General features: G+C 49.8%; 2 protein-coding genes across 3 annotated transcripts; both read left to right on the top strand.

Annotated features, from left to right (window-relative positions):
- Nucleotides 1-16072: 16072 nt before the first annotated feature.
- VAX2 (ventral anterior homeobox 2) lies at nt 16073-41046 on the top strand. Its single transcript, XM_031676491.2, has 3 exons — nt 16073-16354; nt 34706-34893; nt 40603-41046. The coding sequence occupies exons 1-3, from the start codon at nt 16117-16119 to the stop codon at nt 41044-41046; spliced, it is 870 nt and encodes a 289-aa protein (XP_031532351.2). The 5' UTR covers nt 16073-16116.
- Nucleotides 41047-43188: 2142 nt separating this feature from the next.
- ATP6V1B1 (ATPase H+ transporting V1 subunit B1) lies at nt 43189-68042 on the top strand. 2 transcript variants are annotated; one of them, XM_015237068.3, is made up of 15 exons: nt 43230-43377; nt 49877-49932; nt 60645-60731; nt 60833-60931; nt 61150-61243; nt 61831-61908; nt 62470-62609; nt 63586-63687; nt 64265-64362; nt 65355-65478; nt 65654-65804; nt 66047-66129; nt 66969-67073; nt 67270-67399; nt 67496-68042. In XM_015237068.3, the coding sequence occupies exons 1-15, from the start codon at nt 43260-43262 to the stop codon at nt 67657-67659; spliced, it is 1629 nt and encodes a 542-aa protein (XP_015092554.1). In that variant the 5' UTR covers nt 43230-43259; the 3' UTR covers nt 67660-68042. The 2 variants fall into 2 exon arrangements, with proteins under 2 accessions (XP_006201622.1, XP_015092554.1); XM_006201560.4 differs by lacking the exon at nt 60645-60731 and having other exon boundaries at nt 43189-43377.
- The last annotated feature ends 2527 nt before the right edge of the window (nt 68043-70569 follow it).

Here is a 70569-nt window from a genome sequence, read left to right as displayed (position 1 = left end):
TAGATAAACAACAAGGATCTACTGTATAGCACAAGGAGCAATATTCAATATTTTATAAAAGCCTATAATGAAAAAAGAATCTGAAAAAATAATATATCATATATATATAACAGAATCACTTTGCTATATACCTGAAATATTGTAAACCAACTATACTTCAATAAAACAAAAGAATTAAAGAAACCATAATGTATATAAAATAACTGGTCTATATTCAAAAATGTCTGTGTTACAAAAGGCACTGAAAAGTTGATGAATTGTTTCCATCTAAAGGAGACTAGCAACTAAATGCGATGAGTGATACTGGATTAGATCCTGGACTAGAAAAAAATAATATAATGAACATTATTGGGGCAATTGGGAAATTTTGAATAAGATCTGAAGATTATATAACAGCATTGTATCAATGTTAAATGTCCTGATTTTGATCATTGCACTGAGGTCATGTAGGTGAAGGTCTCCTTTCTTAGGAAATACTGAAGTAGTTAGGAATAAGGAAGCATGCTGTCTGTCATTGATTCTCAAATGCTTTAACAACAATAATTTTATAAATACATAGGGAAAAGAATGATAAAGCAAATGCAGCTAAGAAATCAGAATATAGGAGTTTGTTGTACTATTCTTGCAAACTTTCCATAAATTTGAAATTATTTTAAAAACAACGTTTTAAAAAATAATGTAATGTAAAAAAATGAAATATAAAATCCAATGTACATGAATGAAACACACACACACACGCATACTTTGTGAGAACATATAATGACAGAAATACACACAGTAAACACAACCCACTAGTCCCTTACTGTTCCAGGGAGGAGAGGAAAGTGTGTGGGCTGAAGAGGATGAATAAAACAATTTTTTTAAAGACCAGAAGGACAGCCTAAGGAACAACAGCCAAATCTGTCACCTCACACTTCTGAGGAATGGGGTGGCAACACGAAGAGGCAAAACAGCAAACAAAGCCACACTGTTTCATGTTTTATCTTTATATTTTGGCATTGTTTGAATTGTTTTCTGATATAAAAGACTTTCATATTTTATTTATGCAAATTTTTAAATAGAGGGAAAATGGTGAAACATCCATAGAATGATATAGACAGCTATTAAAAATGAAATAGAGCTATGTCCACTGACATGGAAGAATGTCATGGCCTATTGCTAATTTTTTTAAGGGCAGTTTGTAGAGTAACGGGGATAATATGAACCATTGTTGCAAAAAAACTTATAGTTTGCAACTACTATGTATAAAATAGATTTAAAATTTCTTCTTTATAGCACAGGGAACTATATTCAATATCTTGTAGTAATCCACAATGAAAAAGAATATGAAAACAAATATATGTATGTATATATATGACTGAAATATTATGCTGCACACCAGGAATTGACACACTGTAACTAACTATATTTCAATTAAAAATATGTATACATAGTTTGCATATGCAGTATTAAAACTATCAGCCATGCCAATTCTAGAGGGAGGATTAAGGAGAGAAACTTGCATACAATTCAGTCTGATTATTTTACAAAAAATTTGTGTTAACTTATGATTCTTAATTAACGATATAATACATGAATATATTCTCATTATGGAAACAATCAAGTAATATATGTATTGTGTTTAAGATATATATTATTGCGGCTAAAAGAAGGAATTGCTTCCCAAGGGACAAGTAGTGTTTTTTTAAATAAGGAAATGTGAGCTCCTTTTCAATAAAACACAATCTTAAAAAATAATGATCATGTAAGTATGCCTCTATTAATGTAGCAATCGTTCAAAATAGTGTAAATGACCAGTACTGAGGTCCGTTTCCAATTCCGTTGGAGGGGATGGTGAGTCTCACCTTCCTGGACTCTTCCACCCACGCTCGACACTCCCGCAAAATATAAGCCACTACGTGCGTCTCCAAACCCACAAAGCTCTCCAAGGCTCAGCCTATGCACGCGAAGGTCGCCCGCCCTGTCCTTCCTTCAGTTTCTACCTGACAAACTCTGCCTGAGACTTTCGGCTGCCACCTCCACTGAGAAGCCTTCCCTGGCTTTCTCCAGGCTGGGGAAGGAACACCGGCCTTCTCTATCCCTCAGCGTTCCCACTGCCTCATCTTCTCTCTCCTGGAGAACTTTGTGCAGTAATTCTGCTGCAGAGTCTGTCTCAGCAGTGGCTTGGAGCGCAGGGAAAATGCTTTAAAGGCCTGACCGCCAGCACCACGCCCATAACGAACGATCCGAAAATAAATGCCTGTATAAATTGCTTTGGAAAGCGGTTTGGCAATATGTTAAGAGCAATGAAACTGTCCCCATCTTGTTGACCCAGTAAGGATCCTGAAGAAATAATCCTCTCCCAAAGGAGAGAGCTATGTATTTGACCATTTTGATTTGAGCCTTATTTTAATGCTGAAAGGCTGGATATTCTGGAATATCTAATAATAGAATGGTTACTTTACACAGTAATATAATATAATATTACTTGGCCATTGAAAAGTATACTCATACAAACCATAGAGCCTGACAGTTATGTAGGTAAAACCTCACGCAGCAAAGGCTGAATACAAAACTACGCATTCCCCACGACTGAAATGATAGAAATTAAGAATGCAGTGGGGGAAAAAGACTGTCTTTTTCGTTCTTTCTTTTTTTTTAAGGAATGAGGATGATGTGATTTTAGGTTTGGGTACTGGGATTTTTTTTTTAATCCTTCTTTCAATTCTACTATCATTGTTCTAATTTTTTGAACAGCGTGCAGAGGTTGGAAGCAGCGTGAAGAGTCCCAATATTGTTTACCAGATTTTAAAAACAGAGAAAGGAGTCTTTTCTGCAAGAGGAACGCATTTTACACCTTGACCGGCCAGTGGGGCCTGGGGGCCGGGAATGAGAGCCTCAGAGTCTTTCAGAACAAAGCCAGAGGCGCCGAGTGCACCTGGACGAAGCGGCAAAGAAAGGGGCCTCTCGCCCACTACCCACCGGCCCGGCACCGGCGACGGAGCCGTGTTGGGCGGAGCTGAACGCCGGTTGGCGGAGTGCGTGGGATTTCCTCCAGCGATCGGTCCCTTTAGACTGGTTTCCCCAGTAACAACCTGGACATCGCCATCAAAACCAGCCGATCTGCCGACCAAATCGAAAGACTCAAGAGAAATTGGGGGAAAGAAGGATCTCTGTCGGCGGAGACCCGGCGGCGCTTTGTTTGGGTCGCGCGCGGCCTCCCGGTTTCCGGCCCCGCCCCTTCCCCCCTCTGCGCGACCCGGGCTCTGGCTCCTGGGACCCAGTTTTCTCGGTTTGTCTCCCCTTCCCACCAGCCTTGTCCCCGCGCTTTCCTCTTCTGCCATCTTCAAACATGCCCCCCATCCCCCCATCACCACGACCTCCAGCACCGTCTTCACCACCGTCATCCGAAGGATTTGCAAACTTTGCCCCTGAGGAGCGGACTCTTCCCGAGAGTTCTCCACGGAAAATCAGCAGGACCCAGTCCAGAGGGGCTGGCTTTCGTGGAGATCAAGACGCAAGCCTGAGCATCCTGGCTCCCTCTCTCCCGACGGCGCCGACCTCGCCCTTGGGAAAGGGAAGGCTAAAGGCCAAGTCTGGGGAAGGGAGAAGCAGATCCCTGGGGAAGGAATGACCCAGCGTGGGGACACTGGAGATGGCGATGGGGCGGGGCCACTTCCACGGAGTGACGCTGAGCGCTATCCGTCGTCTATTCGTCGTCTGTTTATTGGTGTTTTTGGATTTACCAACGCCAGGATTTCAGAATGGAGTACCCACTTCGCATCGCGCAGTATCCCCAAGTATCTCCTCCAGTATCCAGGAGCTCTTTCAGGAGAGCGAACTCAAGTAATATGTGAATAGACTCTCATTCTCCTAAAAAAATACTTCAAGTCAGGGGATTCTAGAAACACACACACACACACACACACACACACGCGCGCGCGCGCGCGCGCGCGCCACTCAACACTCACTTCTTTCAGGGAAGAGTCGTCTCGCTCAGCTGTCCCTCCAGTTCCCCCTTCATACACTTTCACGACTCGCAGAAGTGTGGGATATGAGTCGTGATTATTTTTACACATACAGTGTGATATTTAGCAATTGTTCAGCAGCAGAGGCCTCAGAAATCTGCCGTGGGGAGAAATTTCTTAGCACTGATCCGTGCAGTTCGTTGAACTAGTTGTTTGCCCAAAAGATGTTCTACCTTGCCAGGGAAAGAAAAATGATTATTAAAAACGAAGGGAAGGAAATGGGATTAAAATCTAAAAGGAAAAAAATCTAAAAGAATAGGTGAACCCTGTTCCGCAGATACGCGTAAACCCATTGGGAGCTCAGATACATTTGCTCTTTATTCTTTGAAATTGTCTAGGGCGGGTCTCCGGGCTCATCTCGCCGCCGGCTCATTCTCCGAGGCCCAGCCGCACACTCGGCGGGGTGCTAGTCCCGCGGCCGCCGGAGGACGAGGCCTGCCCCAGAGAGCCCGCCTAGCCGCTCCGCGCGCTCTGACCTCGGGCTTCCCGGTCCAGCCTCCCCGAGATCGCAGTCCCCCAGCTGCCGTTCCGGCGCCCAGCCCGGAGCCCGCCTCTACTGAGGACCTTGACCTCGCACGGACCTCGCCGCCTCGTTTAGCTCTCCCTGACCTGCTTTTGAACCCGCTAATCCTGTCCCGAACTCTCGCCCCGAGGTGATCCTTCGCCCCGGCCCTGGCGCGCTAATTCCCGCTGACCCCACCGCCCCGCGGCCTTTCTCGGCTTGCCCGGCTTTGAAGCGCGGCGAGGGCTGCAAGCCTCCGAATTCGGGGCTCTCTGACGCGCAGGCTACGACCGCCCCGCATCGCCCCGACCCACGCTTCCGCACCCTCCGAACACAACAGCCCCGTGTTGCAAGCATTCTTCTGTTGCTTTCCCTTGTTTCCCCTTTGTTTAATTAGTTTCTTTTAGAAATCTATCAGACCCATAAAGATCAAAAACTTAGGTAACACCCTTAACTGGCGACGATGTGGGGAAGCTGGCACTTTGACACCAGACTGGCAAACAGTGAGGGCGCACAAGGGTAAGGCGGAGACCGGCTTCCAGGAAGGAGCAAGCGCCAGGGCGCGGGCGAAGGCGGAAAAGGCAGGACGGAGAACAGAGGACAGTGTGACTTCATCCCCATTATAAGCGGGTGAGGGGGTAGATATTTGTCCATACGGGGCAACAACTTGGGACTTCCAGGGATGGGACTGACGGTCTGGAAGACGCCTACTTGTCACTTTGTAATCCTTTGTGCTGTTTAGAATTTTTTCCCCTCAGATGCACGTTTTCCTTTTTGAAAAAAATTAAAACTGATGGTTTAAAGAATTAATGAGGGAGGAGGGTACAGCTCAAGTGGCAGAGTGCATGCTTTGCATGCATGAGGTCCTGGGTTCTATCCCCAGTACCTCCTCTGAAAATAAATAAACCTAATTACCTCTCCCCCGCCACTGCCAAAACAAAATAATTAAATAATACAATAATAAAGAAATAAAACATAAAAATAAGATGTTAAAAAAAGAAGTTTTAAAAAAAAGCATTTAAAGAATTAATGAAATTAGTGCACACCATATGCACTTACAGATACAAGCCCACAAGCACACCCAAGGCCTGGGTCTGCATGTTTGTTTGGAGTATTTTGTTTGTATGTTTGTTTTGTTTGTCAGCCAAATGAACTGAACACGAGGCAGTGTGTTCCGCTTCTTGAACCTTGGTTTATTACAGGGTCCCTGAGGCTGCATCAAAGCGTCTTGTTAAGGAAAGTTATTTTCAGAAGCAGTTCTCTAGCCAGGAAAACAAATCTGTGCTCAGTATCCAGCTGGTATGTGCATCTTTGTGAACCAACAGGTAGAATGGCAACTTAAGGTCAACCTCCAAGGTCCCCTGCCTTAAACTCACATTGGGTTGGACTGTCCAGGAGAAACAGCCATCTCCAACAACACAGGATCCACGACCAGGGGATCTGGGTCTGTTTGGTTCACAACTGTCACGTAATGCCTTGCACCATGCCTGGCATATAGTAGTAGCTCAAGAAATACTTGTTGAATGAAAGATATTCCAAAGAATGTGGCAGTAAATCCTAGAGAATTGTTTTCAGTAGATGCAAATTCCTGGCGACATCTCAGAGTAAGGGGATAGGCTCCCTAAAGCGCAAAGACGGGATCACGAGGGGGGTCCTCGCTAGTGGTCCGGACGCTCCCAGCACTCCTGCAGAGGCCCAACAGTCACCAAACACCGACTGTTAGGTGGCCCCTCGCCCTTCGGAAATCCTTTCCCTGGGTCAGTGATGGAGAATTCTTCCAACTTCGCCTCACCCGTGTCCCTAGGTAATCCCGTCTTTCATGGCGCTCCTAACCAGACTCAACCGGACCCAGAGAGCAAGGACGCCTCGGCAAGCGAGGTAGGGAAGACCCCAGAACCAGGGTGGCCACGGAAGGGGTGCTGGAGACTCCGCGCTTCCTCCCTGGAACCCGCCTGCGGGTGACGCTGACCGCAAAAGATCACTTCCTGGGACAACAGGGCCCAAGGCTTGCGAGTTTCCGGGTGCTGGGGCTTGGGGTCTGGGGTGGTTGATGACCCTGAATGTGCAGCGTTGTGCAGGGAGCGGCCAAGACAAAATGGAGCCGTGTCTACACGGTTGAGTCGCTGCTGGCCAACTCTCTGAAGCACAAAGTCGGGGAGGGAAGAGGAGTGTCTGCCCTTGATGGAAGTACGGAAACAAACGCTTCTTCAAATCTATTCTAATAACATTGAAGAAGTCGTTGTACTAGATTCGTTTTAATTGCGGCATCCCACAAATTCAAACGATATCAAAGGGTACAAAAGGCAGCCCCCGCGGCGGCTCGCGCTCTCTCTCGGGTGCGCCTCGAGGGAGATGCCCGGGGAAGGGTGTGGGACCCTGTCCATCGCCTTTAGGCGGGATTCGGGAACCGTCCGGTCTCCCGCTGCCGTTCCCTCCTAGACGCATGCCTGAGTCGTTCTTCCCTGGGCGTCGGAAAATGCCGCCGGGAGGCTGGCGATCGGGGAGAATCTGGCTTGGGGGCCAAGGCATGAGTGGCACTATAAACACGCCAAGCTCTGCCGCGTGAGCGCCAGGGCCCTGAGTTGGAGGACTAAGGCAGGGCTGAATCCTGGCCTCACCGCTCACTCTCTTCAATGAGCTCAGTGTCCGCTTTTGAAGGATGGTTGGGTGAGAGCAGCCGGAGATGTGCTGTCCCGCGGCTTTGGCAGCCAGTCGGGTTTCTTCCGCACTCCGACCTGGACTCCAATGGTGGAATCTGGGGTTGAGGGCCCAGAATTCCGGCTCACAACCCGCAGACCAGACGACATCCCCGTCTCCCTGGGCGGCCTAGAGAAGGACAACAACCTACCAGTGCTACCGGTGGACTCTCGGCTTTTAAGCCTTAAATGATACAAGCTTCAGTATTATTTCCTCTGGCACCCACAGAGTGCCAGGTCCTGGAAAAAGTGCTCTATACAGATTAACTTACTCCTCATTACAACTTCAGGAGGTTGGTACTAATATTATCCCCACTTAATGGATGAGGACACTGAAGCACAGAGAGGTTAAGCAACCCACTAAGAATTAGCTCTCATAGTCAGGATTCCATGTCTGCCTAGCAGAGAGCCAAGGCTCTGATTCTTTACTGCAATCTATAATTCCTACAAGACTCTCAGTCCAGCCTGGCCCTCCTCTTTAGACAGAAGTAGAAAAGAGGTTTCCAGAAAGTGACCAATTAGCTGGGGACACACAGCCAGGGGTGGCCCTTCCCTGGCCCTCACCAGTCTCTCCTTCAGCTGCTCTCAGAAAACTTTCCCCCTCTTCTGGCCAACCTACCTACCACCTGAGCCAGGGGGGTACTCACATTCTCACAAAGGTAAACTGGAAACAATCCAGAAGTCTTGATAATCAACAGAAAAATAAATGTGGTATAACTATACAATGGGATGTTTTTTGATCATAAAAACGAATGAAGTACTGATACATGCTACAACAGGTATGAACCTTGAAACAGTAAGTGAAAGAAGGCAGACCAAAGGCCAAATAGTATATGATTCCATTTATATGAAATATCCAGAAGAGCCAAATCCATAGAAATAAAAAGTGGATTGGTGATTGCTTAGGGCTGAAGGGAGATGGGAAATTGTGGGTGATGGCTAAAGGATACAGGTTTCTTTTCTTTTTTTTCATTTTTAAATTGAGATATAATTGGCATATAACATTGTATTTGTTTCCAGTGTACAAGATATGATCCCATATTTGTATATATTGCAAAGTGATCACAATAGGTGTAGTTAACATCCATCATCACACATAGTTAAATTTTTTTCTTGTGATGCGAACTTTTAAGATCTACTCTTTCAGCAACTTTCAAATATACAGTACAGTATTATTATTTTTTTAAATTTCTTTGTTTTTGTTTTGGGGGTAATTAGGTTTCTTTATGTATTTTTAAATTAATTTTTAATTTAATTTAATTTTTTAGTGGAAGTACTGGGGATTGAGCCCAGAACCATGCTCATGCTAAGCACACACTCTATCACTGAGCTGTACCCTATCCACTACAATACAGTATTATTAACTATGGTCACCAGCAAGTTTCTTTTTGAGGTGATGAAAATGTTCTAAAATTTGCTAGGGTGATGGTTGCACTGCATATCTGTGTATATACTATATATTTTATATATGAAAACCCATTGAATTGTACACTGTAAATGTGTGAATTGCATGATATATGAATAATATCTCAATAAAGCTATTACCAAGACAGCAAAAACAAAATAATACATATGTAGTTCTAGGAGGTAAGTTCACTGTTCACATCAACCCAGGTTCTGCTCTGCCAGGGCCTGCATCCTCCTAGTCCAGATGTCCTTCAGTCTCTGCAGAGGCTACAGCTCCCTGCGAGGGTGCTTAACCCCTCAGTCCCAAAGCCCCTCCCCAGCCTCTGTGCTGGGAGACACCTTGCAGCTCTGGCCCAAGGAGTTTGGGAGGAAGCCAGATTCTCAGAGTGAAGCAAGAGGGAGGGGTAGAGATTTTTGCCTTGGCAGAACTCCGGGATCCAGCACCCGGGTTTGAATTCACACGGACCGTTTGACCTTGGTCTCAGTTTCCTTCTCTGCAAAATGGAGCAACAGGGTCCCTACCCTAAGAGTTGCTGTGACTGTTTCATGAAATTCTGTGCCAGCACAGCTTCGGACAGTTCACCACGCATCCTTTGCTAGGAAACAAATGAAAGTGTGATCATTCTACGGGATGATCCAGGTAAAATCAGAATGTGGTAGGAGGGAAGGGATTTTGTTTGTTACAAAAGAAGGAAGAATTTTTAAGAAGATTCTCTCAAGTCTCTGGTGTCTTTTCATTGATTTTAACTCTGAGCACATGTCAGGATCGTAATTTCCAAAGGTAGACAAGTAGAAGATGCACTCCTACTCCAGCAGGGAGAGGGCTGAAGAGAAGAGGGGAAATAAGGGCTTGTGAAAGGAAGAGAAGGTGGGAGAGAGAGGGAGGGAGGGAGGAGAACCTCCCCAGTCAGGGTCCGGTTGGGGTGGACAGTGCAGAGAGGGAAGTGATGGCCCAGAGGGAGGAAGGCTGAAGAACCTGAAGGAGAAAGGAGACAAATGGAGTACAAAGAGGTGGCAAAATCAGCAGAGGAGGGGAAGCAGGGAAGATTCACAAAGAACTACGTGGGGAAGAGGAGCTGGAAGCCACTAAAGGTTTCATGGGATCTGGAGGAAAACAGATGGGAGAGAAGATCACCAATCCTGAGTCCCAGGCGCTTGTCCTAGAACCTGGGGACACCCATCCAGTCCTGCCCAGCCATCTGCCTCCTCCCTCATCCTTGGGTGGCCTCTACCCAAGCTCTACCGGTGGCGGAGTTTTCAGGTCAGGTTGGACATTTCACCAGGCCTGTTCATTCTCTGTGACTCCCTCCACAGAATGGCTCCCAGCTTCTAGTCCCCAGCACTTCCCTGGTCCGCTCCACCCAAGGTCTCAGCCAAAACAACCATCTCTCATTCCCCAAATCACCACATAACGACCACCTCCAGGCCATTACTCCTGCCTGTCTCACAATGCCTGCTTCCCCTACTCTTGGTCCAGTTTGGAGGTTTCCGTCCAGGCTTTGCCTGGAAAACTATTAAATATAGGGAGCCCACTGGGAACTGGATTTGAAGGCACTTGGTCTGTAGCCAAACATACATTTTTTTCCCTAAGTCCTGCAGGTAATTTAATACATGGCAGGTGTTGAGAACTTCTTTGCCTCCTCTCTTAAGCCTTCTTGGTCCTGGGCCAAGGCTAGAGTCAAGATGGGAGCTGCCCGCTGGTGCCCGCTGAGTAGTAAGTACATGGAGCATCTCATCAGACCTGGCCCCCTATGAGGGGCATTCCAGTGTGGCCCTCCTTACATTCTGGCCAGACCCACAGCTGGGGTCTGAGTAGGGGGGAGGGGTTGGGTGGCCCAGGCTGTGCCTGGGAGGTGGCCTTGGGAGTCCAAGCCACACCCCATGACTCTGAACTTCTGAACTGGTCAAGGTGGGGGTCGGGGAAGGGATTCAGCAGCCGCCCAGGCTACCGGGAACTGGAAGGCACCCACAGGAGGTGGTGCAGGAGCCTGTCCCACAGCATGGCATTTCCCTCTCTAGCAGGTGGTTGCTTCCTGTTCCCCCACCTCACCTGCACCACTGTGGCCACCCAGCCCACTGGGTTCCCTTTTCTCCCAACAGAGGTGACCTCCACCATTATGATGGGCACTCCTAGTGCCCTGAGGGTCCTGCTTCCTGCAGAATCCTCACAGTGGAACGCTGGTATTCAGCACAGACTAGCCTCAGTCGTCTTGTGTTGCCTGAAATGAGTCAGTGACTGGCTGCAGTGACTGAGCCTGAGGCGGCTAGTGACCTAGGAGGGGCCTAAACACTGGAATTTGAAGAGCCTCACTCTGCCCCCAGCACCTCTGCCACCATCCCATTCCATCATTACAGCTGCCCTCCTTGGGTTTCAGCACTGCTGATCTTCTCAGAAACAAATACATTTAATTGTGTTTTATAAAAATGATAATGCTCATTGTGGGGAAAAAAAAGCCCAACAACATCCCATCTCCTTTTAAAATGCCAATCCCTCCCTACCTGGGGGGGGGTGGGACAGTGGTTCCCTCCCTAATGTGCCAGCGCAAAGGTCTGGTTCTCAAGCGTGTAGAGTGGGGCACAGGCAGGCTCCAGGAAGTAATGAAGAGATTGTTTCTATAAGCTGGGTCTTATGCTGCTCAGCTGAGTGTGAGGAGTGTCCCTCTCTGTTCACCTCAAATCCGCAGTGCCCTTCAGCTACAGGTGAACCCCCATCCCAGCAGTGATGGCTGAGAAGATTCATTTGTCTGGGAGACTGGATTCCCTCAGGGCAGAGCAAGTGCTGCCCACGATCTCCCAGAGACCTTTAGGTGGAGCCCGAAAACTAACAGGAAGAAAGGTGGACAGGAGATCCAGACAGGGAATGAATCAGGGCAGAGGAAGCCAGTCTCCCTGGGCTGTAGACACCTGGGGCTAGAGAGATGCACAGGCTAGGGGCGGGGAGTAGGGGACAGTAGCATGGTAGAGACAGAGAGGCCAAGGAGGAGGACAGGAAGGAAGTGGAAGCCAGCCAGGGCAGGCACCCGAATTGGCTGCAAGCTCAACCTGGACTCACCAGCAGCCCTAGGGGAGATGCTGGCCCAGCCTCAGCAAGAGGAAGAGACATAAGGAGTGGACCGAGTTGGGACCAGAGGTCCAGGCATGGAGACCTGGCCTGACGTGTCTGCTAAAGCACCCAAGGGATACAGAAGATGGATGAAAACAGCCAGACACTGGACCGGACCTCTGAGGCTCTAGGTTCTGAGCACCTGAAGGGGATGCTGAAGGCTCCCACCAGAGCCCAGAGCTGCATGCCCAACTGGCAGTGGAGGATGGGAGGGCTGGGCAGTTAGGTACAGGTAGTTCCTCAGGGAACCCAGGCTCCACTCCCACCCACCCACCCACATACACACCTTGGGTCCCCTGGAATCCCACTTCTGATCCTAGGAAACCCTGATGCTGGGTGTGGGAGGGGGCGCTATTTACCCACAGGTGGCTGGGACCCAGCTCTTAGCAGCACAGAAACTGCGGGAGTCAGTCTCATTCTCTGAGACACTAAAAGTAGTGGAGAAGAGGGGTGGGGAGGGACTGGAGGTCCCTGGAGAAAGAGTCGAACAGGCTCAGTTTCTGGGAAATTGGCAGGAACTGGAGGCTCCTGGCACTGAGCAAGGCAAAGGAGCTCTTCCCCCAACTCAGGCGGCTCCTTGAAGAAACCCTCTGGAAACTTGGTCCTAAAAGGGTGTCTGAGGGGATCTGGCGTTGGTGGCCCCTCCCTGATGATCCTCCCCTCACTCCTTCCCGCTGTGAGTGGAAAACCTGGACCACCACGTGTCGGGAGAACTCCCAGTGGCAGAGAGTCACCAGACTCCAGCCCAGGACGCAGCAGCTCTCTGTAGCCAGACCCACTCTTCCCCTAAACCCCAAGTACACTAATGCCCAGGAAACTGCTGATGCTGAAGAGGAGGCCAGTAGCGCGGATGCAGCTGGGCCTCCGGCTGCCACGGCCCTTTGGAGCCCAAGAAGGGCCGGACCAATGTGGGGTTTGTCAACACTAAACCTCGGCAGGACCAGAGCCTCTGAAAAAGCAATTTAGGCCATCGCCCTGCCCTCTATTGGCTGGGATCGCCCACATCCCCCATGCCGAATTTCCCCGATTGCTTTACAAAAAGAGTGGGGGTGGGGATAAAGAGGCTGAAGAAACTCTCGGCGTTTCTAGCGTCTTGGCCGGGTTGAGATCGGCGGTTGGAGACGGGTGTTGAGGGCTGGGGCAGCAGGCATAAGATTCTGCTGGTCCTCTGGTCCCCGCGGCAGGGTGAGGAACCCTGGATCCTCGTGAATTCGCGCCAGAAGGACTCAGGACACCTGGAGCTCTGCGTCTCACTTACCCGGGGGCGGGAAGGTCCCCCCAGAGCCAAACAGCGTTCCAATCCACCCGAACGCGTGCGCGAGCACATACACACACACTCACACTCAATAAGGCCGACACTACACATCCCCGCCACGTGGCAGTGTAGGGCACAGGTGCTCCCAGCCTTCTTCAGCCAGGACTAGGGGGAAGTAGTCCGGCAGGGCACGGGTGGGAACCCAGTGGCCCCGCAGGACTCGCTTCCTGGTCCGGGAACTGGGCAGCCTAGACACCGTGCCCCAGGAGGGACTGGAGGGCTCGAGATGGCCCCGGGTTCATGAGCCTGTTGGGCCAGAGCCAGGGCTTGGCGAGGAGATCCAGCCTACCACCAACCCCAGCTTCACACTACACACACACACACACACACACACACACACACACACACTCCCCCTAAGCGCGCAGAAGCCTCGCGCTCCTCACTGGATTTCTGCGCACAATCATGTAAGCCGGGGCCCCACTTCCCAGGCCTGCGGAGTAGAGAGACCCGGACCTCCTGCGGGAGGCCAAATCCCATACTGCCAAGAGAGAACAAGAGGAAAGAAGAAAGGGCGCAGGAGGGAGACTGGGAATTCCCAAGAGTCAACACGGGGCTGGCCTGAGGTCCCGCCACCCCCCACTCTCCCTGCCAGGCTCGTCTCGAAGCCCGGAAAGGGGAGGTGTCCCCACCTTCTCAAGGTCCTGGCTCCATGGGACTCTGTGCGAGGCCACCCGTCTCTCTTGGAGAACGGCCCCGGCTCCCCCGGGAGTGCGCGCGCGCCCGGAAGCCCATCTACGGACTTCGGGAGAGGACGCCGGCATGGAGACCTGAGTACTGGCATGGAAAGCCATCATCATTCACGAAATGAAAATTTAAAAGGGTAAAAACAAACAAAATCCGGTAGAATTCAACAGGTGCTGTTCCATTTTTCTTTGAACAGAAACCGGGGCCTCCCATGTGGCCCGTGGAACAGCGAGCAAGGACTAGGTCGCCAGGAAGGTTCCAGCCGGCTGTTTACTTTCTGCTTAGAAGTTTTCAATACCAGGCATGTGTTATTTGAATAATAAAAATAGCCTTGAGAGAGCCAGAGAAGAGAAATGTTAAAGTGCAGCGCAAAGATGAGGGACCGAAACAAGAGACCAGGGTCTACTGGGCTGGGGTGGCGAACGTCCTGGCCCTTGGGGAGTGGTCACTGTGGAGTTTGGCAGCCTCTCTAGGTACCAGGCTCGGAGGGACCAAGTGCGAGTGCAGGACTCCTGGTGCCACGCAGCGTGGATCCTTCCAGCCGAGCTCGGTCCCGCTGGGTTACAAGCCTCAGAGCCCTCATGTAACTGTAAACTTCCTTCTTTCCCTCCAAGAGTTGGACTGCCACGAACTCTTAGTCCTGGCAGCTGATTCAAGCTCCTCTCGCTCTGCACATCCTGGGCGCGATCCCGCCACTCCCCTCCCCCACCCAAATTACCTTGTGGCTGAGTTTCTTTCCTTCCTTCCTCCCTTCCTTCCCTCCTGTTAGTACAGACCAGCACGCCTCCTCCCCTGCCCCCTTTACCCTCCCTTTTCCCGAAGTCCCAAACCCTATTCTGGAGGCGCTATTAGTCACCCAATTAAATAACTGGTGCGCCCCGCCCACTTCGCCTTCCGTTGGAGACTTTAGAGATTGGACACAAACACACTCAACCACTCACATGCACCCTGGACACATACTAAGGCACTGACTCAACAGGGGCTTACTCGTTTACCCGCTCCTCCGGCTCAGGGAAGGATGGAGGCTGCACCGGCAAAGCACTGCACCACGCCACATCCACGTTCACCAGGCACATCCACCGACCTCGCCCCCACAGACACTCTCAGTGGGTCCCTCTGACACACCGAAGCACCTTCGTTCACAATAGCATGCGGTGCAGTAAAGGAAAGCCAAGTCTGTGTTTATAGTGTTTTAGGGGATGGGTCACGGGCCCTCCCGCATAAGTCTGCCTACACAACTTGGCCAGGGTCTCTCAATTTTTCTTCCAAGCGCCTCTCTGAGTCAAAGGAAAGAAATCCGGGCCTGGCCTTTCCTGGAGCTGTCAGAGGACAGGCTCGACTTCCTTGAACACTGGGATCCTCATAAAGTGCTGGGGACTCGCGCTAAGCCCACGGATACCCACTGCTCAGCTTCAAAGCCCCAAGGCCCGCCAGGCTTCCAGCCTCGATCACTTCCATCCACCCTTCCCCTCTCCCCAACGTGGTGAAGAGGGCGGGGGATGGGAGACTGAGACGGGGAGAGCTCCGGGGGTCGGAGGGCGACAAGGAGATGTCTACCATATTTCCCAGTATAGGGGTGCGGTTCCGGGTGAGAAGGCCTCAGAGCCGCTGGGGACCCACCCGGGCGTTTGCACCCTACCACAGTCTCGACCTCTCTCCATCCTCTCGGTTCCTGGACCTAGCTAACTGTCTGCAAATCTATTTTTTCTCCCGGCGAATGTGGGTCCTTCCCTCAGTCCCCTTGCCCCACTCTCAGGCTCTTTTACCACATTCCTGGCCTTGCTCTCCCACGGAGCGCCGGGAGGGGCCTTCGGTCTGTGTTCCTGAGTGTGGATGGAGGTATGGGGGGGCGGTGCGGGGCACTGAACTCTAGGCCTGAGCCCTCATTTCCAGCCCTCCACCCCTCCAAGCGCCCGAGCAAGGCCAACCTCCTGTTTTCTGCTCGGTCTCGCCGGGGTCGCCTTCCTGGAACACTTTGGTTATTGATCCCGCTGAAAGAGCCGGAGAGCGGAGGCAGCGCTTCCCTGGGGACGAAGGGAGTGGGGAGGGGAGTAGGCTGGTTGTAGGGGGAGGGAGTTGATAAACTTCAGGAGTGGGTGTAGGACGTTCCTCCGTACCCCAGGGCATCCCCGGCCTCCGTCTGCCGGGTTGGGTGTGAGGCTAGACAAGGGGTGGAAGAGTGAGGCCATCAACCCCCCCACCCCCGGCGCAGCTCCCTCGCGCGCCGCTGGGAGTCGGAGAACCCCGACTCGGGCCCAATCAGCAGGGAGGGGTGGAGCGGCCGGGCGGGGGCGGGGCCGGAGGAGGAGGAGCCGGACGAGGGGGGTGCGAGGGGCGGGGAGGCGCGGGCTTGGCCAGCCCAGGCTGGCCAGGCGGTGGCGAAGGCGGCGGTGGCGGCCGGCATGGGCGATGGGGGCGCCGAGCGCGACCGAGGCCCCGCACGCCGGGAGTCTCGGGGCGGGCGTGGCGGAGACCGCGGCGGAGCTGAGGACTCGAGCGCTAATGCCGGCGGCCGCAGCCCAAAGGAAATTGCTGGGACCTCCGCCTCCAGCCCCGCGGGCTCGAGGGAGAGCGGCGCCGACAGCGACGGGCAGCCCGGGCTCGGCGAGGCAGACCACTGCCGCCGCATCCTGGTGCGAGGTAAGAGGAATGCTCGAAGCCCTAGCCCGCTGGACACCCCCATCCCTACTGGGGCCTCCGAACTTCCTGCAACCTCCACCTCTCAATTCATATATTCATTCAGCCAGTCACCATTCGGTCATTCATTCAGCAAACGTTATTTTGAGCGTCTATTGTGTGCTGGGCATTGAGCTGAGTGCAGGGGACAAAGCGGCAACCGGTACCGAAGAGATCCCCATTTCACTGCCTTACAGTTCTTAGCCTCTAGGGCCGGAGCCTCACCCCAGACCCATCCCGGCGGGTTCCCGAGGCGTGGGGGCCGAGATGGGAGTGCGGGATGCGGAGAGCCGAGTCCCCGCCCCGCGACCCTCGTGGCGGGTGCGGAGAAAAGCGTCACAAGCGTTCCGCGGGGTCAGGACGAGGAAGGACCAGCGTCTGGAACCGCGGGAGGAAAAGGCCCGGGCTCCTCTCAGCGGCCGGGTGCTTCCCTGCCCTGCTGCCCAGCCTCGTTTCCCATTCCCAGCCACGCGGACCCACCGGCTGCTCGCGGGAGAGGGCACCGGGACGCGGAGGGCTGCGTGCGCCGCGCTTGCCCGCCTGGGCTTCTCTCTCCCGGTTCCCACTTCCTCGCGGCGCCCGGGCCCAGCCAGCTCTCGGTGCGGCCTTCTCCCAGCCTGGCCTTTCACGTCTCTCTGGTTCTCCCTCGCCCTTCGCCTTCCTCTCTTCTCTCTTGACCATTTCTCTCCGCCGAGCTCGCCTTCTCAGCATTCGCTTTCTGCAAGCGCCTGTGGACTGCGTCCGAGTGCCCTTCCGCCTGCCTTCCTTGCCAAGAGGCTGGGACTCCCCCGGCCCCCAAAGCCAGCCTGACACGAAGCTCTAGTTTTGGCTTTCGCTGGATCCGGGGCTCACCCAGCGAGATGGGAGGAGAAAGGGATTCCAGGGGTCTTGCCTTCAGCCGGTCCCTAGGCCCGAGGCCTGGGCCAGAGCCTGAGGTCTGTTTCCCCCATTAGCCCGGAGTCCCGGATCCAGGAGACCCAGCGCCTAGAAGAGGCTACTCCAGGGTAATGGCTTCCCCGGCCTTTTTCTTCGACTCCCTCCCCCGGCTTCCTCCCGCTGCCTTTTTCTTGCCCCTTCTTCCTGAGCGCCCCTCCTGGGAGCCCAAGGGCCTCTGGAGAAATCAGGCAGAGCTGATATCCTCAGCCATGGCCTAGGGAAGGGGAACCAGCCTAATGCTGGCTCCAGGTCGCTCCAGCACTGGGCTGTGTGTGAGCTCCCCACACGCAGACTAGGACACCTTGGCCTGCTTGCACCCAGCCTCCCCACAGCTGCTGAGTTTGGGTGGCTCTCAGAATGGGGGCTAAGGTTGAGCACGGAGGCAGCCAGTGTGAAGTTGACTGATGACCATCTTGGACACAGACTCAGGGACACAAAGTCAGATCTTGAAACACTTTCTGGTGCCAGGTGTGGTCACCTAGGTGACATGGGTGCCCAGCGCTGTTCTGGGTCAGGCTTGGGTCAAAGCTGTTACAGGATAGGGCATGGAGGGTGGGTGATTCCCCACCCAGCAGGGATTCCATCAGGTGTGTGGACCTGTTGGGCAGCTGGGATTAAATTAGATCCTATTCATAGACTGTAGGGTGTCCTGGGTACAAGGTGTTAGCAGCCAGCTTGGAGTTCCATTAAGGAAATCTGCAGGGCTTCCAGAAACAGAGAAATCAGCCCCTTAAGCCCACACTCCCAGATTAAGGGCCCCAGGTCCCTGCATGACACTCAACACCTCACACTCCACCTATGGGTAGCCATTTCTTTCTGCCTGGACAATTGTGAGTTTTGTGCACACCTACCATCCCTTCTGCTCTATTAACTCTGCGTGTAGATTGTAGATTTTGTGTATAGATGTCAAAATGTAGATTTCAAAATATAGATGTGAAAAAATAGATTTTGTGTACAGATGTCTGGTGTGGACTTACAGACAGTGGAAGTCAAAAATGACCCTCCACCCTGTGGGGTGGAGACCCCTCACGCTGGGAGCAATCCGCAGCCAGGAAGAGAGGGCCCCGCCACTGTATGTGGGGAAGCTTGTCTGCACTGTCAGCAGGTGTGCTTTCACAAATGCGCGTGGAAACTACAGCCATGCCATTACCTTTGTACCATATAATGGAAACGGAGCGCAGAGAAGGTATTTATGCACCTGAAAAAAATAAAAGGTAAACAGGGCCCTCATAAATCCCTCTGCCCTTTTCCATTTAATAACAGGGAGGTTATTACAGGCCTGAGATACCAGAGACGTCATTTACCGCTAATCCCTCCTAGCCAGGGTCACCTGCGTCACTCCTGTCCCCATTGGGCCCAGGGCGGAGGCTCTGACAAATGAAAGGGCCCCCGGACTGTGAAGGGGAGTCTGTGGCACTGTGGCCCCTGGCTGAATGTCCCTCCAGTATGCTCTAAGCAGAGAGTCCATTTTGCCCTTGACCTCCAAGGACATATCCTGCCAAAGTACCCTTGGAGGAAACTACAAAAGGACGGAAGGTAGGCCATCATAGTCATTGGTTGCTGGTGAGGTGAAGATTCTGGGAAAGAGCCCCATTCTCTCAGGGTCTCGGCCCTTCTTTCTGCCTCTTTTCTACTCTGCACTCCCCTGAGGGCCCCACCTCAGGGTAGCAGATCTGTTGGGGGAGTCCCAAGGCGCAGGGGAGTAAGAGGAAAACACAGGGGCTGGAATTGAGGGGAGTTGGTTTGGAATACAGGTCTTAGAGCCCTCTGAAGCTGAACCAGGTTCTCTGCCTCTCATGCCTCAGTTTCCTCATCTGTACAAAGACACCATAGCTCTTCCCTTGAAGGGCTATGCTAAGGGTCAGAGATGTTGCCTGTGAAACTGCAAACAGCCAGCAGGATCTCCATAAATATTCTGTTGAATGAAAGAGGGAGCTGTGAGGTGACCCACAAACTGCTTCAAGCAGTGGGCCTCCTTCCTCAGGGGCCTCCCCCACCTCACCCTCCTGGGCCCAGAGGCTGTGTAAGTGTTGGGAGGTGAGCAGCCAAGGGGTCAAGAGCCGGCTGATGAAAGGAGGCCCAGCACCATCTTGCAGACCACACAGTGCAGCCTTCCCCAGTCCCCTTCGAGGAACACTCCGTCAACGAATCATTCAAGTTTCTGCTGCCTCTGCAAAATGTGGGTCAGGGAGCCAGGGAGGCCGACCTTGCTGAATCTCCTGCCTCAAAATGGAGGCTGCTTCATGCCACTAGTGGGCACAAACAAGGCCACCAGGATAATAGGCATGTACACACAACCGGCACCGCACACAGCCCACCGAGGACGCAGCTCGGTTTCCACAGGGACCAAAGGGCCTCCTAGGCCGCCCCACACCACTGCATAAATGGCCCATTGGCCGATGAGGGGTCGAGGTGCAGGATGCTTTTGTTTTATATTTGAACAGAGCGAGCCAACTGCTCCTGGGAAGCCGATGGAAGGAACAGGCCACCTCCCAGCTGTGGCTCTAAATTCGTTTGCTGCAGCCTCGGTGCAATCGCCTTTTCGGTGAAGCCCGGATCCCTGCAGTTAAAAGAGGTGGGACAACCCTCACCCCAAACTCCCAAACCTCATGATCTGTGCTTTCCCTCTCGCACTCAGAGGCACCTACACGATTCTCAAACAAATTCAGAGTCAAATTCAACAACCCCTCTGCACAGAGCGGGGAATGGTGTTCTGCCAGCAACACCCAACCCAGAAAATGTTATGAACAATGCTAGCGCTGTCCCAACTCGCCCAACTCAGTCCCTTACAAACTGTGGGTCTCAAAACCACAATGGGGCCTCACTTTCTGCCCCCAGCTCTGTGCAGCCACACTGGCCAGAGTAGAGTGTATTTCAGAGGCTGCCCCCAGGGCACTCCTGCACCTTGAGACCTGCGGCACTCCTGACCTGGCCCCTCACTCCTCGGTCTGGGAGCAGAGGAACAGGAAAACTGAGAGACCCTTTGAGTGAGTGAATGGCTTCCCCCCAACCCCTGCAGCACCACCACCCACCAGCGGAAACGCTTTTACCTTGGAGCTTGATGGATGCACCAGTGGCTGGGAACGTGGGAGGGTGCAGGAAGGCCAAGGCCTCTGGCTGCAACTAGACAGTCCTGTTTGTAGAAGTAGGTGTGGGACAGGGAGTCACTGAATTTAGTGCGGTCTGACCCCACTGAGAATCTGGGGACAGTGCCGGACCTGAGCTGCAGAAACTCACTGGTCCAAACACAGACAGCACAACGGCATAGACCTCGCAGGGCCCTGGCTGCTGTAGACATATCCGAGTATGCGAGTATGCCGGGCAAGGGGCCAAGGCTTGGGGACTTGAGCTAGGAGCAGCCTTCGGGAACAGAAAACCCTCTCTGGCAGCCAGGTCTGGGCTCAGCATTGACCTGCCATTCACTTCCTTTCTTGGATTTACAGCAGCCACTGGACCTAGGAGGACTCAGCTGGGACCTGGCTGGCCTCACCGAGAGAGAGGGTGGGGAGAGTCTACTTGTGGCAGCTCCACAAGGGCACAGCTGCCCACCTGCCCGAGGGGGTGTTTTGGCAACGGAGAAGGCAGGGCAGAATGTTGTACTGGAAGGAGCACTGCATTGCACGTCCCAGCGCCTGGGTCCTCTGCAGACTGTGGGACCAGGGCCTCAGTATTACCATTTACAGACTGCAGAATGCAGGACCAGCCCCCCACGCAGCAGTTGAAAGGCTTAAATGATTTATGCAGCAGACTGCATTTTGAAGGTTTTGTTTTTAGTTTTAGTTTTAGTTTGGGAGTTTTGGGGGGTATTAGGTTTCTCTTTTATTTTCCTGGGATTGTTTTTCTTTTATGTTTGTTACATTTTTCCTTTTGCTTTGTTTTTGGCAGAAGGACCCACAGTCTCACGGGGGTCAATGCCAGGCCCTACCAACCATTTGGGTCTCCATTTTTACCCTTTAATATCCATGCCCTGCCGCACCGCCTTCAACACACACACACACACACACACACAAGCAAACCTGCAAAAAATGTACTGTCTTGTTGGTGTTTCTTGTGTGCACCGTTTTTATTTTCCAGCATTTGCCCAGCATAATGCCCAGCATAGAGCATTTGGTGGCTCCTTGTGTTCTCAGCTATTTCTACCACCCCAGGTGGTCTTTTGGACCGGGGTGCCCGTGAACCCACTACCGCATCGTGCGGGCGTGCACACACGTAATCTGAAGGATCTGAGCTTCTAGGTGGTCCCCAGGTGACCTGGCCAGGCAAGGTGGCTGGGACAGTGTATACTACTCGGAACTGGAGGGACGAAGTGGACCATGGTGGCCTGTGTCCCTGGGCCTATGTACGCTGGCACCAACCAATTTGAGGCTTCACCCACTGCACAGAACCTGTTGGGAGAGAGAGCATTAGTGGGTTCTGTTGGCTCTATGCCATTTCCTCAATTACAGTCTACTGGAGGCCACAGTAACCCCAAGCTCCCTCTCAGTGCACTTTCTTTGATTTGTATTTTAAATGGCGGGGAAGGGCAGGGGAGTATACAAAGCATATGAATTTCCCTTTATTCCCTGTGTGCTTAATATAAACTGAAGATTAGTCTGACTCTCCTAGGAAAGCGGGTAGCCGGTTACCCGCAGTGCATCCTGCAGAGTTCCCCCATACTTCAGTTTGAGAAGCTCTGATTGAGGACACTGAGGGGAGTGGGCCTGCCAGGAATCCCAGGGACCCAGGGTGGTCTAGGCGCCTCTGCATACCGCTGCCCCAGTCCAGGAAGGCGGTTGGAGGGTCTCCACTGAGGATGCCAGGGTGGCAGTGGACACACTGCGGAAAGAGGTGGCAGTACCAAGACCAGATCTGGCCTACAAAGCCGAGGAATGGGTGGACCAGGATAAACCAGGGCTCTGGGCCTGCCAGGGCGGCAAGGGAGTGGAGATGGCCGAGATGCTAACTGCTGCCTCCCCACCCCAGCAAAAAAACACTCTCTCACTTTTCCCTATGATCTTGCCCTTCGCTTGCTAGCTGATTCAATCCGCAAACATTAATGAGTAGCTACTCTGTGCCAGACCGACCTGGTGGGGCTGCTGGCGCTCAGCGTGCCAGCCAAGAGACCCTCTCACATGCGGGGACGACGTGCAGGGGGTTCCTGACAGGCACCGGCGGCCAGACTCGGGTGGTGAGGGATGTCTGCGCTGAATTCCGGGAGGCAGGTGCCCAGAGCCAGGTTCCCTTGATCCGGCGCGGAGACGATTTAGGAGGCTGTCACTGCGCCCGCCAAACCTATGCGATCTCCCCAAGCGTGTTCTGAACGCATACAGTAGGCACCCAGTAAATATTTGCCAAATGAATGAAAGCTGGCAAAACATCCACATCGCTAGGTATTTAACTAGGTAGGAAGTCGCAACCCCCTCGGAGGAGGAACATCTGTTCTGAAATGATCTTACTCTTTTTACGTTTCAAAGCCGTTCCTTACATGAAATGGTGATTATGACAGAGCACAAACATAAAACATAAAACTGACGACGCCCTAGTTTTGGAAGTTTGTGCAATCCTCAAATTTGGGAACCACTGAAATATAAAATCTGAAGAAGCTCGGATTTGGTTCTTTTACTGGTCCCTGGATCCCCAGGGCTGGTGTAGCCGCCTAGAGGCCGGCTGCGTCCGGAGCGGGAGGTCGTGGGAAGTGCAGGGCCTCAAGGGCGGTAGTGAGACTCCCGGCTCTCCGCAGCTGCTCGGTGTGAGGTTTCACCCGCAAAGCCAACCGGGGAAATAACTAGACAAATCCGCGCCCCATCCACACGCCTCCTATCCTCCGCCGGAGCTTGAAATAACCGGGCAACTAAAGCCACAGTTTGTTCTGTATTTTGCTTGTCCCGCCGCCCACGGGGGCCACCCGCGGAGCCGTGGGGAGCCGGGGCGAGGCGGATGAGGACACTTTGCGAGGACCCAGCCTCTGGCAGGGCCATAGTTACAGCGTGGACAGGTGGACAGAGAATGTAAATTCAAAAAGTAGTAAGTGCTGAAGGTGTGAAAAAAAAAAAACAAATTGGTGGGAGGCTCCCAGAAATAGCCACCGTCTCCAATGTTAGGTGTGTTTCAGATCCCCACCCCCACTCTCCTATACAAACATCAGCGGAAGCAGAATCACATTACCTAAGCTATCTCGCGACTTACCGTTTTGAAAAATGCAATCCGCAGGGATCATCTTTTGGACCCAACCATCTCACGCTGTTCTGTGACTGTACAGGGCTCCTTCCGTTGGGAAAGCCGGATTCTCCTAACTTCTGGAAGGACGTTCCGGTTGTTTATCCCTGGTACCGACACGGCGAAGTGGGCTCCCAAGGCGCGCGTCTTCGCGCCCTTGAGTGTTTCCAAAGGCTAGGATTCCGAGCAGTGGAATGGCTGCTTCAAAAGGTTTACACACACTAAAAAAAATTTTTTTACACGTGTTTCATTAAAAAATTGTAATTAATTCATTTGATTCAAAGATCAAAAAGTTGTTGTAAGTACACAGTGAAAAATCTCCCACCCCTGTCCCCCATCCTTAAGTTCCCACCACCCCACCAAGGGCAGCCATGATTTACTGCTTTCTAGTAGGTTCTTCCAAATAATTCGTATGCTTCATGCAATCAATGCAGCTAGATTATTTTTTCTTTCTTTTATTTTTCACTCACATGGTGACATCTCTCTACATTTTTCTGCCCCTTACTGTTTTCACTTACCAGTGTATCTTGGGATGTAAAGAACTTCTTGTTAGTTTTTTACATTTAACGTAGTAGTCCATTTATAGAGACTGGATGGGCCATAATGTATGTTATACAGCTGGTGCCCTCGTGGTAGACATTTAACTTTTTTCCTTATCTTTTGTTATTATATACAATGCTGCAGTAAATAAACTTGTTCCTTGGTCATTTCCACATGGGTGGCTCTGTCAGAGAAGTTCCTGAAAGTAGTTTACAGGGTCAAAGAATATCTGTGCGTGTAATTTGGAAGATAATGCGGAAGAGCCCTCCGTGAGCTGAAACTCCCCCAGCAATGCCTGCAAGTGCTTGTATCCCCAAGTCTTGCCGGCACAGTGTCCACTTTATATCTTGATAGATGTTAAACTGTTCTTCCAGAGGAAGAAAGTTTAGCAATCTATAGCCCCACCTTTGCCCTCTCCCCATATGGGACATTATACATCTTACATACCTAAGAACCTCACTGGCATTTTAATTTTTATTTCTTTGATTGTTAGTGAAGTTGAGCATCTTTTCATGTTTATTGGCCAGCTGTATTTCTTCCACTATCTGTTAGTTCATTTCATTTGACCATTTAAATTTTCATATATATCTTTGCTTACTGATTTGTAGGAACTTTGTATTATGGATAGTAGCTCATTGCTTTTAGTATATGCTGTATGGTTTTTTTAGTTTATAAGTTGTCCTTTAATTTTATTTCCGATGTCTCTTGTTTTCTGAAGTACAAAATATCTTTCTAATTACAAAACCAGTCCATGCTATTTTGCTATATCATGTAAAAGTTGAAAATTCTTCATTTCCTCCATATAATACACTTCTACTCCCAGGATGCAGTTTTCCAAACTTCCCCTAGTAATTGAAAAAAAAATGCAAGTTACATTTTACAAAAGTGGGATTTTTGCAAACTGGTTTTTTTCATTTAATAAACATTCATTTAATATACATTTTTCTATCAAGAATTGCCTCATTTTTAACAGCTGCATAGTACTACATTATGCAGATAAAATATAATTTATTTAACCAGTCCCCTGTTCCTGGATATTTACGTTGGTTCTATTTTTTCACGATTACAATGTTTCAGTGAACATCTTTGTATCCTAATTTTAACAGGTTTTTTGGTCTTATTTATGAGACAATAAGAAAAATATGTAAACAGGTGAGACATTTTATATGTCTAATTGTGACAACAGTATTGTGTTTTTTTTAAAGGGTTCTTTAGAGGTACTTATAAAATATTTCTGGATACAATGATACGATATCTGGGATTTGCTTAAAATTATGGGGAAATAGAAGAAATTGGATTGTTCCTGAGTTTATAATTGTTTCATATTGAAATAGAACTGTTATAATTGAAATTGGGGGATAAGTATGTCTGGATTTATTATCCCATTCTCTCTTATTGTGTATATATTTAGAATTTCTCATGGTAAACTTTAAAAAATAATAAACATCATTTCATGTACGTCTGGTATGCATATAATTACAGGGTAAATTCCTAGAAGTGAAAAATTGAAATCCAAGTATATATATATGCTTAAAATTGTGATAGATATTTCCAAATGCCAAAAATGTACTAATTTATACTTCCAGAAATTGTGTACAAATGTGCCATTTCTCCACATTGTCCCAGCCCAGGATATACTCAATCCTTTAGAGTGAAATATTTTCAAGTGAAAAAATCTTATTAGCATTTTTAATTACTAGTGAGGTTAAGCATATTTTCCTATACTTACTCTTCATTGTTATTTCCTCTTCTGTGAATTTTTTATTCATAGACTCAGCCATATCTCTGTTGGTTTGCTCATTGTTTTCTTTCAGTTGTAAATGCCATTTATACGTATTTATAGATCAATATTTATATATTATATAAACAAACATTTACATAAACATATCTGTAAACATAAAATATACTTAGATGTTTTTATACATTTGTATAAAAGGGAAGCGATCCCTTTTTCTGTGATGTATTGTAAACATCCCCAGATCTTTTTCTTTTTTTAAAAAATTTTGCTGTGAGTTTTTTTTCCTGCTCAAATTCAAACTGTAATTACATCTAATGGTCATTTCCTTTTGAACTTCTACATTTTAGTTCTTAACTAGAAAGTTCTTCTGCAACCAAAGTAACAATATTATATATATTATATATAATATATAATGTCCATGTCATATATATTTATAATATCACTTAAATTTTTTTGTTACAAAAATTCAGTATGTGTTGCAATTTTTTGAGTTTACAATTTATCTTTATTTTTGTTTGTAATGTCTTTTCCTTTCTGAAGTACAAAATACCCTTTTAATTAGAAAATCAATCCATGCTGAAATCATGTGAAAGGAAAGCTGAAAACTCTTCATTTCCCCCACGTAATATACTTCCATTCCCAAGATGTAATCTCCTAAACTTTCCCTAGTAACTGAAAAACATAAATGTGTAAGTTCTGTATTACATAAGTGGAATGTTTTTGCAAACTGCTAAAATAGTCTGTTTACAGACTGTGACAGTCTTTGCAACAAACTGAATAATAAAAAAAGTGTACAAAGTAAGGTGGGAGAAATCTTCCCTCCCTAACCAGCTTCCACTCCACAGAGCAAACAGAAAAGAGAGGTGTTCATCCTGCCAGACTTAATTCTATGTAGATACAAGCAGGCACACAGTTTAGTTTTACCTTTTGTTCTTTATAAAAATGGGTTTGTATGTGTGTATTCGCTATTTTCATATAGCAATACATAATGGTCATCCCTCCAGATTAGTATATGGAGATGTGTCTCGTTCTTGTTAATGTCTGCTTAACAGCTGAAGGCATGACTGTACTGTGACGTCATCAACGGTACTCCTATTGACAAACGTTCAGTTTTTTCCTTTTTTTTTCTCTTACTAACTATGCTACAAAAAGTGGCTCTGTCTTTATCAAGTATACTAATATTTCTCTGGGGTAGAAACCTCTATAAAATTTCTGAAACAAAGGAACTACGTATTTTTAAAATTCAGCTAGGTCTTGTGAAATTGCCCTCCAAGAAAATCTTGTTTTGTATTAATGTGCATTCTTAACAACAGAGCTTGAGAAAAGCCTATTTTCCCTCACCTTTGCCAGCACATCGTCCCAGTCTGATGGATAAAATATGCTCTCTGAAGAAAAAACTTATCTCATTGCTGCTCTAACTTGTATTTCCCCTAAGTCCCTCTGAACCTGAGTATTTTTTCATATTTATTGGCCACTAGAATTTCTTCTTCTCTGAATAACCCTTTTGTCTAATGTGTTCAGTTCCCCCACTGGATTGCTTGATTTTATTCACCGTTCTATAGAGGCTGTGTATGCTAGACATTAAGACTCTGTTATGCATGTATTAACATTTTCTCCCAATCGGTCATTTGTCTCTTAACTGTCTCTCATCCTGCAGAAGCTTTTATTTCTAGGTTCTCAAATCAGTTAGTTTTTTTTTTTTAATTCTTCAATGTTTTTCATCCAATTTTTAGAGCTTTATTTTTACATTTAAATTTTAATCCATCTTGTGTATATTTTTGCATGCAGTGTGAGATAAATTACTTTATTCCAAATAATGAACTAAATGTCCAGAACCAAGGCCTTTAATAATCTTTTCTTTCCTGCAGCTCATTTGAGGTGTCATCTTTACAATATATCAAATCCTCACATAAGTAAGGATTTGCTTCTTCACTGTTGCACCAGCATCACACTATTTCAGTTGCTGTCAACTTGTAATAGATTTTTCTGTAATGGCAATGCGAGTATTCTCTCCTCACTCTTTAACATTTTTTCTCAACTTTTCTTCCATTTTCAGTTTTCCCAATAAACTTGAGAATGAAATTTTTATACGGGATTTTTTGTAGTGATCACATCATCTTTGTAGATTAAGGCAGGAAGGACCTTGTCACACTTAGAAGTCAGCACCTTAACAGCAGCGCATTAACCTGGGTGCTACCTGGATGAAGTCAGGTGGGACTTTGAGGGGTTCTTTTGGGAGAGGTGAGAGGGGGTAATCTTTGGTCCTGGAGGTCAGTAGCATTAGCTATCTATTATTAGCCAGGGGTCACCACATCTCCCGTGGCAAAGGCTCTTTGGACGGAATCCACTCTCCCCCCCCCCCACCTCTCAGGGCTCACCCCCTCCTTGAGGATATCTGAAGGGCAGCAAAGCTCAGTATTCATTCCACTTAGACTGGCGCATTGCACCCTAACAAGACCTACCCACAGAGAGGCTGTGGGAATTAAGCTATCCCTCCTTCCTGGTGCTTCCCCACCAACTCCACCCAGAAAAAGAACAATTCAGGGAAGAGGGCTGTGCCAGTAAGGATGGGCTAGATTTTGCTGCAGAGATAACCCCAAATGTCAGAGTTTTAACAAAATGCAGGTATATATCTCGCTGACTTGGTAAGTCCATCCCAAGCAGGCAGGGGCCCATCTTGGTACTCAGAGACCCAGGCTGACAAGGCGCCATCTTGCCCCCTCTTCCGCCCCCCATCACAGTAGGGTACAGGGTGTGGCAAATTATGAACCAGTTTTTGAAGTTTTCGCCTGAATGTGACCACATCCTTTCCTCTTGACTAAAACAAGTCATATGGCCATGTCTGATTTCAAAGGGCAGAAAATTAGTGCAGCCCTACCATGTACCTGGAAGGAGTTGGAAACCCTGGCAAACAGCATTCATGGTTTTTACATTAACTTGACTTTGACGACTGGCCTTCTCTGATGGTCCTGGCTAAAAACGGCAAGTACAAACACAAGCACTCTGTGATTACTGGGTTTTGATTATTTGGAGAGGATCAGTAATATCCTCTTGTCTTGTTTTATTGTCTTCGCAGCATTTATAATTACCTTACATATTAGTCTTTCAAATTTATTCTCTGGCTCTCTCACCACTACAAGGTCTATGGGAACAGGGACCTTGTCAGTTTTACTCATTTCTGTATCCTCACACCTTAGAATAGTATTTGGCACATAGTAGGCACTTACTAAATTTCTGTTGAATGGTTGAATATATACAGTTGTTTTATTTATATAAATGGGATAGTACTACACATATTAATCTACAACTTTCTTTCACTTAGTGTCAGTTCATATAGATACTGCCTTATTCTTTTTAACTGCTACACGGTATTTTATAAAATAGGAATGGTCTGAATGTACCATAATTTGTTCAGTCATTTCCCTTACAGGAAACACTCAGGATGCTTTCAAGCTTTCAACACTTTGAACAATGCGGCAGCAAACATCCTTTTATATACCTTGGAGCACATGAGTCTGTCCTTTGCTTTTCTTCCTTCCTTTTTTTTTTTTCTTTCTTTTTTTTTTTTAAATGGAGGTACTGGGGATTGAACCCAGGACCCCATGCATGCTAAGCATGAACTCTACCACTGTGCATTACACACGTACGCCTGCCAGCCTGTGCTTTTATTGATAATTGCCTGCTAAAATAAAATTGCTGGGGCAATAGTTATGTGCATCTTTAAATCTGACAAATGCAGCTTTAAAAGGTTATGGCAATTTGTGGTCGTACCAGCAGTGGGTGGGAGTGTGGATTCCCCAAAAGTGCATCATTGCTTTATTAATCGTCGACTAAATGTTTCTCTAAACTTATGCGAGATAAATGATTACCCATTGTTTCTTAAACTTGCATCACCCTAATTACTGTGAAGCTACGCTCGTCTTTTCATTTATTTATTGGCCATTTGGATATCTTTTCTGGGAATGGCTCACATAAATGACTTGAATATTTTTTCTACTGGACCATTGCCCTGTTTTTTTTTAAAAAAAATAGTTTACTCATAATTGCATTTTATATATTCTGGGTATTATTTCTTTGCCTTTTAAGAAAGTATTTTCTCTTTTGTTTCTTTTTAAATTGAAGTATAGTTGATATGCAATGTTGTGTTAGTTTCTGGTGTTCAAAAGCATTTTCTCCAATTGTGTCTTTTGCATTTTACCTTGATTTTAGTATTGTTGTCATACAAAAGTTTTTATCTTTAATATAGTCAAATAAAACCTCTGTTTTTCCTTTACAGTCTAAGTTGGTATCTTGCTTGGAAAACTCTTCCCAAGCTTAGGGTTATAAGAATATCCTCCTATATTTTCTTTAAATGCTTTTATCATTCTGTAGTCTATGATTTGATCTCTAATCCATTCAAAACATTGATCTTTATGGTGTGAAACATGAATTTAACTTAATGATATTCCAAACAGACAACTTACAGTAACCAATTTAACTCCACTTACAGGCTAGACCAACCCATCTCCATTTAGAATATTCCCTTTGTCACAAACTTTCTACACTATATATACACAGCTCCAATTGTGTATTCTTATTCCATTGTTTCCCAATAGTCAGTTATTTGAATACTATCTTTACCATTTCTATTATATTCATGTTTCATTTATTTACTTAATATTTCAGCATATTTTAAAACAAAATACCTACTGTAGCTTCATTCTAAGCAAGTAAAATCATAGCTTTCAATTTTTTCTAGTAAACACTAAAATAAGTGCGTAACTTTTGAAATGAGAAAGAATTTATTTATGTATCATTTTAAACAATCTTACAAACCACAAGTGAAATGCAGAGGCGTTTGGGGAAACACTGTTATATTCTTTCAACTAATGGATTTGTCAGTTTCTGTGACAAAACATCATTCTAGCTCCATGGCATGTTTTGTTGTAACTGTTGTTAATGTCTTATTTTGAAGTAAGTCTCACTTATTGAAATACAGACTCACAAGAAGTTGTAAAAATGGTAGAGAGGTCCTGTGTATCTGTATACCAGCTCCTCACAGTGGTGACATCTTCCATATTTAAAATACATTATCAAAATCAGGGAACTGACATTGGTACAATATAATTAATTAAACTGCCAACCTTCCTCAGGTTTCACCCATTTTTGGCATGCCCTTTTTTGTTTTTGTATATAGTACTATGACATTTGATCACATTTATAGATCCATATAACCACCACCACAATCAAGATGCAGAACTGTTCTGTTAGCACCAAGAAGCATCCTCATGTTACCCCTTTATAGTTACACCCCCCTTATCTAACCCCTGGCAAGCACAAGTCTGTTCTCCACCTCTATAACTTTGTCATTTTATAGTGTAATATACATAGAATCATACAGCATGTAGCCTTAAGGATGGGCTTGGTTTTTTTCACTCAGTATAATTCCCTGGAGATTTATCCAAATTGTCATGTCAATTGTTATTCCTTTTTACTGCTGAGTAGCATCCCATAATATAGCTGTACCACAATTTGTTTATCCATTCATCTATTGTGGGACGTCTGGATTGTTTCCATTTGGGGGCTGTTACAAAGAAAGCTGCTATGGACATCCACGTGCAGGTTTTGATGTGAACCTAAGATTTCATTTCTCTAAGACAAATGCTCAGGAGTGAGGTCACTGGGTTCCATGGTAAATATATGTTTAACTCTTTCAGAAACTGCTAGGTCAGTTTCCAGAGTGGCTGCACCATTTTCCATCCCCACCAGCAATGTACAAGAGATCTAGTTTCTCGGCATCTTTGCCAGCCTTTGGTCCTCTCAATATTTTTTGTTGTAGCTACTCCGAGATGTATTTCTTATGGTTTTCATTTGCCTTCCGCAATGGCTAGTGACGTTGAACATCTTCTCATGTGCCAATTTGTATGGCCCGTTTAGGTCTCTGGGGGCAAGTCTGAGGTGCCCTGGTTCCTGGTTGTTACTGGTTCCTGCCTCCCCTGGCCCTAAAGGGCAGGGGTGCTGCTCTGGCTGTTCCCTGAGGCAGGAATTTTCCTCTTAGCTCCTCTATGGAAGTGGAAAGGGGGAGCCTTATGGTTTGACCTCAGTGGTCAGGAGCACAGGCTCAGAGCTTCAGATGGGCTCTGGGGAAAGATGTGAGCTTCCAGCACATCATAGTCACCCACCACCCTTCCCCCTGTTCACACCCACCAAGACTCTTTTAATAAAATCAGTGCCTTTGGAGATGGAGTCAGTAGAAGCTGAGGAAAGGGGACCCAGTCACAATGGGGTCACAAGATTACCCCACCACACTGAAATGTCGAAAGTATGAGAGTGGGGAAGCTTGAGTTGTTCCAAAAGGCCTGTGTTTCCACCAGCCCTCCAAGAGCAGGGCCCCCACCCGTGGGCTGTGTTCTGCCCAGTGCCCTCCGGGACCAGCCTGGTGGTGGGGAGGAGCAGCCTCTGGGCAGGACTGCGTACCCCACCCAGACTCACCTTCTCCCCCAGCATTGACTGAGCACACGAAGGGGCTAGAACCTCTGAGATCGGGGACAAGACCTGCCAGCCAGGAGCCTAGGAGGAACTAAAGTGCACCCTGAGGAGTGAACATTAGCTGGCCCTGGCTGGAGGCAGGAAGAACCAGTCTCGGCGTAAGTCATAAGCTGGGGGATTTGGAGCGAGAGGTCTCAGTTTCACCCTGTAGAGCGGGGACCCTGAAATAGGTTCTACAGTCCTGTGGCTCACAGGGAGCCTCTTGACAGCCCGCACATCCCCAGTACAGGTCCTTTCCTACTTCTTCCAGGGCAATGGAGAACCCATCCAGAACATTCCATTTTCTACCCATGACCAAAGCTCTCTTCATTATAACCTGTCAGTTGAATCACTAAGGATTATTAAAAGAGGGTATTCATCAAGTCAAATGAGGGTATGTCTAAAGCTTACTGAATACTGTCAGTATGACTTAGGGTAAGTGACTTAAAATTTGTTCCTCCATTTCCCCATCTGTAAAATGGGGATAATAATAATTTCAACTTCATTGAGACACTGGGAGGGTTAAAGTGCTGAAAACAGTGCCTGGCCCAGAGCAAGCACTGCAGAGATGTCAGCTATTATCATGACTAAACCATGAGCTGCCAAAGCCACTACCACTACCATTGCTGGCTGTGCTCGCCCCCTGGAGAGGGTTGGAGTCACTGCAACTGTGGCGGCTTGCTCTGTTACCTGGGCTTGATCAGGGCTGTTACCTGGGCTTGATCCAGATCTGAGAGTTGGTAAGTTTTTCATTGACGCTAACCTTCCTATGTAAAGGCAAATTACCATTAGTTTAGCTTTATTATTATCAAGATCATACTTTGGGAGTGGTTTGGGAAATCCTACAGAATATTATGCTGCATATTTCCACACTCTAATTTTTGACGTAAAATTTTCTAAGAACTAGATTTTAAGCCGTCAGTATGGGTGGTTCAAACTTGGATCATCTTTGCCCCTGTAGTTAAAGCTGATGTATGTATATAACCAGCCTTACCCCTAAGAAATGTTGTTTTTGCTGAAGACTTTGTTGCTGTTACTGAGTTCTTTAAGTGGGACTATCTGGTGAACATGGGCTGTAGGATTTTCAACATCTCTTATGTAGGCTCCATCTTAGGGACCGAATGCATAGATGGCATTGGTCCAGGGCCCAGGAGGATGGCCTGCTATTCAGGACTAGACACACAGGGAGTGGCAGAAGCTCCCCCTTTTGAAGTCACCCCCAGCAGCTTGACACAGTAGCAATGGTTCTTCTCCTCCCCCTGGGGATCCCACCTCTACCCCTCACCAGTGAGCCTCTTCATGGACCCCAGGAGGGTCTATGGGCAAAGTGCACACCCCTGCACTCACCACACACACACACACACACACACACATACACACAGGGTTTAAGACATGGCTCTTCCGAGACATGGAAGCAACCTAAATGTCCATCAACAACAGATGACTGGATAAAAAAGTTGTGGTCTACATGAATATATAGTAATATATATATAATGGAATACTAGTCAGCCATAAAAAAGAATAAAATAATGCTGTTTGCAGCAACATAGATGGACCCAGAGACTATCATACTAAGTGAAGTAAGCCAGAAAGAGAAAGAAAAATATATGATATCACTTATATATGGAATCTTTAAAAAAAAAGTGACACAAAAGAACTTATTTACAAACATAAAAAGACTCACAGACATAAAAAACAAACTTATGGTTACCAAAAGGGAAAGTGGGGAGGGATAAATTAGGAGTTTAGGGTTAACAAATACAAACTACTATACACAAAATAGATAAACAGCAAGGTCCTACTGTATGTATACTGTATATAGGGAACTATATTCAATATTTTATAATAACCTATAGTGGAAAAGAATCTGAAAAAGAATACATATATATACACACATGTATATGTATGTAAAACTGAATCACTTTGCTGGACACCTGAAACTAACACAACATTGTAAATCAACTGTACTTCAATTTAAAAAAAAGTCTCTGGACATCTCCTCCAGTAAGACCTACCTGATGGGTCACATCCAGGTCTAACCCATCTTTTCCTCTGCACTTGAGGACTTGGTGTTTCTCTTTCCATTTGTTTCTTGCTCTGCTGAGGGAGCAGAATCTTGGCTGGGTCAAAGTGAGTCCTCTCTGCCCAGGCTATGATGATAGACCTGACATTTGTACTGAGGCCCATTCATATACATATACCCATTAGATATAACATTCTGCATTGGGTGATTAAGGAGGCTAGGCCCAGAGAGGGTAAGCAGCTTGTCAGAGGTCACACAGCCAGGCTCAGATCTGAGGAACTCCTCACTAGATCACACTGCCTCTTATTAAGACGCTCGTTGGTGACTTAAATCCTTAACTAGTGAATTAATCTGCCTCCTTTTATGATATCTGCAGATGCCAAAGGAACCATCCGGGAAATTGTCCTGCCCAAGGGCCTGGACCTGGACCGGCCCAAGCGGACCCGCACATCCTTCACAGCTGAGCAGCTGTACCGCCTGGAGATGGAGTTTCAGCGCTGCCAGTACGTGGTGGGCCGTGAGCGCACTGAGCTGGCCCGTCAGTTGAACCTCTCAGAAACCCAGGTAAAAGGGCAGGGCCAGGCCACTCCACCCCTGCCCTGGCAGCCGGGGAACTCCTTGGGGTGTGAGACCTGCGGGCTGCTGCATGGAGACCCGATCCTGGAGTTCAGACATATGTTAGGGAAAGGCTTAAAGTTACACAAGAATCAGAGCACATAAATATAGTGCTGATGAGAGGAAGTTATATGCCAACAGAAAGTAAAAGGAGGGAGGGCCATTCCAGAGGCAGAGGGTGGCCTAAGAGGGTATTGGTTGGTGCCGGAGGGAGCCTACAGGAAGGGATGGAGAGGGGTTGGCTTTCTGGGAGCAAAGATCCAGGGGAGAGATGAGGCATTACAAAGTTGGGCTAGGGACCTCTCATTTCCCCATTCTGGACCTTTCCCCATCTTCTCTCGCCTTCCCTTCATCCCAATGTGCCTCAGAAACTCCTGTTGAAGAGAGGGGCTCTGAATATTCCCTTCACACAGGACTTCACGCTTAGCACTTTAACAACTGTATGCTCAACCCAAAGGGAGAACTTTAGTAAACTGAGTACCTACTCTGTGTGAATGGAGGCATTTCAAGCTGGTAATAGAGCTAAATGATAATAATAATAATATTAGTACTTATCGTGCCAGAGCGCTGTTCTAAGTGCCTTGCATATGTTAACTCACTAATCCCTCCCAGCAACCCTGTGATGTAACTACCAGAATTATCCCATTTTACACATGAGGAGACGTTATGCCCAAGGTCATACAGAGCTGGGGTTTGGACAAGCAGTCCAGCATCTTTCTGCTGCCTGGAAACTGGGTAACTACCCTGGAGCTTGTCAAAGGAAGACTCAGAGACTCTTGGTTCAGCTATAGGTAGGCAGCGGAGGAAGGTCAGTCAATAACTGTATGGAAGGGGCCAGACTAGGACACTTGAGGGGGGAGGAGAGGCAGGAGAGGACTAAGGGAGCAGACAGGCCGGAAGGGCGCGCTCCCTGGGGAAGGCCGCAGGCGGCGGCTCCGGGAGGTCCCCCACTGCACGGGCCCGCTGCAGTTAGGGCAGGTTGGCAGCCAGCCGGCCCGCAGGCTCGGGTCATCTCCACCTGGACTGTTGTCCTCCAGCTTTCCCTGTACACAGCCCCAAACAACCCGGCAGATGGCCAGGGGCAGGGGCCCTCCCTCCAGCTGAGCTCAGCGGGGTTGCAGGGCCAGGCTCTGCTCAGAAAGGGGCCCGCAGTGGCTGGGCCAGGCGAGAGCTCCCAGGGGAAGTCAGGGAGACACCTCAAACCCCGGGATCTAGGCACCGAGTCACCCCTCAACCCCCAGCCCTCCCCTGTGTCCTAATTTCCCTCTGTCTCACCCAGTTTTGCCCCCAAACTCTCCCCTGAAACCTTCTTTCCAAGGGCCTCTCAGATGCCCAGGCCGGTAGCTCCTTCTCAGTCCTTATCCTTCCCCTGCTCTGCCCCCAGTACAGGCTACATTTGTCTGCCCTTGAAGATCAAGACCGAGCTCCTCTTCTTCCAGGAAGCCTTCCCTAAGGCTTCTTTACCTCATTCTAAGACCTTTTCCACACGGCTTGAACTGTAAAGTGTAGAGTGTGTATGTGGGGGTGGGGTGGGGTGTGTGTGGGTGTATGTGTGGTGTGTGGAGGGGTCTGTGTGTGGTACATGTGTGTGGTGGTGTGCATGTGTAGGGGTGTGTGGTATGTGTGGGGGTGAGTGTGTGTGGGGGGGTGAGTGTGTGTGTGTGGGGTGTGTGTGTCTGTGTGTGTGTGGGGTGGGCACTAGCCAACATGGACTTCCCAAGGTCAAGAAAGTATGTGAAGGCCTTTTTTCCTCTTCAGGCCTCCTGGGGGCCCCCAGTGAATCCTCAACTAACAGATTGTTACTTACCGCCCTCCTTTCTCTTTCCCCAGCCCTGGGGTTTTGCAGATAATATACGATACAGCTGGCTAACACAGCGTTGCCTGTGCACCAGGCACTGTTCTAAGTGCTTGATGTGTTCTAACCACTGCCTTGTGGGATCCCTGTGAGGTTTTCCTTCTGACACCAAATAGGTGGTGCTTTCCCACGTTAACAGCCACCAATTCTCTGACACTCAGCTGAGTGTCCAATAGTTCGACTCAGTTCAATTCAGACACTAGCTCCTGGAGTTAGTTCAGACGCTGCAGCTTCAGGGCTCAGTCTCACAGGACAGTCCCACGTCACAGGCCAGTAGCAAATCCCAGGGGCCACCCGTACTTCTGACCGGCCATAAATGTGGGGGTTCACGCACCCCCCTCCTTATGTTTGATAATTTGCTAGAATGACTCGCAGAATTCAGGGAAACGCTTTCTACTGTGTTTACTTTTACAGATTTATTATGAAGGATACAACTCAGAAATAGCCAGATGGAAGAGATGCATAGAGCTGGATATATGGGGGAGAGTTCATGGAGCCCCCAAATCTCATTATTCAAGAGTCTTTATAACCCAGTCTCCTGCCCGCACTCCCCTCCCTGGAGGTCAGGGACGGGGCTGAAAGTTCCAACCTTCTAATCACAGGTCCAGTCTTTCTGGGACCAACCTCCATCCTGAAACTTGGAGTTCACCCTGAGTCACCTCATTAGCATAAACTCAGGTGCGCTCGGAGGGGCCGGTGTGTCAGTCAGGAAATGCATGGGAGTCAGGAGCCCTGTGCCAAGGACCAGGATATTTTTTCAGCCCACCAGAAAGGCTCTTTACTATATTTACTTTAAAGAGACGGAAGCTGAGGCACTCAGAAATTATATAACATGCGCAAAATTTAAAGCAGGCACATCCATTAGCTCACCTCATCTTTACAGAAAGATGACTTTATGGGTAAGAGGATCTCTGTTTCTGAAAGCTGAGCCCCAGAGAGGCTAATTCACTTGCCCAAGGTGATATGGCTAGAATTTTGTGGACTTCTGAGTATATTCACCCCATACTTTTGTTCAGAAGTATGACTGAACGCCTGCTGTGTTCCAGGGACTGCCCTAGGCATTCCCGTCTCTCCCTGTCACAGCCAGGGCTGCAGCCAAGCTGGACATGGAGCAGATCCCCCCTGAAAGCCTGACACACTCCCTTTGTACCTAACCGCCCTCCGTTTGCTGGGGGCGGGTTAGTGTCGCTCTCCCACTATCCCCTCAGTTTCCCGAGGAAAGGACCCACGACTTCTGGGTCTGTCCCCTCCCTCTAGTTCAGAGATAGGAACAGAAAAAGTGAGCAAGAAATAATAACACCCACTGAGCGTGGCCAGGCAGGATGCTAAGCCCTCTACAAGGATTTCCTTATTTTAGCTTTTTTTTTTTAAGAAGCATAATCTTTTTTGTTATTTTTTTTCTGTTTTTAATTTTTTTTAAGTGGAGGTACTGGGGATTGAACCCAGGACCTTGTGCATGCTAAGCATGCACTCTACCACTGAGCTGTACCCTCCCTGTCTCCACTCTAGAGATGAGAAACTGAGATTCAGGGATTCTTGAGGGTGGTCCCTGGCCTGAGGTCCTAAGATGGTAGGTACTAACCTGGCCAAGAAGCCGGGAGCCTTCCTAGCAGGAGAAAGGATTGCAGAGCCACAGTCTCCAAGGATCTGGTGGGATCACTTCCTGGAGCAATCAAATTCTGGAATAACCAACAGTCACTTCCTTCAGCCAGATTTAGTCGAATCTTCCCTGACCATTCCTCACTGATATAGCCTCAAATGTCACCTCTTCAGAGAGGCTGTGTTTGCCACCCCACTCATAAGATAGTCACCTCCCCGCCTCTCCCCTCCTTATCTCTTCCCCTTTTTCCAAAGCAGCGCCCCAAAGTGTTGTCCTCGGGGTGCGGCCAGCTCACACACTATTACCTGCACTTGATGAGTCCAAACTGGAGAGTAAGCATTTAGAAATGTGGATGGCAATTTTTCTAGTAACTTTTTTAGTTGTATTTTACAAAAATATTGGCCCACAACAGATTGGAAACTTTAAAAAGTGGTTTCCTCACCACAAACCATTATTGCTACTCGACAGCCACACCTGTATGTTTTTATTTGTTATCATCTGTCTCCCCCCTCTGTGCTGTCCACTCCACACAGATTTGCTCTGCTTTGTTCACTGCTGATTCCCCGAGCCTGAAACAGCACCTGGCACATGGTAGGTGCTCAGTACATATCTGTTGAATGAATGAATGGGTAAATGAATGAAGCACTCAACCTCAAGTGGATCCTGTGACTCCCTGGTCACTTTCAGTTATGGAAACTCAGTCTAGTCCCGTGTAAAACAACAAACTCATGTCTGTCACAACCTCTCGGCCCCAACTCAGAACTGGCCCGACTCCCTGCTGGAGGGACCTCAGGGAAAGAAGCCCCTCCCGCTGTAGTCACAAGAAGGGGGTGTGCTCTGTCTGAGCCACCTGCTCCCTCCCCACCAGCACCTTCCCCCAGGGTTGAGGGGCAGGGAACCTGGCACCTTCTGGCCTGAGGAGCCTCCTAGCTCGAGGCCTTTGCTGGAGGGGTGATTGCTCCCACAGGTGGCGATGTTGGGTATCACCCCAGACAGCCTTAGCTCGGCCCTCATCCTCACCCAGGCAGGCAAGCCTCCCTCCCCTGCCTCCTCCTCCTCACCTCTCAGCTCCTCCACCTGGAGCCACCGGAGTTGCTGCTTCCCTTATATCCTCGGAGGCTGGAGGGAACCAGCGGGTCTCCCCATTCTTTTCCCCCCCGGGCCCTCCACTCCATGGTCCCTACTTGTCCTGCTGACACACAATGTCCAGTCGGCTGCCAGCCTCCCAAAACTTCCAGGCCAGAAGCAGGGTCAGTCTCTGTGCTCCTGGGGACACGGGTCTGAGTGCTGCACTGGTGGCTCCAGTGACATGGGCTGGCAGATGCTGTGGGGAGCAGATGTCATTCTTTCTCCTTCCACGTACTTCCAGGCCCTGCAAGTGACTCACTCACACCCCCAAGTTGCCTTGGGCAGGGGGGAGCACCCTGTCCTTCCCAGAGAGGGGAGGAACTCCCCTCACTGTCTGGGGCCTGCAGAACTGACCACTGAGCCTCCCTCCCAGACTGCCTTTCCTCCTGTAGAGTAGGATGTGGTTGGAGTGCCCGGGGCCGGGTGCCAGGTACTGGGTGATGGCAGAGGGCAAGTTCTCCTCCTCCCATCCACCTTGAAAAAGGTCTCTGCCCTTTGGTCGGTGGCTCTATTTAGGATGGGGCTACTTGGCACCTCTATGTCCCCAGCTTTGAGTGTGTGGTCATCTGAAGTCTCCCTCAGCATCCTGACACATCCTCTTACACTGCGTATCAAGTGGAGAAGTGCAGCCTTTATAAATGATGGGGTGGGAGGGGCTGCTGAGAGGCTCAAACAGGTGAATGTCCAGACTACTTTAGCAGCTCCCTTCGCAGACAGCCTGGGGGCCCAGCCCAGAAGAGGTGGGAGTGGCCAAGAGGGGAAGGAGGGTGGGCCAAGAGGGGACCTTCCTCTGTGCCCTCTGGACGCCCCCTCCAGCTGCCAATCCACGCTTCTGTCCTAGGCCAGGGTCAGCGTAGCAGTGAAGGGGTGCCCATGACTCGGAGGGGGACCAGGATCTCTTATCAGTTCACCCAGAGCAGGCTGGTTGTGGGAAGATCCTAATCCGATTCCTCTTCTTTCCTCTCTCACTGCACCCCTGCTCCCCACTCCCCGGCCCCCCGCTGTGTCCTCCCTCTTCCTGCCCCACCTGCCCCCCTCCCCCGTGCTGACACCCCTCCCCACGCTCCGCCCCAAGGTGAAGGTCTGGTTCCAGAACCGGCGCACCAAGCAGAAGAAAGACCAGAGCAGAGACCTGGAGAAGCGGGCGTCCGCCTCGGCCTCCAAGGCCTTCGCCACCTCCAACATCCTGCGGCTGCTGGAGCAGGGCCGGCTGCTGACCGTGCCCGGGGCCCCCAGCCTCCTGGCGCTGACCCCCGGCCCGCCGGGCCTGCCTGCCGGCCACAGGGGCACCTCCTTGGGTGACCCCAGGAACTCGTCCCCGCACCTCAACCCGCTGAACTCGGCCTCGGCGTCCCCCCCGCTGCCGCCCCCGCCGCCGGCCCTCTGCTTTTCCACCGCCCCGCTCCTGGACCTGCCCGCCGGCTACGAACTGGGCTCCTCGGCCTTCGAGCCCTACAGCCGGCTGGACCCGAGAGTAGGCAGCCCCGGCGGCGGCGGCGGCAAGAAGGCCAACGCTTAAGCCTCCACCCCCGCGTGACCCCGAGTCCCCCAGCACGGCACCGCCCCCCGCCTCCCGGGCCCGGACGGACGGGGGCGGCCCCACGCCCTGCCCCACCCATCCCCCAGCTCAGAGACTCCCCAGCCGACAGCGCTGGTCCTGCAGCGTGTGTGCGTGAGTGCAGTGTGTGTGCGCGTGCCTCTCACCGAAATAAAAGGAAAACCATGACCAGAAGGGAAACGGAGTCCCCGCAGCACCGCCAGTGCCCCCCAGTCCCCTCTCTCCCTCCCCTCACTGGGAAGGGAAACCGGCGAGAGTCAGGGGGACCTCTGATGGGAGACGCAGAAACTGGGGCCATGGTTACGGTTGGGAGGCTCCGGGTACCCATCTGACTCCTGCTCCCAACTAGAGCTCCCACCCCGGCATTACAAGGCCCATGGTGGCACCATCAATGCTTTTGCTGGTGAGCTTTGCCCTTTGCAAGCTCCTCTCTCAAACATGGACTGAAGGGGGGAATTTCAAGTCCTTGGAGAGGGTGACCAATGAAAGGTGAGACCAGGATCCAGAGAGCTGGAGAGAGGGCATTACAGGTACACCCAGGCAAGGCCCCACATGCTTTAGAGGACCTGCCCATCACAAACAGTCCAACTTCAAGCACTTTTTAAAAAATTCTTTTGCTCAAATAAGATACTTTTATTTAAGGTTTTATTTTGCAATAATTGTAAATCTCTAGGGAGTTGCAAAGATGGTCCAGAGAAATCTGTGTACCCTTCACTCAGTTTCTCCCAATGGTTGCATCCTCCGTGGCTACAGTATAATGTCAGAGTCAGGAAATTGACGTTGGTACCGTGTATGTGTGTGTGTGTGTGTTTAGTTCCATGTCACTTTATCACCTGTGTAAGATTCGTGGGCCCACCTCAAACAAGATACAGAACTGTTGATCACCACAAAGCTCTCCCCCAGGCTGCCCTTGAGTCATACGCACCCTGCCCCCCTGCCCGAGAGAATCTTGGCAAGACCAGGAATTGTGAGAGGGACTGGGAACCCGAAATGGGTTCTCAGGTCAGAGGAGGCAGGGTGAGATTTTTGACTCTGTGGGGAGGAAGGGAGCACAGTCAGCTCCAGTCTGCTCCAGGAAACGTATTTGGCTTCAAATTGGCTGCCCTGAGTCACCCAGTTGGGGTGCTGGGAGACAGGGATCCCCAGACAGCTATACATCTCCTTCCTTTTAGTGCAGCAGTAGATTTTGGGGAATTGCTTAGAAATGCCAGGAAATCTTGAGTCTAGAAGGAGACATGGGAGTCACCAGAGCAGCCATCCCCCAGTGCCCACCCTGCCTTGCCCAACAGACCTGTGTCACACTCTGCCTCCCAGGAGACAACTTCTTTAGCCACCAGGGCTGCCTTGGGCTGAAAATGTCAGGGCATAACTGCTGCCTGGGACCCTGGAGGTGAAACCTAAGGTCTTACGATCAAATGGAGAGAGACCTGCTGTGGTCCTCAGGGAGCCCTCAAAATTACGAGACATAAATGCTTAAGGAGACCCAAGTCTGATGGACTCAAGTCTCATGGGGGCTCACAGCCAAGAGGTGACAGTGAGAGAACTCTCCAAAAGGGCATGACGGAGGAAAGAGGTCAGGGCCCCGGAGGAGCCCGGGAAGGCTTCCTGTAGGAGGCACTGAAGCAAGTCCAAGGATGATACTCTGTAGGTATTCAAACAAAAGCTGATGATGGAACTGTGCAGGGCAAGCAGTACCCAGGTATGGTCAGAGCACAGTGTGCAGGTTGGGAGGACAGTGAGGAGAAGACCTGAGGAGATGGCATCCTGCCAGAAACAGGGCGTAGGAGGGAGCCCAGGAGGAGGTGTGAGGGACGGGGGGCCATGCAAGCACCTGAGCTTCCAGGGGAGAAACAGTTCTCCCTGGCTGCAGGGAGGGAGGGGAGGGGGCAGGGACAGAGGAACAGTCAAGGACAGAGGGCAGAGAGGCCTGTCTTACCCCTCTGCCCCTCTCCCAGCCTCCCACTCCCAGGTGGCCAAGGGCACCTCCCAGATCTGGAAGAGCTCCAAGCCAAAGCACCAGGTTTCCCTGTTTACAGTCAACCCCGGGGGAGGAGAGGAGGATGGAAGGGAGGAGTGGCCACGGGGCGTGGGGAGGCTGGCCAGCTCTCTCCAGCTCCAGCTGGGCCTGAAGTGTTGGAGGCTCAGGCACTCGGCTCCCAGCCTGGCACCTCACCATGGCCGCAAAGGTAGACAGTAGGCCCGGGGCGCTCCCCAGCAGTGACTCCGACCTGGGCACCGCTCGAGAGCACGTGCAGGCGGCCACCCGAAACTACATCACCCACCCCCGTGTCAGTGAGTATGAGCCCCCAGCAGGTGAGGTCGGGTGGGCTGCCGGTCCCTGGACCTGCTTCTCAGCCTCAGGGAAAGAGGAGAACCCAAGATGTGGGGAGACCTAGGGGCCGTCTGGTCCTTCAGAGTGATGCAGGTGGAGGGATGGGGGTCCCAGGCCTGGGGACCCCAGAGGAAAGGGCAGAGGAGTAGCTACAGGAACCTTCCTGTCATCAGTGATCCTGACTGAGACCTTAAGTCCACATTCACAGAGAGCTCCCAACTGCCCCAGAGAGTGTATGTGTGTGTGTGTGCGCGAGCACTCCTGTGTGAATATGTGTTTGAGGTGTGTGCATGCATCCACCAGAACACTCAGCATGAACTGTATAGTCACATGTTTCTGAGGGGTGGTGTGGCAATGCAGAGTGCGTGTTTCTTCTCGTGCAGAATGTGCCTGGGTGGGCCTGTGCTCCCACCTTCAGCTGGGTGAGGATATGTGTGAGGGTGTGTGTGATCAGAGATGTGTGCCAGTGTGTGTGCATGCTTGAACACTCAGGGTGCGCGTGTACAAGCCAACATGCTCAAGGGAACACAGCTGAGTGCGTGGTCAGGTGATATCACATATCTGTGTGTGTGAGCAGTTAGAAGCAGGGCACATGCCTGGCATCCAGGTGTAGGGGTATGAGGGCCATGGGTACTGGAATCTGGAATGTTCCTTTGTGGACTTCGGGGGGGGCTTTGGGGGCGTCTATGGGTGCAGCTGGAGTGCCTGTCCTGCTGGGGCGGGCCAAGTCCAGAGGTTTGGGGCTCAGTAAGGCCCCAGGACCAAAGGGAGCATCCCATCCCTCACCCTCCTCCACTCCCACCATCTTTCCTTGTCCAAGGTCACATTCTCTGGTGTGGCAAATTCTCAAATTCTCAGACCGCCCAGCTCACTGGAGTAAACCGGCCTGGCCAGTACCAGCTAAGCAGAGCCAGAGGCTCCTAACAGGGTGTGGATGGGGAGAAGCTGGCCTAGTACAGCCAGCCCTCCCATCTGGGCAGGGGGAGTGCCCGGAGAGGCAGCTGGGGCCGACATCGCTGGGAGCACAGCCCGAGCAGAGTGGGCAGGCCCAGGGCGCGTGGGAGCAGTGCCGGGGGTGTGGACAGGCACCGAGGCGTGTAGGACACGCCAGCCAAGGAGAAACTGAGAGTCAGTGGGGTCTGACTTATCCAGGAGGCCCCATAGGCCCTGCCCTGTGGAGGCGTAGGGAGGACGAAGTAAGTTCCAGACTCTCCGCTAAGGCAAAGGTGGGGTCACCAAGGCCCAGAAATCTGCAGTGTCTGGGCCCCCCGTGGGTCCAGAGCCCAGCCTTGGAGACCCGAGTGGAGTTGGCTGACCTTTGTTCAGGCCCCTGGACGTCCCACCCCGGGGGCTGTTCTCCGGCTCCCCTCCCCTCTGTGAGAATCCAAGAGCCACCTGGGTGCTGAGTAGGGGGTAAAGTCTGAGGTCTGGACCTCCTTGCTCCGCCTTCCTTCTCCCTGGAATGTGCCTTCCCAGGGTGCAGCCTTACCCCAGGGTCCCCTCCCAGCTGGCCTCTTATTTATAGTCAACAGAACCTGGCACAAGGGGAAACACCCAGGAGGTTTGACCCGGCCAGAACCAGGAATAGCAGTGCCCCCCAGTTCGCACCACGTGGCCCCCACCCAGGCGACCGTATTCACACCCAACAGTCGACCCAGAGACACAGGTCAGCGCAGGGCGAGCCCCTTGCCCAGTGCCTGCGTTAAAGATGTTATTGTGATGACAGAGGCCGCTGCCTGTGCTTCTGCTGCAGGCGAGTGTCCTCACAGGGTCCCCCCAGAGGCCAGCCCCGGCCTGCTACCGGCCACCCAAGGGAGGCTGGATTCCTCGGTGTGCTTCTGCACCTGTGACTTTCTCAGTCCCCTCCTTCCTCCTCAGGAGCCTGAGGGGTTTTCTGCTCAGACCCCTGTGTCCCTCTCCGCCCTCCTCCTGAGCCTGGCCTCCTACCTGGGGCCTCTGAGCACTTCCAGGCAGGAGAACTTTGTGTAGAGGCAGAAAGAGCCTAGAAGGAGAGCTGGGGGAGCAGAGGGCCAGAGGACGAGGACGGGGCAGCTAGCTCCCAACCCCAGAGCTCGCTTGGCCATGGGTGGGCATGAGTCCAGGAGAAGACTTCCTGGAGGAGGTGGACTAAGCAGGCCTGAAGCATTAAAGGTGATTTCTCTGTAGTGGCTGAGGGAGGGAATGGGCGTGGAATCAGGATGGGGAGCCACCCCAGCAGTAGCCGCCCTGGGAAAGAAGGGACCCCTTTGCCTTCCTCGGAGCTGGAATGGCCCTCCAAGGAGGGGGGGTGGCATGGAGCTTTCTCTGGTTGTGTGGGGCAGAAGACGGTAGACTGAGGGATGGGGGCGCACGGCATGAGCCCAGGTTGGAACAGACAGGCTGGCAGCCCGGCTGGTGGGTTGGAGCCAGGTCAGATCGTCCTGGGGCTTGAATGCCGAACCGCAGGCCTCCTCGTTTTCCTTAACTGCAAGGCAAGGGAGGTTATACGGAGCGTGTTCCACCCACCGGTCAGGGTCTTGGGCTGATTCTAAGAGCCCTCCAGCCCCTGCCCCCCCTCCCCTAATCCCTCCAGCGGGGATCAGGGAGGAGGTGCGGGACCTGCTGCCCCGGGCTTGCCCCCACCCTGGCCTCACGCATGGGCGCCCGCCTGAGCCCTCTCCCAGGACGCTGCAGGTGTGGCTGGGCCGGCCCTAATTAGCGGAGCCCCGCTGAGCCTTTGACAGGGAAGGCGGCGGGGAGGTGGGGGCAGGGAGGGGCTTCGCGGCCCGCAGCCCGAGAAGCAACCCCAAGTGTCAGCTAGGACAATGGAGAGGGGGTGGGCAGAGCAGCTGGAGGGAGTGTCTGCAAAATCTCTGGAGGCCCGTGCCCCTCAGGGGTCTTCTGGTTCAGCCCCTGCTTCCAGCACTACCTCCAGGGTCAGGGGCGTGTCCCAGGGCTGGGGTGGTGGCCGTAAGCCTTGAACGCCTCAGGATATTGTCCTGATCTGTGACTGGCCCTAGGAGAAATCAGCTGGCCTCCTAGGCCTCAGTTTGCCACTCTGTGCAATGGACACAGGCAGAGTCGGGGGATGGGTACAACCAGAAGGCCTGGCTTTCGGTCAAGGACACCTTTGTTGCTCAGCCACCACCTTGGCTATGTCCAAGCCAGACAGCCTCTAAGAAAAAATACTGTCTAGTTTGACAGAGGAGACAACCCAGTCTGAGGGGAGAGACACAATCCATCTCATTAAGTCACAGACAAGCTGGAGAACAGGACATCCTCTAGGGTACCAGCCATGGGACTTAAGAGGGGAAATGATCCAGTGAGCTGCAATAGTCAGTCAAGGGCAAGGCCTTGAAGGATGCTGAGAGCCAGACACTGAACCACATGAGTGGAGTAACTGCAATGAAAGGCCCAGGCTCTGGAGCGATGCATGTGTCCGGCACCTCGAGCCAAGCGCTGCGTCTGGCTTAGGGATGAGCCTGGTGTGATGAGATGGGGACTTAGGGACCTCATGCTGCCTGGAACTGAGAAGCCGGCCGCGCAGAGGACCCGGCTCTGCTGCAGGCAAGCACTTTGCCCCGGCCCCTAGGCTCCCCCGAGACCACCCCCTCCTCCCGGGGAGCTAGAGGGGTGCCCATCATTCCTCTTCTCCTGGCAGGCACCCCCCCCCCAAGGTAGAGTTGTTGAATGTCAGAGTTAATGGATTTTACGTGGCAGAAGCTGTGAAATGGGCCGGGGAGGGGAGCAGGGCCAGCTGCGGACGAAGGGAGGAAACTGAAAGCTTTGTCTCCCCAGGTGGGATTGGAAATGATTCCCCGGGGCTTTCTGCATCTCAGGACCCCTTCTCCCCCCACACCCCCACCTCCCTACACAGCCAGCCCACCTTGCATCTTTCTTCTGCCATCTCAACCCTTTTGGCTGGTCTGGTATTTTCTCTGCAGGGCTAGTAAGATGCCAGCTCTTCCCCAGGGCTTTTTAAAATTCTGGCTCTCGCTGCCCCACGCTCCTTCCCCTGTTCTCACAGTCCTTCCCCATCCTCCCTCTGCTGGGCTCACCTGCCCCACTCCACTCCACACAGTCCTACTAATCCAGAGGCGCTGATCAAAATGCCACATGGGCAGGAAGGGCATGTGTGGCTGCTTGATGATCGTCCTTCTCAGTGGGGACGTGAGGCCCCAGCCTCTGCCCTAGCCCTCCAAGGCTGGGGTCTTCCTATGCCGACCACCCCGTCAGCCCCGTGCACCCTCTTTCTCAGCCCTTCCATTCTGTCTTCACGGGGATGGCAGGAGCCAGGGGAGCCAGCCCTGAGGCTGCTGACAGGACCCTCATTTGGTTTGGGTCTGAGGAGGTGTGTGTGTAGGAGGACACATCAGTCCTGATCTGGGAAAGATGGGCATGAGCTGGTGGGACCAGGTGACGCCTTCCGTGATTCATCCAACAAATATTTACTGAGTGTCTATCATCAGCAGCCCACACTGCAGACGCCCCTGGCCTTGCGGGGCACGGGGCATGGGGCTGAGTGTCCTCTCACGCCCGGAAGGGAGCCTGTGCACACCAGCCGAGCTGACCATCTCTCTGTTCCCCAGAAGCCCCGAGTTCTCTCCGGCCTCTGAGCCTCCTCACTTTTGCCAGCGGTGCCCTTTGTCCAGATCTCTGGGGGCTGGCTGCGTGACTCCACCTGACCTTGGAGCCGCAGCTCAAATGGCCCTTCCTGCCAGGTGCCTCTTCCACGAGCTCCCAGCCTGGTGCTCCGGCCCAGTCCCGCCCGCCTGGCTTTCTCCCTTCACAGCAGTTGGCAATTATTTCATCTTTAGCCCCTTTTAAATTGGAGGCATCTGACAGATGGGCTCAAAGATAAGATGGGAGGAGGGGGAAGGGCAGCAGAGCTTGGAGGGCAGGGGTGTGAGATGTCAAGAGCCAGGCCACGGCCTTGAGGCCTCTGCATCCAAAGGTCCTGAAAACAGGCTGAGGAGGAGCCGGGGCAGCGGGGGTGGGGGTGGGGAGATACCAGGGTCGGATGGGAAGGCACAGAGAGGGCCTGCTGGCCTGTCACCCCAGCACGCAGCCTGGCTACGATGGAAGGGTGAACATCACCTCCGTGGGAAAGGAGAAGAGGGCAGCTCAGGTGGGGGCTGGTAGTTTGAGGGCAGGAAGGTGAGGTCGTTCCCCAGCTCCGGGCCCAAGTCCAAGAACTTATCAGCCTTCTTGAGTTTTCCTAACAGCCCTTAAGCCCAGAAGAACCTGGCAAACATCCGTGCGAGGATCACCTGGCCCAGCTCGTCTTCCTAGCCCAGTTCCCTGGGAAAGGAGCTTAGGGCTGACACAAATAAGGGGTTGACCACTAAGCCCTCAACCAGGGAGGGCGTGGGCCAGTGCGTGGCTTCCCTGGGGAAGCGGGGGACTCAAGCCAAACTTGCCAGAAGCACAAGGGTGGGTGGCCGGGAGCCCACGTGGTCTGTGACCCTGCGTGGGCTCTCCACCTGTCTGGGCCCCACTGTCCTGGCCTGTCGAGTGGGGACTTGGACCACTCTCCCAGCAGAGGCCCTTCCAGCCTGGCAGTGACCCAGCCACCTCGCCGACACCCCTGACCATCCTGCCCTGCCGAGTTCCTTCATCCCAGTTGGCTCAAGGGTGCTTCACAAGGACCCAGGGGGGAAGGGCTTCCATGTCCTGGGGTTATAGGTGAGGGAGGGACCCAGGGGCCCTCAGCTGGCCCCCCTCAGAGCCAAAGTAAGCTTCCTGTCTGCCAGTCTGTGCTTCTCCTGGGGTCCCCGGTACTGGAGCTAGGAAGTATTTCCTGTTGTCTCACCCCACCCCTCCCTAGAAGCTGAGCTCACGTCCCCATCTGCAGGCCTCCGGTCACTAGGATGGGGACAATCTGCTTCTTCCTCCTTCTTTGTGGCTCTGCTCTTTCCCCTCCCCCACAGGCACCCAGTGAGCTCAGCCTTGTGGCAGAGCAGGGTTCTGGCTGGTTTTTCTCACTGATGCCTGCACCCCCACCACACACACACACACACGCAGAGCTCAGCCAGCATCCAGTGACCGAGAGAAGTGTGGTCCTGGTGAAGGGCAGAGAGGGCAGTTCTCATTACCTCTCTAGCTTTTGGAAAATGTTGTGGGTCAGAGAGGAGGGAGCCAGTTAGGTGGGGGCTGAGGCCAGAGGGGAGCTTCCTCAGGGACGAGAAAGGCCACTGCAGGGCTGGGGAGGGGAGGGGAGGACTCCGAGGGGCCTCTGCTCTTGCCCTGGCCCTCCCCCAGCCTCCTGCAGGTGTCCGAAGCGGCGGGGGGCCCTGCAGGCAGGGGCATGACCCTTACAGCAATGGTGGCTGGCCCTGTCACAGCTAATGACCCTGACGGCCCAGGCCCCGGAGAGGAGTGGGGGTGGTGCTTAGAGGAAGGGAAGGCAGGGGATGCCTGTGTGTGTGTGTGTGTCTGTTGGGGTGTCGGGGTGAGACCCTCACCCATTCCCCCCTGCAGCCTACAGGACCGTGTGCAGCGTCAATGGCCCCCTGGTGGTGCTGGACCAGGTCAAGGTAAGACTTCTGTCTCTTCCCAGGCACCACGGCCAGATCCCAGATTTCTTCTAAATTGCCCTGCCCCTAGGTGGCCCCCATGCACCCACTCCATTCTTTCCAACCCCCTGCCCCCCACCCCCAGCCACCTGAGGTTTCCCCTTCCTGCCTTATCAGGGGGCCCCACTCGGGGCCTTAAGAGACCTGCTGCTATGGGCAATGAACTGGGGGACCCCGGCTATCACGTCTCTTTCCTCATCAGTAGAACAGCTGCGTCCTGCATCAAACTTCCCTGTAAGGCAGGACACTCCCACCTGCCTCCCACGGGTCCTCTTTTAAAGGTAAGAGGTGGAGGCAGCAGATGGATGCCAGCTACCTTTTCTCCAGAGCTTGAGGTTTGCAGAGGCCTTTGGAATAGCTCAGCCTGGGAACCGGCAGCTTGAGTGGGAAGCGGCCTCACAGGGGAGGTGGGGTGTGGGCCACTCGGTGTCCCTGGGGAACCATAGGACCATGGCAGACACGTTGGGGATTCTCGAGGCACGAAGAGCCCTGCAAAACCACCAGATCACTCTGCTTCCTGCGCCCCCACCAACTAGGGCCACCCCCATCTCCCACACCACAGCACCCACCCCCAACCTGGAAATCAGGGTGCCATCCTTGATTCCACCCTCCCCGGACCCCAGTCTGTCAATGCTCATGTTGGGTCAGCGATCTCTCCCTACCAACCCCCTTATCTTGGCCGTGGTCTATGGGCGCCCAGTCTGGTGCCCTCCCATCCTCTCCCCTGCAGCCATGCAGCTCTGACCCCTTCTCTCCCCTGTTAAACTCACTAGGGCTCCCCAGACCTTCACCTTAGAGGTCCTCCATCCTCTAAGGGTCCTGCCTTCCTTTCCACGTCGCATCACTCTCCCTTCCCCACTTAGAAACCCACACTGTCTCCGTGCGGAGCTGCCATTCCATGTCTCTGGGCCTTTGCACATACTCTGCCTTCTTGACTACCTTTCCCCTCATCCCTTCTTCTGACTCATCTTCTCCTGGAAGCTTCACCAAGCCTCCTGGGCAGTGACCCTGTCCTTGCTTTTGGCTTTGTGTACTGTCTTGCTGGCAGCATCCACTGAGGCATTTGTTCACCACCTGGCCACATGTCTTCTCCTGCCCCCCCCAACCCCCCCCCCACACACTGTGCTCTCCTATGGGACATGATGGTGTTTATTAATCCTGGGCCCCACACTGCACTTCTACTGAACACCCAGCCCATCTTAGGTGCTCCGTTTGTCCAAAGGAAGGGCAAGTAAATGAATAAATGAGTAAGTGTTCGCATGACTAAATATGGACCTATCAAAAGCTGGGCCAGCTGTGTTAAGGAAATCAGACCCACTGATTTGTGGAAAACAGATTCCAAGCTCATACAGACATCACAGTTGGACCCATCAGTGTCAGGGATGCCCTGGATGGAAGTGCGGTGGGGTCGTTCTGTGTGTGCACTGGAGTCAGACTGTCTGACTCAGACTTCTACGGTTTTCGCCCCAGATCCATCCCACCCTTTCTGCTAGCTACCTGTCGATTCTAGATCAGCAGCAGCAGCTCCCCATGGGACCTCGTTAGAAATACAGGTTCCTTTACCCAAGACTGACAGAATCAGAAACTCTGGGGATGGGGCCCAGAGGTCCGTTTTTTACAATCTTCCAGGTGGTCTGATGCTCCTTTAAGTTTGAGAATCATCCATCTAGGATTGTAAACCCCAGTTTCTCCTCGATTAAATGGTAATAGAGTTGTGATGGGAATCAAATCCGATTAATGTACTATTATTATTATTATTATTATTATTATTATTATTATTATTATTATTATTATTATTATTATTCCTCCTTGCGAAGAGCTAACAATAGCCCAGCCTGGAGTGCACGGATGTTCATATGCCTGATTAAATACACAGTTGGTGAATCTCCTGCCCCCTTGCCCGCCTCCACCGCACTCCCTACCTGTCAGTCTCTAGGACCCCACGTGTATGGAGAGCCAGCACCTATGCAGACACCCATTTTTCAGCTGTAAAATGGGGCTGGACTAAGAAACTGGAGGTAGATTCCCAGGCTGTCGTTCTGTGATTATCGGATGCATCTGTAACTCTTGCAGATCAGAGTAACTGGGTGATGGAGACACTCAGAGAACCCTGGGTTTGCAGGGGGAAGGAAAGGAAGCAATAGTCGACCTTCTCATAAGCGCAGACATGAAGAAGTCACCTTCATACCCTCTCCACTGTCCCACACCCCTTGTTCCAGAGTTGCTTGGGCAAAAAGGCCACAATTCTGTCTCTATAGCGCCGCCTTCTGTCCGAATTGAATCACACAGGCAATGACACGTCCTCAAATGGAAAAATAATTTGGAGGAAGGATTTTGTGAACATCAGAAATTCTTAACCAGGTAGTCAGGGCCTTGAAATTGTACTCAGATCTTTTCAGGCAGTATTCTTGTGCCTGTGCGTTTTCCTCGGGGGTAATTTACACAATTTAATCTGATTTTCTAGGGTTTGTGACCCAGCAAAGTCTACACCCCTGATTTTTTTTTAGTGTAAAACTGACTCGTCTAGATCATTAAATATCCACAGACGTGATCCCACAAAAGCACACTCATAGACCCGCACACTCACATAACCTCACACACGATCACACAGGTCGTGTATACAGTCAAGAGGAGTCTGGCTAGCTGAACTCCACCTACCTGGGATGGTCTAGAGAGATTTCACTAGAGCAGAGGTTGTCATACTCGAGCACGCATCAGAATTCCCTGGAGAGATCTTTGGTCCCCAACTCAAAGTTCTGAATCAGCTGCCTGGGTTGCGGTCTGATGAGTTCCCGGTTGCTACGGCTACTTGGCGGGGACCACACTTCCAACCACTGCTCTAGAGGAGCTCCCAACTCCTGTATTTTGTGACTCAAACCAGTCTTATTTGAGACTCAACTCATCCACCAGACTTGGGTCCAAATGTCTATGGCTCCTCCCATACTCTTCAAGGAGAGAGCTTTCAAAAGTGTGTGCATCTGATTGGAAAACAGTTTCCAAAGAGGCGTTCCCAAACTGCCCCATGCATTGTCAGAGGGAGAGGCCTCGGAGGCAGCATGCCCTGTACAGTTCCTGCCAGGCTTACTAAGAACTTCCCAGGGCCCTGAGTCTGTATGGCATCTCTCCTGTGTCTGACCCCTTGCCTGTTGAGAACTGGGTTGAATCCCCAACAGAGGAGACGGGTTGCATCGAACCATCCACACTCCCTATAGTCTGGTAACCAACAGTGAGAGCTGAAAGAATCAGGTCTGTGGCTGGGAGACCGGGTGGACACATAAGCTGACTGTTGCACGTTAGAAGTCTCCCCCTGCACGCACTGCTCTAAGTGGCTATGTCCACCCGTCCCTGCAAACAAACGACTAGCATTCTCTTCCTAAAAGATCCCAGACAGCACCTTCAAGGCTCGGGCGCTGTGGTTCTGATGGTTCTTCCTCCTGTCTGAGTGTTACCTCTCTGCTCTTTAAAGTTCATTTTCTCTGATTGCATCTTTCAGGGACACACAGAGGGCCACCTCCTCTCCACTCTCCTTTCCTCCCACCCGCCCTCACCCACAGAAATTCACATAAAAACGATTGCTTTTTATCGCCCCTGCTGCCTGGTTTTGATTGAGCCCACTGCCTGACTGCTGTGGGGCCCGCTTTGGCCTGTGTTCTGTCCAGAAGTTTGCCTCCTGAGGCCACCAGCCCACAGACCATGAAGCCAGGGGCCATTTCAAATAGAGAGACACAGACCCACCCGGAGCAGAAAGGAGAGAGCCGGGGCTTAGTTACCTGTCCCGGGGCCTCGCAGTCCTTGCTCTCAGGCTCCCTCTTGTGGTTGGGAAGCCAAAGACAGCCAGGCATCAGCCCCTCCAAGGACATCTGAGCATTCCCGTTGGGGAGGGTCTCCTGCCCCCTGTCCCCACTTCTTAGGGCCTGAGGGAGGCTTGGGGGAGAACAAGGTTGCTTCCCTGGCATCCTCTTCACAGGACAAGGAGGGACCAAGCCAGAGCTTCTCTCAGTGACTGGCAGGGCTGCAAATCCTCCTGCCCTGGGAGAGAGACCCCCCTACCCTGCACACATCCTTTTGGGGAACCGAGCCACGCACCCCGCCTCCCTGCTGTATTTGGGCAAAGATAAACACGTTAGATGTTTACGTTGCTGTTAGTCTCTTCCAACAGCAAGGATTTCCTCCATGTCGGTAGATACACATTTTACTCTTTCATTTTGATAGTAGCACCGTAAGCTATATAGTCTGGATGGACTGTGATTTACTCCATTACTGGGAGACATTCAGCATGTTTCCAGGTTTTGCTCTTACAAAGAGCAAGAGTATAGCAATATTATATCCCTTTCACACTGGTGCCTCTACTGCTACAGGATGGATTCCCTCCAAATGGAATTGTTGATTCAAAGTGGATATTTATTTTTAAATAGATATTGACAATTGCAGGGCTGTGGTAATTCAAGGCTGTGGTAATTCACATTCCAACCAAGCATGCATGAGAGGACCCACTCCCAACATCCTTGCCAACCCTGAGTATGTGCCCTCCTGTAATTTTGCCTAATAGATGAGGCTAGACCTGTCTTGCTTTTATTTGCATTTCCCTGATGACTAGGGGAGTTGAGCATCCATTTGTCTGTTCAGATCTCTCTTCCTTCTCGGCGAAATCTTCCTACACACTGAGTTGTACATTGGGCATTGTGGGGATTCTTCATTTGATTGCTCTTCTTTGTTTATGGTATCTTTGCCATACGGAAATGTCAATATTCGTTTATATAATCAAATATTTCTATTTTTTGTTGATGGCTTCTGGATTTCTTAAAGACACCTCTCTTAGCCAGCTTTTAACTGCATTATTCCATTAGGAAGGACAGAAGAAAAGCTCTTCAAGTATTTCATTTGTTCTAGTTTTATATTTAAAATTTTTATATGCCTGGAATGCGTTTGTGCTTATAATAGGTGTGGATACCCAGTTATATTAGCACCATTTGTTCAATAAATTCTTATTCCTGTGAACTAACATACCACATCTGTGCTTTAACAGTCTCCTAAAATCTGGGGTCTGTTTCTAGACTCCAGCCTTCTCACTTCTCGGTTCATCTGTCCAACATCAACATTGACCACGTGACCCAGGAACCTTTAGAACACGTTTTAATATCTGACAAGTCCTCCACCCTGATCTTTTCCATAACTGTTTTTGGATGTTCTCAGACATTTATATGAACGTGAAGATCACTTTATTAAGTTCCAGAAGAAATACTCCATTGGGAATGCATTGAATTTACACAGTTTTGAAAAGGAATTATATGTTTATGACAGTAAGTCATTCTGTCTTGGGAAACACTATTGTCCTCCATTTCTCCAAGGCTTGTTTTGTGCCCTTCAGTTAGATTTTATTATTTTCTTGTACCTCTCTTGTTAATGTATTTCCAGATATTTTATCCGTTTTGGCACTAGGGAAAAAAAAAACCAGAGACTGATTTTTTTCCATATTTGCATAAATTTTTTTTGATGATCTTTTGTAACATTCTGTGATTCTTTTGGGAGGAACACACTTTTTTAAATTGAAGTATAGTTGATTTACAATATTGTGTTAGTTTCAGGTGTACAGCAAAGTGATTCAGTTATATATATGTGTATATATATATATTTTTTTTCTTACTATGGGATAACTTAGGAGTATGTGATTGATCCAAGTTACTATACATAAAACAGATCAGCAACAAGGATTTACTGTATTACACAGGGAATTATATTCAGTATCTTGTAATGACCTATTATTGAAAATAATGTGAGATTGATTTTTACATGTTTATCTTGTGGTCAGCCAAATTCTCTTATTAATCCTGGGTTTTTGTTGTTGTTGTTGTTGTTTCTTTTTGTTTTTGTTTTAAACCAGATCCATTTGTGTTTTTTTAGACACACAATATCACCTGCAAATAAAGGGAATTATGTCTCTTTTTCCATTGGCATATTTTAATTTTAAGCTTAACTTTGAAACAATTTCAAATTTATAAAAGGTTGCAAAAATAAAAATAGTGCGAGGGACATCCACAGACCCATCTGTTCAGTCACATGGTCTGCGTGTGCCTGCATGTGTGTATGTGGGCATCATCTTTTTTTTAGATCTTTTGAGGGTAAATTATGCCCCAAACACCAGTATGTAATTCCCCTAAATAAGGATATTTCCTTGCACAACCCGGTAGAGTTACCAACTTGAGAAATTTACACTGATACTTTCATCTGATCTACAATCTATATTCCCATTTATCAGCTAACTTAGTGTAAGTCCTTTAGAGCATTTCCTCCCTCCCGTGTAGGATCCAGCCTAGGGCCAGGAATCACAGTTAATCATCATGACTGTTTAGCTTCCTGTCATCTGGAATATTTCCACAGTCTTTCTTTCACATTTCTGGAAAATACAGTCTCCTCTCACTACCTTTTTAAAAAATAGAACTTTCTCCATTTATGTTTATTGATATTATTTTCAATTTTTTTTTGTCTACTTGTATAAACTGAAATTACCGAAACAATGTTAAGTAACATTGGTGATACAGGCATTTCTCTCTCTGCATTAGTGATTTTATTGGAAATGAAAATGGGTTTAGCATTTTACCATTGACAAGGATGTTGATGCTCATTTTGGTAAATAGTCTGGTATTTAAGGAGTTCTTTTCCGTTTCTGTTTTACATAGAATTGTATTAGAAACAGCTGTGGAATTTTGTCAAAAGCCTTTGGTTTCTGTTTACATAATCTTGTGGGGTTTTTCCTTTATGCTGACAAACTCTCTCCTGTTATGAACTATACTGTCAAATGCTGACCAGTTCCTAAATGTTGATTGACCTATGCTTGCATTCTTGGAATAAACCCTGTGTGGTCACACTTACTTAATATACTGTTCAGTTTGGCTGGCGTATACTTTATTTATAATGTCTGCATCTATCTTTATAAGAGAAATTGGTCTGTAGGCTTTTTGGGGTGCTATCTTTATTAGATTAGGGGTGTCAGAGTTTTCCTTATTATACTTCTGTTTCCTTCTAATTTCTGTTTTCTGTTCATCTAATTACTTTGGTTATTTCCTCCAGCGCAATGCTGACTGGAATGATGATAGCAGGCATCGTGGTTTTGCTCTAAATTTTAAAGAGAATGTTTATACATTATACAATTGAGTATGATATTCTCTGTAGGGTTTTTTGAGGCTACTTTGGAGTTAAGGAATTTCCCTTTTATTCTATTTTCAAAGAGTAGTTTTGTTCTTTGTTTTTTTGTTTTCAATCATAGATAGGTTTTTTTTTTACTTTTTCTAAAACTTTTTTTGAGATATCAGGTTTTTAAATACTTTAATCCATTAATAAGGTAAATTACATTAATGCATTTTCTTTTTTTATTTATTTTTATTTTTAATTTTTTCAGTGGAGGTACTGGGGATTGAACCCAGGACCTTGTGCATGCTGAGCATGTGCTCTACCACTGAGCTATACCCTCCCTGCCACTGATACATTTTCTAATATTAGATGACCTTGAATTCCTGGACTAATCCCAGCTTGGTCTTCTTTTTTTTATTTGTGTGCACGTATGTGTTTATCTTCATTTTTTTGTTTAAAAAATTTTTTTTGTTATTTGGTTTGTTTGTAACTTGGTCTTTTTCTGTACATTGCTGGATTTAGTTTGCTAATATTTGTTTAGTCTTTTTGCATCTATGTTTATGATTAAGATTGCGTATCATTTTTCCATTATTATCTCATTTGTATCAAGGTTATCCTTGCCTCATAAAATGAATTAAGACTGGAATTTTTCTTTCAGTCTTTTGAGAGCTTAAGTAAGTTTCAAATGATTTTTTCCTTAATTGTTAGAACTCACTGACTGTCTGGGACTGGTGTTTTCTTCATGGAAAGATTTTAAGTTATTCATCCAGTATCTTGAAGATTATAGGGCTATCCTGGCTCTCTATTTTGTTTTTAATTGTTTTTGGTTTGAGTTGTATTCTGCTAGGACTTTATTCATTGCATCGAAATTCTGAAATATATTGCATAAAGTTATTTATAATTTTTATTATTTAAAAAATATTATTAGTGTTGCTAGTTTTATTTTTTTATTCCAGTAATTATTTATTCATGCCTTTTTTCTTAATCAGAGTTGCCAGAGGTTTGTTGATTTTATTAGGGCTTTTCAAAGAACCAGTCTGGCTCTGTTGATCTTCTCTGTTATGTATTTGTTTGTGTTTTAATGGTTTATGCCCTTTTATTGTTTCTTCTATTTTATTTGAAATGTTAACACCTTTCTTTTTTTACCTTTCCATGTTGCGTACTTTTAAACTACCTCTACCTTTTTTCTTCTCTAATATAAAGCATTTAAGTTTTCCGTGTATCACATACAATGTTGAGAAATAGTTTTTGATTATATGGTGCTAAATATTCTCTGATCTGATGGTAAGTTCTTACATATTTAGAATATTTCAAAATTTCCATATGAATGAAGCTTTTCTCACTCTCTTTTCATTACTGGTTTCTGACTTACTCTGACTCTGGTCAGAAAACATGGTACAGCTTGGTATGTCCTCTAAGTCCATGGCATGAAGTTAAGATTTTTTTATTATTTTCTATTTCACCTGTCATTTCAGTTTTGATTTCTTCTAATGTTCAAGGAATGATTTAGAAAAGTACTCCTTTAATTTCCCAGAATATTAGGAACATTACAAGGAGGGGTGCAGTCTCTTTACCATTTATTTTTACTGGATTAAGATTATGATTTATTCCCTGAAGTAAATCAAGGAAGCAGGGTGGATGGGAGGCGAGGTGAGGGAGCCTGGGGAGATGCTATGCATTCTCTCCAGTACCTCCCCTGGGAAGAAGATGCAGGTACAGGACTGAGCCCTCCTGCTGCTGATCAGAGCACAGGACCAGTGTCAGTGGGGAGGATCTGCTTCTCCAGCCCAGCTTCTTCGGCTCAGCTCATAGCCTCCTCTGGATGTGGATGAAGACTGGGAACCTGGTTTCCCTTGGGGCAGACCTCTGCCTGCCCACCTGCTGCCTGTGGTCCTGGAGAGACAGCCTGATTGGTTTTTTAATTGAGTTATAATTTGTATACCATAAACTTGACCCTTTTAAGGTACATAGTTCAGTAGTTTTTAGTGTATACATAGAGTTGTGCAACCATCACCATTATTTGATGCCAGAACATTTTCTCTCTTTTTTTTTAATTTTTCTTTGTTTTTTTTGGGGGGGGGGAGTAATTCAGTTTATATATATGTATGTGTATATATATAAACTTATATATATATACATATATATTCAGTTATTTATTTGTTTGTTTATTTAATGGAGGTACAAGGGATTGAACTCAGGACCTCGTGCATGCTAAGCACACGCTTACCACTGAGTTATACCCTCCCTGCCGCAGAACATTTTCATCACCTCAAAATGAAACCCTGGACCTATTTTATTAGTTGTCACCCTTAATCGTCCCTCCTCCAGCCCCCAGCAATCACTAATCTTTTTGTTTTATGGATTTGATTCTTCAGCACACTTCATATCAAAGGAATCATATAATATGTGGCCTGTTGTGTCTGGCTTCTTTCACTCAGCATGATGTTTTCAAGGTTCATCCGTGTTGCAGTGTGTAGCAGTACTTCGTTCCTCATTAAGGCTGACTAATATTCCACTGGGTGTTCTATGCCACCTTTCGTTTATCCATGCTTCAGTCTTTGGACATTTGGGTTGTTTCCGCTTTTCGCCTGTGATGAATACTGCTGCTATGAACATTCATGTGCAAGTTTTCACATGGACAGGTGTTTCTGTTTCTCTTGGGTATACACCTGGGAGGGGAAGTGTTGGGTCATAGTGTAACTCTATGTCTAACCTTTTGAGAAACTTCCAGCCTGTTTTCCAAAGTGGCCACATAATTTTACATTCCCACCATCAGAGACTGAGGGTTCCCATTTCTCCACACCCTTAACAACTGTTATGATCTGTCTTTATTCTTCCGGACGTATTAATGAGCGTGAAGGGCTATGTCACTGCAGTTTTGATTTGCTTTCCTTAATGACTAAAGAGTTGAGCTTATATGTGTCTATTGGGCATGTGTCTATCCTCTTTGGAGAAATGTCTGTGTAGATCCTTTGCCATTTTTTTAATCAGGGTATTTCTCTTTTTATTGTTGACTTGTAAAATTTCTTTACGTATTCCAGATAATAGCCTGATGCTTTTTTACACTGATCAGAATGAAAACTATACTGGATCTTAGCCAAAAGAGAAGTGATTGACTTATTCTTTTTATTCCTGAAAGACTGTGAAGACTACATGTGAATTGATCCCAGCCCCATGGCTAGGGAAAGATTGCCGCTGGTAGATGGAGACACCTGGGAGCCGAGGAGAGGACCTTGCCAGTGTGTTTACCACAGGTCCACAGGGGCAGAAACAACTGTGCTGTCCAGGAGATCTAAGCAGTCACAATATCTACTACATTTTATTAAACTGTTAAAAGTCCAGGCACCAGCTAATGACGTTCATATATTTTCTCCCCACAGCAGCCCTATGAAGTAGGTGTTATTATTATCCACAGATTAAAGATGAGGAAAGTAAGGCTCAGAGAAATTAAGTAACTTTCACAAGGTCACACAGCTTCTACATGTGAGAGCTTCAATTCTAACCCTGGTCTTCCAACCCTAAAGTTGGTGCTCCTACCCATGCAGGTATACTGCCTCCCAAACAGAATTCAAACTTCCCACTTACTAGTCTCTCAAGTTCATTTCCAAGAGAATCTGGGCATAAGAGGGAAGGTAGCAGCTTGAGACTGGGTCAAGGAGGGATGGGGAGGAAATAGGAACTTCAGCTCTGGTTTGTCTCACTGCCACTCTGTGCTGCTCTCCCCCTCTGCCAGTTTGCCCAGTATGCTGAGATCGTCAACTTCACCCTCCCCAATGGGACTCAGAGGAGCGGGCAAGTGCTTGAGGTGGCTGGGACCAAGGCAATTGTTCAGGTAAGTGATGTCAGTACGATGTTGGCCGGCTGAATAAATAAGTGAGCCCACAAAGTTTCCACACTATTTTATAAGCTCCAAAGGCAGAAAATGTCCTATTTCCCCACCCCACCCGAGAGTGCCTTGCCCAGAGCTGGACTCACAGGGAGCCTAGAATGGGGGGCACTGCTCTCCCCAGCAAGCATCTTTTTTAGAGAAACTAACCTCTTGCCCCATAGGTGTTTGAAGGGACCTCTGGGATTGATGCCCAGAAGACCACCTGCGAATTCACAGGGGACATCCTACGGACTCCAGTGTCGGAGGACATGCTGGGTGAGGGGTGAGGGTGAGCAGGGTGGGGGCGCCCCTCCGTCCTGCCAGCCCAGCTTCCCTGACCAGGTGCTTAGCAGACCCCACTGGCATTGCCTCCTTACATGTCTGCCTCCCCGGGGAGCCATTTGAGGTCAGAGGTTGTGTCATCTCTTTGACCGCTCACCCAACTCAGGGCCTGATATACAGCAGGTGTTTAATACATGAGGAAGGCAGTTTCAATAAACCAGAGGCAGAGTATGTAGCCATATATTTGGGGTCAGGCTGAAACGGGCTGCACGTCCCCTACTTTTCCCCCAAGATCTGCCATACCTGGCCCTCTCCACTTTCCAGCCCTAAGCCCCCCATTACAGTGATTGTCCTGGGCCAAGGCCATGCCTGTAAAGGTTCCCAGGAGAAGAGGGAAGACTTCCAAGGAGACAGACACCATAGCCAGTTCCTTGGGGATAACTGAGGGCTGAAGGGAGGGGCCGTGGAGCATTTGGGGCACGAGGGGCAGGTGAGAGCTGGTGGTGGTGTGGAGGGTGAGCAGCAGTAAGAGACCCAGGGCTGGTCCTGAGCATCCTGCAACCCCCATTGCCCACCCCCAGGTCGAGTTTTCAATGGCTCTGGCAAACCTATTGACAATGGGCCAGTGGTCATGGCAGAGGACTTCTTGGATATCAATGGTGAGTGACCAGAAGCATGTGTGACAGCTCTCAGGACCCAGCTCCCAGCTACCTTCCCCACCCCAGTCATTGCCTCTGCCACCTCGCCCTTGGAAGTTCTGCCCTGATATGGGCCAGGGCCATCGCCCAGGGCTCACCCCCAGGGCTGGTCAGAGTGACAGGCAGATCAGGTGAGCTGTGGGAGTCGCAGAGGGGCGGCATCACTTCACGACCTGTTCCTGTAAAATTTCACCATCGCTGTGCAAAGCTGCCCACACACTTGAGAACCACACTCTCCTGCCTTCTGGCTCCCACCTGCCTGCCGCTTCTAATGCACCAGGGTGGCATCCAAGGGAGCACTGGACTATGGCTATTTAAATAAGCTAATTCAAATGAAATTAATTTCATTTCAAAACCATAATTCACATGCTCAACAGCCATGTGTGACCAGGGCTGCTTTCTGGATTGCCATCATCACAGAAAATCCTGTTAAACAGAGCTCCTGAGTCTGCGGCAGGGTTGGGGGAGGGCAGGGAAAGACCTGAACCCTTGAGCGGGGGTCCATGATCGCCTCCCCTCAAGGCCAGCCCATCAACCCCCATGACCGCATCTACCCCGAGGAGATGATTCAGACAGGCATCTCGCCCATTGACATCATGAACAGCATCGCCCGTGGTCAGAAGATCCCCATCTTTTCAGCGGCTGGGCTCCCCCACAACGAGGTGAGGACTGTGGGGGGCCTGTGGACACAAGCAAGGGGAAGGGACAGAGCAGAGGCCGGGGCTGGTGGGCCAGCGAGGAGGCCTCCTATGCTGAGCAGGCAGCAGGTAGCCGAGCTGTGGTCACCGGCATCCAGGCGGACAGCTGTCTTCCAGCAGCTCAGAGACTCAGGGCTGCACAAGGCCTCAGTGTCCCCAGGCGGATCTCCAAGACTCCATCCTGAGTGAGTGGGGCACACACTGGCTCACAGGAGAGCCCATGGGTAGCCCCAGCGTTGGAAGTCCTGCTCAGCTGAGTGGACAGCTCTGCTCACTGGTCCTGCTAATGGTCTGTACTCGCCTGCAATGAGTGAACCCACCTCGTACCAGCCCCACTGCTGTCTGAGGCCCCCTGTACAGGTTTGCTACCCTGCCCCCGCCACCAAGAGTGAATAGCCCAGCTCTTCTCAGAGCAGCTGGTGCGACAAGGTTTCTAGATGCTCCCCCCGATCACCCCCACCCAACTACTCCTGATGTGCCCCCGGCTCACCCTCAAAATAGTCTGAGTGATAAGAGGGCGTAAGTGTCCCCGCCTCCCCCTATAGACACACACATCCTGGATCAGGATGTGGTGACTGGTAACACCCTGCAGGCCTGGGGCAAACCCCAGATAAACCCCAGCAGGCTGGGGGGCACAGGGGGTCCTGAAGGGCTGAACTGCCCCAAACCCATGGTAGGCAGCTGCTCCCTGGAACTGGTTTTCCATCCTGCTCCTCATGACAGGCACCCCGGGCCCTCAGGTGCCACAGAGCAGGGTAGCCCCTCCCCTGAGAATGGTTGTAGGACCCAGGGCAGCCGTTCCACCTTTCTGGCCTTGGAATCCTCCCACCACAGGCCTCGGCAAGAGGGTGTGCTGGGAACTGCTCCGTCCATGCTTCTCAGTGGTGATCAGGGCGGCGGGCTCCGGCTCTGGGTCTGACATCCTTCCTCCCATCCCCAGATCGCCGCCCAGATCTGCCGCCAGGCTGGGCTGGTGAAGAAGTCCAAGGCCGTGCTGGACTATCACGACGACAACTTCGCCATCGTCTTTGCAGCCATGGGGGTGAGAGGGGCTGGGCCGATTGGCAAGCTCTGGGAGCTGTGGGTGGGCAGCCCTGGCCCCTCAGCCCCTGGTGGCCCTGGTCTGGTGAGGGCGGCATTATCCTTGTCCTTGACGAGCCGGCAGAGTCCAGGCCTGTCTGGGGGGAGAGGCAAAGGCATGTCTGGAGGGACTGGCAGTGTGTCCCTCACAGCCTCCCAAAGGCCACCGCAGATACAAGATGAGTCCAGGGTAGCTGGGGGAGGAGAGAATCTGGGGAGACAAGGCAACTTCAGAGAGGGGATACTGGAGGCCCTCAGGGAGCCCAAGGTGAGGACAGGGAGTTGAGCAGAGAAGCAGCTGGCCAGGTGAGGCGCAGGGGTGGCACTGGGCAGAGCACAGCCTGAAGTCTGAACCTCTCTCTAGGGATCTGATGAGATGCTACCCTGGACTGGGTAGCAAACCCAGACCCTGCCCTCTCAAGCCCCAAGGTCTCCCCAGTGACTGTTAGCCAGTCAGTGAACAGGCTTTACCAAGAAGAGATGGGAGGATCCCTCAGGCTGCAGGGCCCCGCCTCCAGCCCTCCCTGTTGTGTGTCCAGGTGAACATGGAGACAGCCAGGTTCTTCAAGTCCGACTTCGAGCAGAACGGTACCATGGGCAATGTCTGCCTCTTCCTGAACTTGGCCAACGACCCCACGTGAGCTGCCCCCTGACACCCATGCTGCCCTCAGGCAGCAGCCCCTGTCCCCTCCCCAGACCCATAGCACCAGGTCCCAGGCATCCCAGAACTCCGGCCACCGGCCAGAGCTGGGAGAACAGCCCCTTGCTGTGCAGGCGGGGAAACTGAGGCTGCGGAAGAGGTAGGGACAGACCCCCGAGAGACAGAAGGAGCTGGACCACAAGCCCGCCTGGCACCTGCCGCCCCTCCGCTCTTCCAACCTGCACCCGGCCACCGTCCCAAGTCAGGGCGCCTCATCCTTGACTCACTTCCACAAGGTCACCTCTAAAGAGAGATTTCCCTAAACTATTTTCTTAGAAAAACTGCTATTTTAAAAGTTGAGAAAATGGGAGTTTAAATTTGCAGGTCATGTGATGAAAAAGAAAAACCCAATCAATTGTCCTGGGAACTGAAGGTTCCAGAGTTCCGCTAGCACAAGGCCCAGATGGAGAGTCACAGGTGCAGAGCCCGGGGACTGAGAGTGCCTGGACCCAGGAGCGCTCAAAGTGGAAGGGGCTGCAGGGGCAGGCGAGCGGGATGACCAGCAAGCTGGTCAGGGATAGTGAGGGAAACCGTAAGGAAAGAGCCCTGAGGACACAGAGTGCAAGCTCCAGCTAACCCAAGTGCAGGCGCCCTGAGGGGAGGGAGCGTGACAGCAGAGACCATGGGGACAGGGCCACTGTCATCCTCATCAGACACTCCTGGCCCTGCCTATCTCTCTCCTACCAAGCTCCTTCCTGCCGCAGCCTCTGTCTCCTTTGCCACCTTGGACATGGCTGAGGGCCCACTCCCAGGAACTATCATAGCCTCCGGGATCGGGGCTCAGGGCTCGGGGCTGGGGCTGACCTCACCCCCTCCTCTGCTGCTGGGCCCTGTACCAATTTCCCAGTTCACCTTCCACTCAGCACTGGGGCTAAATGGAGCACAGGCCTGGGGCCTCCAGGCTCCCTAAACACTAGCTGTACCCTCAGGATCGAGCGGATCATCACCCCGCGCCTGGCACTGACCACGGCTGAATTCCTCGCCTACCAATGTGAGAAGCACGTGCTGGTCATACTGACTGACATGAGTTCCTATGCAGAGGCCTTGCGGGAGGTGAGGTGGCTGGCGGGGGTTGTCGAGTTCAGCCCTGCCTCCCTCTAGTCACTGCACCCAGAGCTGCCCCCCCAGGCCTGACCCCCATTACTCGTTGTCAGTGAAGCTCCCCCTCCCCCTTCCTTGTTGCAGCCCTCTGCTCCCTTTCTTACCCCAATGACCTCGGATATCGCAGGTCTCAGCTGCCAGAGAGGAGGTGCCCGGGCGCCGAGGCTTCCCCGGGTACATGTACACAGACCTGGCCACCATCTATGAGCGAGCAGGCCGCGTGGAGGGCCGTGGCGGATCCATCACTCAGATCCCCATCCTCACCATGCCCAACGACGGTCAGCTGCCTCACTGCCCGCTGCGCTCCGCAGCCCCTGCCCTCCGTCCCACCCAGACACTTAAAGGGCCCGAGCTTCATTCCATAGATGTGCAGTAGCACATCGTCCTCCATCCAGATAGACACTGTTCTTTGCTTGCCTCCATCCATCACCCACTCCTGTAAGGGAATGGAACCTACATGGCCCTGAGTGGGCCGAGACCTGGCCGCCATCTACACTGACACCAGGGAATTTCCTTGCAGATATCACTCACCCGATCCCAGACCTGACAGGCTTCATCACGGAGGGACAGATCTATGTGGACAGACAGCTTCACAACAGACAGGTACTGTCCCCTCCCTAGCCACCTCCTGCTCTCTCCATCATCCCCAAAGACACTGGCCCACAGATCTCCTGCCAACCCTTTGAGCTTCATCTCCCTGTGAATTGGGAGGGGCCAGGCAAGGCTAACCCCAAAATAGGACACAACCCCCCAGGAAGACTGTGGTTCACAGAAGAAGACACGTCTGGGTGGAATCCAGCCTATCTGGCTGTGGGACATTGAGAAAATATTCATCTCTCTGATCCTAGGTTTCCTCATCTATAAAATGAGAATAATAATACCTAGCATGCAGTTACATTGTGGAGAATAAAATAAGTTGGCATTATGGAAAGCAGGTAGCAGATAGTAGGTACTAAATAAATATCATTTTCTTTCCTTTCTAGTAATGTGCTTTGGTGACACAAGTAGATAGTGTATAACGTGCCAAAGGGTTAGAAGATGGGTCAGTCCCATTTGAGGTTAAAGGCAACCCCTTATGACTTTTTCCTCTTTGCTTGGCAGCTTCTTTCTTTGGAGCTATAACTATTCAGCTTCAAGCGAAAACAAGCTTTTGGTTCCTGTCCAAATAATCAAAAGTTTTGAAATAGCGAGATTTTCATTAACTAATGTCATGCCATCTCCCCCCTCCACTCGGCTGTCTAGGAGCACGCGTGTAGACAAGCCCTAGAATTTGTGGGAGATAAAGAAGGGCAGGTGTGACCAACAGACCTTTCTGTTGGATGAATAGGGACCAGTTTCCTGAAATCCAGGGTCAGCGGGGGGGGGGGGGCATACAAGTAGAGGTGCGGAAGAAGGGAAAGTTTAGACCCCGCCTCTACCACTCCCTTCTTCTGCTGCCCTAGATCTACCCCCCCATCAACGTGCTCCCTTCCCTGTCGCGGCTGATGAAGTCCGCCATTGGGGAAGGGATGACGAGAAAGGACCATGGAGATGTCTCCAACCAGCTGGTAAGAAGGAGAGAATCCAAGGGCTGGTGGGTTACCCAGTTCCAGAAACTGGAGGTTGGAGCCTTATCTAGACCACGAGCTTTTCTCCTGGCAAAAATCCCTCCCCTTTTGGGGGTCCCTGCACAGTCAGATAGGGGAACTTACTACTCCTATGATAAACCTGCCATGACCTCAGACGGCCTCACCCTTCACCCAGTACGCTTGCTACGCCATCGGGAAGGATGTGCAGGCCATGAAGGCAGTGGTGGGGGAGGAGGCGCTCACTTCAGAGGACCTGCTCTACCTAGAATTCCTGCAGAAGTTTGAGAAGAATTTCATCAATCAAGGTGAGGCGCACGGGGCAGGGGCGGTTAGGCAGTAACCCCCATACTCTGGCACACACACCCCCACACACACCCTTAACACTTCTGCTCCATCCCTAGGCCCCTATGAGAAACGCTCCGTGTTCGAGTCTTTGGACCTGGGCTGGAAGCTGTTGCGCATCTTCCCCAAGGAGATGCTGAAGCGCATCCCGCAGAGCATGATTGATGAATTCTACTCCCGCGAGGTGGCGCCGCAGGACCCCGAGCCCGACACTGCGCTCTAGCCCCGCCCACAGCGAGGCCCCAGAGCGAGGTCCCGGACAGCCCTCAGGGGGCGCCGCCGTCCACACACCCCACGCCGTCTACTTGGTCCACACACCTGAGCCAGCCGCTCCGTGCCCACCCTCAGCACCCCGCAGGCTCTGGGGGGTTCCCACGCTCCAGTCCTCTCCCTGGATTCCCCGAATTGGGGAAGAACAGAAGGTTGTCAAGCCTATATTCTGTCTTGTTCTGATGGGAGCATTTGTATTTTAAAAGCCCTCTCCCTGTGACCCTCCCCCCACGTAAGAATTAATCTTATATGAAAACAAGGTTGGGAAAACACTGATAATTGTTGGAGCTGAAGGTGGTGGATACAGAAGGTTCATTAAACTGTTCTCTCTGCCTTAAAACAATAAGCACATTAGTGTCAACAGCTGACAGTCGAATTCTTCTTAGGGAGACACTTACCTTTGTTTAAAAAAAACCCGAGAAATTTCTTGGGTGGAACGTGAGCTCAGGGGCCATTGAAAGGACAATCTCAAGGCCACAAAAGATGTGTCTGGTTTTGAACAGCTGCGCCTAAGAGATGTTAGGGAGGAATTTGGTTTGCTTCAGGCAGGGAAGGGCGTTGCTGGAGCCGTAGCCTGAGGAACGGTGGGGACCGTGAGCGCAAGGCTGTGGAGGGCCCGTCAGTTAACAAATGGATGTGGTGTGTCCTAAAAACCAGGATGCCTGAAGTTTCTTCTTTTGAAAGCTGCCTGCTCTTCTGTAATGTCACCCCTTCCTGTCTCCTCTGCCCCAACTGCAGTGGCGTCATGGATGCTTCCTAAGAGGCAGGGCAGATTGGGAGGACAGAACCCAGAAGGCTGGGTTCCATTTCTGGGTCAGGGTGTTGTGGAACCAAGCCAGAGCTGGCAACAAAGGAGGCCCTGAGCAGAAAATCCCCATCCCCAAGACAATTTACAGCCAGTTTAGGGGAAGCTTTTGGGTGTCCACACGGCATTGGGTTGTTCTTAGTTAATAACAGAGTTATTGAGATGCAATTTACATACCATACAATTTACCTATTTGTAATCGTATAATTCAACAACTTGTAGGATATTCGCAGAGTTATGCAATCATCACTACAATCAACTGTAGAACATTTTCATTACCTCAAAAAGAAACCCTGCACCCCTAGCCATCCCCCCTCAAACCCCTCCCCTGCCCCTTCCCTAGCCTGTGACAGCCATTAATCTTAATCTCTGTAGCTCATAACATCTCATACAAATGGAGTCATGCACTGTATGCTCTTCTGTGGCTGGCTTCTTTCACTTAGCATAATATTTTCAAGGTTCATCCATGTGGTCGCCTGTGTGAAATCATTTGGGGGAAGGGTGTAACTCAGTAGTACGGTGTATGCTTAGCGTGCACGAGGTCTTGGGTTCAATCCCCAGTACCTCCATTAAAATAAATAAGTAAACAAACAAACAAACAAAACCTAATTACCTCCCCCACAAAAAAACTTTTTTAAAGGGAAATCATTTAATCTTTTACCATTAAGTATAATATTAGCTGTGGATTTTACATAAAGACTCGATCAAGTTGAAGAATTTCCTTCCATTCCAAGTTTATTGAGTGCTTTATTTAGAAGAGGTGTGGAATTTTGTTAAATGCTCTTTCTGTGCCTGTTGAGATGATACGAGTTTGTGTCCTTTATCAATATGGTGTACTACATTGATTGATTTTCAGATGTTAAACCAATGTTGCATTCCTGGGATTAAATTCCATTTTGTCATGGTGTACAATCTTTTTTATAGGTTACTAGATTCTGTTTGGTAGTGTTTTGTTGAGAATTTTTGCATTTTTAGTTGTAAGATATATTGACCTGTAGGATTTTTTTTTTCTTGTTATGTTTTGTCTGATTTTGATATCAGGGTGATCCTAGACTCATAGAATGAGTTGGAATTGTTTGCTGTTTTATTTTTCACTTTTGGAAGAGATTGTGAGTAATTGGTAATAGTTCTTTAAATGTTTGGCAGATTCAGCAGATGTCTAAGCCTGGGATTTTCTTTGTGTGTAGGTTTTTTTTTTTTAAAGATTATTACTAATTGAATCTCTTTACTTGCTATAGTTGTATTCATACTTTCTGTTTCTTCCTCGGTCCATTTTGGTTCTTTGTGTCCTTCTAAGAATTTGTCCATTTCACCTAAATTAAATAAATTGTTGAAAAATAATTGATCACGGTAATCCCTTGTAATCTTTTTTTCCTGTAATGTCTGGAGTAATGTCCCCTCTTTCATTCCTGTTTCAGTAATTTGATTCTTCTTTCTGTTCTTTTTTTGGTCATTGGAGTTAAAGACTTGCCAATCTTGTTGATCTTTTCAAAGAATCATCTTCTGGTTTTGTTGATTTTATCTATTTTTTAAAATTCTGTTTCATTAATTTCTACTCTGATCTTCGTTATTTCCTTCTACTTGCTTTGGGTTTAGTTCGCTCTTCTTTTTCCATTGTTAAGGTGGAATTTTAGGCTATTTATTGGAGATCTTTCTTCTTTTTTTAACATAGGCATTTACGACTATAAATATTCTGCTTAGCACTGCTTTAGCACACTCAGTAAGGTATGGTATGCTGTGCTTTTGTTGTTATTCATCTCAAAGTATTTTTTAATTTCCCTTTTGATTTCTTCTTTGACTCATTTGTTATTTGGAAGTGTGTTTCTTCATTTCCACGTATTTGTGAATTTCCCAAGTTTCTTTCTGTCATTGATTTCTGATTTCATTCCAGTGTGGTCAGAGAACACACAACTGTGTAAGTTAATTCATATAAGGTTATTGAGGCTTATTTTATGGTCCTGTACGTTGTCTATTTTGAAGAATGTTTCATGTACACTTGAGAAGAATGTGTGTTCTGCTGTTGTTCATTAGAGGTACTATAGATGCCTCTTAGTGATT

This window comes from Vicugna pacos, chromosome 15 (assembly GCF_048564905.1).
Source record: "Vicugna pacos chromosome 15, VicPac4, whole genome shotgun sequence".
Lineage (NCBI taxonomy): Eukaryota > Metazoa > Chordata > Mammalia > Artiodactyla > Camelidae > Vicugna > Vicugna pacos.
This window is presented reverse-complemented; position numbering and strand designations above follow the sequence as displayed.

Coding starts and splice junctions, on each gene's coding strand:
- VAX2 (XM_031676491.2), top strand. CDS start 16,117: ATGGGCGATGGGGGCGCCGAGCGCGACCGAGGCCCCGCACGCCGGGAG. Junction 16,355..34,705: donor CCGCCGCATCCTGGTGCGAG/GTAAGAGGAATG, acceptor TGATATCTGCAG/ATGCCAAAGGAACCATCCGG. Junction 34,894..40,602: donor TGAACCTCTCAGAAACCCAG/GTAAAAGGGCAG, acceptor CTCCGCCCCAAG/GTGAAGGTCTGGTTCCAGAA.
- ATP6V1B1 (XM_015237068.3), top strand. CDS start 43,260: ATGGCCGCAAAGGTAGACAGTAGGCCCGGGGCGCTCCCCAGCAGTGAC. Junction 60,732..60,832: donor ATCTGGGCATAAGAGGGAAG/GTAGCAGCTTGA, acceptor CCCCTCTGCCAG/TTTGCCCAGTATGCTGAGAT. Junction 60,932..61,149: donor GGACCAAGGCAATTGTTCAG/GTAAGTGATGTC, acceptor CTTGCCCCATAG/GTGTTTGAAGGGACCTCTGG.